This window comes from Podarcis vaucheri (assembly GCF_965113315.1).
Source record: "Podarcis vaucheri genome assembly, chromosome: 3".
NCBI classification, from domain to species: Eukaryota; Metazoa; Chordata; class Lepidosauria; order Squamata; family Lacertidae; genus Podarcis; species Podarcis vaucheri.
The window spans coordinates 35,817,143-35,889,231 of record NC_138761.1 but is presented as its reverse complement, the minus strand read 5'-3'; the positions used below and the strand labels follow the sequence as shown (position 1 = coordinate 35,889,231).

Below are 72,089 nucleotides of genomic sequence, written 5' to 3'. Positions count from 1 at the left end.
ACTGCCAGACCAAAGTTGCAGTTGTTTGAAAGCAACCTATATCTTTGGATAGGGTGACTTGGGGTTAGAGGATTCCGTTGGATAAGCCACTAGCTCCATTTTTCTTAGAGATGATAACCGTGAGGCTGTTGGGGAAGGCCTTTGGGGCAGGAGGCCCATTCAGCAGCTCAAGCAGGAAGGCTGCCAAATGCAGCAGGGGATACACATTACCATCTAAAAACCGCCCTGCCAAGCCAGAGTCTAAAATTGCCTTGTTGCGCAAATGGGTCGTAAGATAGTGCCGGTTGTCATCAGCATGACCATGCTGGATATTATTGTTATTCTGCTAGCGTACAGGTCTCTTCAAGATAAGCAGTGGATTTCTATGCATCTGCATGCACCTTAGACAGATACACGCAGCAACCATTCAACGGCTGCTGGTCTGAAAGTATCCAGCAAGAAATTGTTTTTTCAAAGTTGATGGCAAGTTCAAAGTCATGTATGTTTTCCATCTAACCTTTTGAAGTGATTCATTCTCTGGTCCATTTGATCCCAATGAGAAAATATAATCCTTAGGGTTTTTCTTTTTTCTTTTGTTACGCTGTTCAGATTTTGGGGAGCTGGACCTTGGATGATTGATTTTATTAGAACAATAAATGAAGAGAAAGCACCAAGTCATTCTCTTTCAGCAATGTTTCTTCTTGAGGTGACAGCACAGCAGATTACAGGCATATGGTAAATTCCTAAATGCAACCAGCCAGCTTGGCACACTTAGAACATAGCACTGATTCAGCGGTTGCTAATAAACTGAAGGCATACTTGTTTGGAAGAAAACTTCGTGAAAATCACCCCAAAATATCTTAAGTTCAAGGGGATAATCAATGAAGGTGTGTGTATGTGGAAAGTGGGCACAGATCCCTTAACACAAATGGAACACTATTCCAATTTCAGACAGCCTTTAACCAGAAGCATGCACACAAACAGCTGCCCTTCTTGCTCACAGCCAGTTTAGGGGGTGCCATTGGTTGCAAGTGTCCTCCTCCTTAGCCTCAGTAGAACTTCAACAGGGAGGAGGATAGAGACAAAACTAGAACTGGCTGGTTCTAGTTTGTCATTCCCACCGGCTCCGCCTACCGTTTGTCTCCTGCCTTCTGTCCAATGAGTACCAGCCACCCTTGTCCTGATACCATATTTAGTTCCTGCCCTTTAGATTAGAAGGGCTCAAGGACAAGAGTAGGCAGCTCTCCTTCCTCAGTGAAACTGAATTGCCCTATAAAAAGGGACCTTTTTATAGGCAGTAGGTAAAAGGCGGTGGAGGCAGTAGCATGGTGGTGGAGGAAAGATCTCTGTGTTTGATGATCAGCCCTTAAGAGATCCTGCTTCCCCCAGGTGTAGTGGGAAGGCTCCACAGCCAATCTGGTTAGCTACTGTACATGGAATAGAGAGGCATCAACTTGTCCTTCATCTCAGGCAGCAAAATGTATTGGGCTGGTTCTGATTAAGATCAGTCTCAAGTGCTGAGCTACAACTGTTTGGAGCAATGTTTTTCAGAGTTTTGATACCTGTGGTACAGTGTATTGCTTTTCTGAGTTCAACAGGAGCTGTACTTTGCTCTAGGGTCAAAAAGCTCTATAATTTTGTGGGAGCTGAGTGACTTTTATTTGTGAGGCAGATTGCTGGATAATTATCCTAAATTAATGGCTGGCTGTCCTTCGTTGATAGATGCTAATGCTTAGCTCCTGGTAGCAGAGATCTCCTGGTTGCGGAGAACCTTTCTGTGTTTTTAAAATGAGCTACTCATCAGAGTTCAATGAAGGTAGTAACTCTCTGCTAAAGGGATGGAAGAAGGTAGGTGTGTGTGTAAAAGAGGTTGGGGCAGAAGAAAGAGAGAGGACTTAGCACTTTTAAAGCGACACAGGCAGATGGATGTGAGAAAGTAGATCATTCCAGTTGAAACTAGCTAAAACTGGGTTACAGACTGGCCAAAGGATCCTGCTTTGTAGGAGTGGCTGTAAGCCTCTAATGATGCAAATAAAAGAAATGGTATAAATATTCCATGTTGTTCTCTCATCTGAAGGAAACCGTACCCAGATTCTGCTGCTGGAACCTCTCACTCCTTGGGAATGGGAGAATGTGCAACTTAAGGAACGAAGAAGAACTGTGTGCTGCTTCTGAAAAATGCAGAGGACTCCTGATCATATTGTAGGCTGTAAAACGTGACCTTTAAATGTGGGCCACAGGAAAGCTGCTTAATGGATTAAATATTTTTGAAGCTTCTCTAGTAAATATATAGGGCTATACATTGTAAGCGTTGTACACGTTACCCTATACTCAAAGGCCATTGCTTTATATGGCTTGCTTTACTCTCTTTGCTCTTCTGCCTCTGGCCTTGCGCCCCCCCCCAGCATGTGGTCCCCTGAAGGTTGCGGGGAAGGAGACCCAGTCCTCCAACTGAAAATTGTCCCCCCACTCCGGTTATACACCCTGTCCTGGGAGGGGAGGAGGTGCTGGAGGAGACTCTTGAGAGTCCCATGGACTGCAAGAAGATCAAACCTATCCATTCTTAAGGAAATCAGCCCTGAGTGCTCACTGGAAGGTCAGATCCTGAAGCTGAGGCTCCAATACTTTGGCCACCTCATGAGAAGAGAAGACTCCCTGGAAAAGACCCTGATGTTGGGAAAGATTGAGGGCACAAGGAGAAGGGGGCGACAGAGGACGAGATGAGGGGACGACAGAGGACGAGAACACAGAGGACAGTGTTCTCGAAGCTACCAGCATGAGCTTGACCAAACTGTGGGAGGCAGTGGAAGACAGGCGTGCCTGGCGTGCTCTGGTCCATGGGGTCACGAAGAGTCGGACATGACTAAACGACTAAACAACAACAACAAGGCCAAAAGACCACAAAATGCAAAGGGTTGTAGGGGTCTGTCAAGAAAAAGATGGCTTCTGAAGAGACTGCATTTGCAATGCAACATGGGATGGAATCTCAGCACGTACTTCACATCGGTTACAAGTACCATTTGATAATTGTGACCAGCAAATGCTCATGTAAACAGTGCATGAACAGGAGCGACTCGCATCAAGTTACAACAGTCTCTACCAAACATGGCTTGGTAAAAGGCCTCTCTCCGTTCTTCTATTTATTATTTCTTTCTGCTTCAGTGCAGGGTAGACCGTCCTTGCCTTAGCATCTTCCCCAGCTTCCTTTTGCTTGGCACTCTGCCTCAGAGCTTAATAAATGCATTTGTCTCATTCAACCGAGTTAAGAATACTTGGCATCTGTGAAAATCACCCCAGCCCGGTTGCCCAAGATAAACATTCCAGAAAAGGAGAAATGCTATACTCAAGACTGTTTCGGAAAATGTTGCTGGGAACATTTGTTGAGGACATGAGAAGCATTCATCAAGGCTGGAAAACAGGCAAGGGACACAGGATGCAACTGAACCAGATTTTGTTGTTGCTGTTGTTTGACTAATAGAGATTGCTTTGTATAATTTTGTGCTAAGGGCAAGTCCTGCATTGAGCAAGAAATACAGCTAGTTTAAATGAAATGCAAATTACATGTAGATAGATAATTGCATGTAGGTAGATAAGTTGTTTTGCATGAAAAAAGGTCTCAGGTTCAGTTGCCAGAATCTCCAAGCTGGAAAGGTGCTGTTGGTCATTGTAGGCGCTATTGAGCCAGGCAGCTCCCAATGTTCCTGAACTGCGAAGGTTTAGGCAGGGGTAGTTTTAGGGTAGCACAACTGGTGTACAGTGGTACCTCACGTTACATACGCTTCAGGTTACAGACTCCGCTAACCCAGAAATCATGCTCCAGGTTAAGAACTTTGCTTCAGGATGAGAACAAAAATCGTGCTCTGGCGGCATGGCAGCAGCAGGAGGCTCCATTAGCTAAAGTAGTGTTTCAGGTTAAGAACAGTTTCAGGTTAAGTACGGACCTCCGGAATGAATTAAGTTCTTAACCCGAGGTACCACTGTATCTCCAACAGTGTAGAAAGTCCTTTGCAATTCCACTTGTGGAAGAGCAATTAACATTAGCACTTGGAACCTCGCAGCCAGAAGCACCCTTTACACAGATGGTGTGTGTGCTCCTCTCTGCCCGCCACAAACCTTAGAGTATTCACACATGCACCCAGCCACCCTCCTGCAGTCAGAATGGGTGCAGCAAGCCAAAGTCTTAGCATATGATTTGCTTTCCGTGTTGGGTAGGCATATTCATTTAGCATCAGAAGAGTGGCATGAAGATGGATACTTCACGCAAAGTTGGGACAGCTTATTTGCACAGAACTCTGCCGTAGATAGCTCAACGCCTCACTGAAAGGTGCAAAAGAGAACTGATTGTGCATAAGGAAGGGCGAGAAATTAAATTCAGTTCACATTTAAAGGCGGCCCTACCTAATTTGCATTTTGTTAAACTATACGTGAACTGAAACACAGCCATCCTTTGACATTTGCACTGCTCTGAATTTTGCAGTGCTGTTCTCCAGCTAAGTAGTGTGTATAGAAATGCATGCACTGGAACAAAGTGTGTATAAAAATGCACATAATAGGGAAGATAACATACCAAAATTCATCATCTTAGGGGAAATTTGTTTTTCAAACATGGGCATATTATGCAAAATTGCATACAAACATGTATACTTGCAGAAAATCATACAAAAATGCTGGTGATTTTTCTTTTTTTTAAATGAAATAAAATTGCACAGTGATGTGGAACTGAACCTTAGATGGGAAGAATGAGAAATGCACAGAAACCGAAATTGACAGATTCACCCATTCCAAGTTCTGCATAATTGAGCCAACTAGTTTATTAAAAGAAATATGCCAAATGCTGCTTGGCACACTATTCTGCAGTGAAAAAGCTCAGAGGCTGTGAGATTTTTGCTTCCCTGTCTTCACCCTCCAAGACAGTAAAGAATGTGATGTGCTTTTGGAGATCACTGTTTCTTCTAGGAACAAACTATTGATTTTACTCAGTGGTATGGCTAGGTATCAGCAGCAAAGTCCTGTGTTCACAAGAAGCTAACGTTCTTCAGAGCTCGGTTTGGCCAGAGCCTCATTTTAACCCACCTTTGGGAACTGGAACAAGCAACGTTTTGTTTTTATTTTCTGTGAGCACTGAAAAGCATGCGGCGGGGGGGGGGGGTGTTTGAAAAGCTAAGCTTGCCACCCACTATAGCAGAAAGGCACATTTATTTCTGCGCAGCCAGGATCTGTACACTCACAAAAGTCGGCTCTGTTTCTCTTTTTCATCTAATCTAGGTACTGCCTGTAATATTTGAAAGAAGCTGGATACTTATTGAAGATAAAAGTCACTTCTATTACTCATTCTCCCAACACACATGTAGGGAAGTGGTCGGTAGATGCAAATCTGAGACTTGGAATGTCAACGTTCCTCTCAAAATGAGTGATGCTCCCACAGTTTTGTTTTCATTCTTGGGCAGATAAACAAACAATTAACATAGTGGTCCCATCCTCAAGTCACAACAGAATGACTTCTGAGAAACCCTGCACTGGCGCATTGTGCTGGTGGGGAAATAATTGAGGCTAGCTTAGCAATACAGGTAGGGTTACCACCCATATGGCGGGAAGCCATATTGTCCTTCAACTCAGGCTGCAAAATGTCTTGAGCTGGCTCTGGAAGGGTGGAGCTAACATACTCATCCTCACTCTCCCTCATGTGCTTCTAACAATGTGGGGCATTAGACTATTCCAAATAGGGCTTCAGACTTTCTGGATCCAGTTGCTACCATGTACCTCATGCCATTTCTTCTGATATGACCCCAACTTGAAATAATTATCTGGTGGGACAGTTGGTGGCTTTGTATTCACAGATCTTTCCTTGGTAAAAAATCTGTTTTTTCTGAGGACTGATCATCCTTCCCCGCAAATTTTCACAGCAGTGAATTGAGAAAGAGGAGCCATACTAAAATTCAGCTCAGGCAGCAGAGGTCAATGGCAACATTTGAGTTTGAACCAGCCCAACATTTTTCCTTCAATAATTGACGCAACACTGTCAAGGTTACATAATTTTGATCTTAATAGGTTACCTGACATTCCTTCCCTTTCCTGAATCTCTATCAACCTCACCCAGCTGTGTTGATTGGGTAACAATAAATCCAGTTCTTCTGGAATATGTATTTTTTAACAACTTAAATCCCGCCCTTCCTCTCAACGGAGCTTGACTACAATGTGTGGCCTACTATTTCACCAAGACAATAACACCACCTCAAAATTGTGTCATGATGCTGGCAGGTTGGGCAACCTGACCCAATAACATACGGCAAGGAGACTGCAACCTTTGATTTACCATTTCTCTATGTAACTAAATCTGACGTTGAAATGAGGGAGTTTCATTCTGGGTCAAAAGGTGATGTCCCCAGGAACGTAGTGTAGTCCAGTGGGACACCTGTTCACAGGATAGTCTCAGGTGTCATGTTTCCCTTTATCAGCAATTCCTCACCTGTAAAATGGGAATAATTTGTTTCCAATTTACAGGGGTGCTGTGAGGACAACTGTGCATATATCTGTTGTTGGAAATGGTTGGAGAATAAAATAAATATAATCAGTATATTGCGGCTTCCTTTCCCTAGTTCTCATGGAGTGTTTTCTGACTTGGTCGTGGAGATGCTGCATTGTAACAGGAACTCACTTATATGCTTCTTCCCATTATGAACTCTATTTTAACTCAGAGATACACCTTTCCAACAATTGTGCTTTCCCCAGACAATTCAAGATTAAGCAGGGCTTAGCCTGATGGAACAAAACAAATTTATTTTGCTTGAACCTAGATAAACAAATACTTTATTTTCTTATTCAGGCATGTGTTTATCTTCAGCTAAAAGTTTCATTGTTACAGGATATGAAATTAATGGTCAACAGTTATAACATTTCCCTCACTTTGAATGGATCTTTGCCTTATGTATAATGTAGCATAATCATGTACAAAAGGCTAAGTTGACCTTTCCTTTTCCTGCCTCTTGACATTCAGCAGGACATAGACTGGGGAGGCCCATGTTCAGATCTAAGTTCAGCCATGATGCTCACTGGGTAGCCTTGAGCTAGTCAGATCTTCTTAGGCTAACCACCATCACAGGACTGTTGTGAAGATAAAAGTGTGTGGGACAGGGAGAACCGTGTATCCGGCCTTGAAAAGAAAGGTGGGGTATTAATAAACTGATAAACGTAATATATAGATAGATATGAGCCATATGGAGAATTCAATGATGTTTGCGCCATTTCATAAAGAAACATTTCCTTTCATTTTAACTCTGCCTGGGTTATTGGCTGTATTTTATTCAGTGTGGTGGTTTTAATATTGGTGTTGTTTAAATTGTTGCACACCATCTCAGGGCAAAAGTAGTAGGCGGTATAGAAATAAACGAATAATAAAACATTTCAACACCTCATACAGCCTAATTTCACCTAATTTTCTCTATGCTTTCCTATTTGTTCTCTTGAGGAAGGCCTTTCAATGCCAGTATTAGTGAGATTCTCACACCACCCCCTCTGTGTGTTGGATGAATTCTTAGGGCAGGGGGGCTGGGGGAGCTACGTTTGCCCCCCCCCCAGCATATTACAGCCCCACCCCCTTGCCATCAATGTGCACTGCAGTCATGGCCTCCACTGTCTGCTGCTTTTTATATTTGCATATTTTGAATGAGTGTAGCGATCCAAAGACTATCGGATCATGCCTTTACTAAATCACCTATTCATTCTAACTTTTAATTGCATTTAATTAATTGCAGTAATTTCCACTGTTGTGCAGAATGAAAAGGAAAAAATACTGCTGTGATTAGCAACGTGTCAAAGTAAGATTGGAGAACGCTTAATGTTCTCTCCTCTTTCACCAACAACCTGGTTATTATGCTAGTTATTGTGTATTATGAGCATATTGCCAAACAACAGAAAGAATTATATACTTTTCCACAGCATTGCAATATTATCCAATTACAGGAGAGTTTGGAAAATGATGTCCTGCGTGTGTCATATTTTAACGACATATACAGCTCCTTAGTGGGAATGGGGATGATTTATTGAACACCACAGTTTCCATAAACAACATCTCCATCAGATTACAAAATCAAACATTTATATAAAAAATCACTCCATAATATAATAAGGCTTTTCCGGTGGTATGCATTCAGTTAAATAAGACATTACAATTAATTATGTTCTGATCTACCAAAGAGCAAAAAGTGTGACAGTTATAGATGTGGGAATACACTTTCATTTCCACATATAAAAACTATGAATTATTAAAAATAATGTGGTATACAATGCCTACTGTACTCAAATAAGCTGAAAAGATTCAGAGGCCATAGAATATGGGACTAAGGGTATTCATGACAAAAGTAGTAATAATGATCATTACTGTAATTATTATCTGTGTCATACACCCTTAGTTTCATATTCTAATTACTGTAATTATCACACTTCAGATGTATTGTATTGTGCAGGTTCGTCAGGCTTATAATCCGAAAAGAAAAGAAAATAGGGAGCAGTTTTTCCTGTTTTACACAATAGCAAAAATTAATGGATGCCCAATTAAAATTAAACCCAAATGAAATGTAAATCAACATATATATATATATATATATATATATATATATATATATATATATGCTTTCGTAGATTTTCACGGGTACAGGAATGCAGGTTTTGGTGTCTTCGGGTGTCTTCCCGTGTAAGAGTCGGGGTGTCTGTGCGACGTTTCGACGAGCACCAGCCTGAAGATGACGAGTGAGACCTCGTCGAAACGTCGCACAGACACCCCGACTCTTACACGGGAAGACACCCGAAGACACCAAAACCTGCAGGTTTTGGTGTCTTCGGGTGTCTTCCCGTGTAAGAGTCGGGGTGTCTGTGCGACGTTTCGACGAGACGTCGCACAGACACCCCGACTCTTACACGGGAAGACACCCGAAGACACCAAAACCTGCATTCCTGTACCCGTGAAAATCTACGAAAGCATATATATATATATATATATATATATATATGCACAGTACATCTTTGATCTTGGCAACTAACATTTCCAAATGTTAATGCTAATAATCAAAATGTGGTTTCCAGGAAGAAAAGCAAGAAAAAATAATGAAACAAGCACCATTAAATGGCTATTATCTAAGGGGTCAGTGTATGCATCCTCTTGCTGGTTGGATGGACAAATATTAGACTAGTGGAAATGATTGATGCGGGTTGATGTGCACTGTTAGTGCCCTGTGCCATTACAAACCTTTTCTGTAAGATTCAGGCTGTTCTCAGACAGCTGTTGCTCTAATCTTGTGTGGCTGCTGTTTTAGAAGCTTCTGTTGAAGTGAAATCCTGAGAAATGCATTATTATGAAAGGGATGAATTATTGAAAATTACAAAACATGTCCCTCTGTCTCTTTATGAGACGGGTAAGAGAGGGAGAGGGAAAGAAAATTATTTCTGCTATGGTGGCAGGAACTCATGGGCACAAAAAAGGAAGCAATTGTCCTGCAGTAATACCGATCAATACATGTTGCTTTGTCCCACAGTAGCCTAGCAAAATGGATCTTAAATAAGCAGTGCATGCAGAACTAACAATGTGTTGGGTTTTTATTTTTCTTAATCTGAAAAGCGGGTGACTCAAGCAGGCAGGTAGGAAGCTGTGCATGCGTGTTGTTAAAATAATTAAAATTCCAACTTTCTTTTCTGAAAAGGGTCTTTACTCCTTTCCTTCTGGTAGATATCCTGAGTAATTTAATAATTGTGTGAGGGACAGAATGTCCAAACATGCTGGAAAAGCTGTACTTGTTCAGTTTCAGCTTGCCATTAGGATGTTGAATGCCAGAAGAAAGAGGTGGCAATCTTAATGTAGAAAGCAGTTTATGTAGAAATGTAGAAATAAAGTAAATATTTTAGTCGCTTCGGGAAGAGAGACACAAAACTATACATTTCAAGTACACACAGCTCTTATGTACCGACATCCTTTTCTGACCCGGGTGGCCGTGGTTTGGTAACAGTGTTCCTAGGCACCTCACACAAATTGTAGTAATAAAATCAAAAGCCAAAAGCTAACTGCAAGAGATCAAAATACAACAAAACATTAAATAAAACATCAAAGCAGAAATATTGAACATTTGATCAGAAACTTAAGAGCTTGGCAGAACAAGGAAGTTTTCATGAGACTCAGTGCCACCACAAATAAGACCTGCTTTTGTGATATCAGGGGGTGATAATCTGCTGCTTGCTATATGGCCATGAAGGCCTCCTCTGAAGATCATTGGCACTTCACTGTTGGTAGGATCTGAGGTCTGAGTCAGTGATAGGCAGGTGGGATCCAACCTAGGAGCTCCCTCTTCAATGTCAGAGAGGGAGAGAGGGATCTGGTGTATCCTATGACACTTGGGGCAGTCTCCCAGGGCAGTGCCAGATTTACATATGCTAAACAAGCTATAGTTTAGGGCCCCACTCTCTTGGGGGGGCCCCAAAAAAATCAAAGGAAAAAACCTAGATGTACATTTCCAAAATATAGCATAAAAAACAAATAAAATAAAACCTACATACAGAAGCAGTGTTTTGTGTTGTGTAGGCTCCTATAATGTAAGTAATGGGCCCTGCCTACTAGCCTGCTCCCTAAAATATCACTGGTTTGCTCATTTCTATATAGAGAGTGCCTGCATTCTGCATGTACAAATGGCTTTAGATACCTATTAGGTCTATAAATTATCATATAGCATATATTCAGCAGCAAAAACAGTGATAGTTTGTTGTTGACAAAGGACAGCTGGACATGTAAAGGGCCCTATTACCTTCAGTAGCTTAGGGCCTCATCAAACCTAAATCCAGCCCTGTCCCAGGGCGTGGGTCGGACATAGGATTGCAGCCTATGTAATTGAAACATTATGTTATAGGAGCTTAAAGTGACCAGAGTTGGTAATTTGGCCACCAGCTAGCTGAAGTGAATAAAAATACTTAAGCGTGACTATAGTGCTATGCAATACCCCGTTCCATTCTGCCTTATGAAGAGTTCTGTGTAACACGAAGACTGGCTCTTGAGATCAGCTCAATTAAATTTTCACAATTCATTTTTCATATTGCTTATTCTGAGTAAAAATATGAAGGCATAGAATATCACTAAACTGGGAAGGAAGTTTGTTTGACTTCAGCTTCAATCACCTTTCATTTCAGCTGCTTGCCTAGTCATTGTGGCTCATTACAGTGAATGTATCTCAGAGGAAAACACAGAAGGTGCTGGGTGCAATTTGTTAGTGTAAAAAGCCTTGCATTCCTGACATCATTAAATAAAATAGTGGCATGATGAATTTGGTGAAGTGGCTTCATTATGGCCCAATGTGGGGCACGCCAGAAAATAACTGTATTTTAATTTCATTGTAGCAATGAGTATTGAGAGGGGCAGAACGACTCTGGGGCTGAAAATATTGGGCTTTATTAACATCCCCTCACCCAGGCAAAAAACTCACACCTAATTGGATTAGAAGAAGTGCTGTGCTAAAAGAAATCTCCTGCATTTTCCTACCCATTCCTTATCCATTAATAAGAAAATAAATAACATGTGAACATTATTGAAGACGAGAAAACAAATTGGTGAAATTCTCATGGATGGGGTGCGGAATTTTTGTTGTGCTTAGCTTACTTTTAAGGTGGGTAAGGGGTGTTTGTGAATGTACTTTCTTTCATTCCATAAGTTCTGACTTCCCAGCTGTGGAATGTTCTTCACAGTGAAGTTTGCCTGGCACCTTCAGTGAAATATTTTCAGCACCAGGTAAGGCCTTATCTTGCCCCCACCCCCCACCCTTGCCCTGCCAGGACTTTGCTGAATGAGCTGATTTTGGTATACTGTTAGTGTGATTGTTATGGGACTTGTTTCTCTGTCTCTCTGTATGTAATATGTATGCGCGTCTTCCAGATGCACTGGAAGAAGCAAAGATCACCAGTGTCGAAGCAATGATTCTTCAACATCAACTTCATTGGAGTTGTCATGTTGTGCGGATGCCTGATTATTGTCTTCCAAAGCAATTACTCTATTCCGAACTTTAAAATGGTGGTCAACAAAAGAGGTTTAAAGATTCTCTGAAGGCAAATCTTTAAAAATGTAGTATAAACACTGACAACTGGGAAACACTTGCCTGCAAGTGCTCCAATTGGAGAACAGCCTTTACCAAAGGTGTCATGGACTTTGAAGATACTCAAACTCAGGATGAAAGGGAGAAATGTGCTAAGAGGAAGGCATGTTTGGCAAATACACACCGTGATCAACTCCCGCCCAGAAATCTATGTCCTCACTGTGGAAGGACATGTGGATCCAGAAGTGGCCTCCACAGTCACTTATGGACTCATTGTTAAGACTGTGTTCATGGAAGACAAACTTACTCGGCTACGAGTGATCGCCAAAGAAGAAGATGATTTATGTGCACATATATGAATTGTAGGTTTTGTATGAAAACGTTTATAATTTATATGATTCTCGCCCCCCATTGTATAATGGATTTATGTACGTCACTTGAATATCTTTCAGGTAACAAATTACTAATAAATCCAAATAACAACAACGTCTCCAGTGGTCTGTACTCTTTAGCATTTTTAGGAACTGATGCTTCCTGGAAATCCAATAATGTCCTTGACTAGGGTTTCCTGTAAGTACAGAAGGCAGGAATGCTCCCTACTGCTTGCATGGCCTGGTTAAATTATTTTTAATGTATTTTTATTTTTAAAGAAATCAATACAATTTTTTTAAAGGTAAAAAGCAAGACTTCCCTCAAAAACAAAATCAGCAAGCCCACCAATATCAGGCAATTAGTAGCCACCTTCCCTGGCTTCCTACACTTACATCACGATACCTTCCCCAAGGTTTTAATTTAACTCCTGCCATGGGACTTTTTAAGATCAGGAAGTGTAAGCAGCTCAGGAGGTTGCAGAGCAGTGAAGAAATTACTTTTAAGGGGGGGAAATATGAAAATGCCCTCTTGCAGTGATAAAGAAAGCTCAATCTTGCACCCACTGAAATTCTAAAGCGTCTTGCAAGAAAACACAAGGAAACCTTTGAGAAGTTGGAGGGCGGGTTTCCACACAGCACTAGTCTGAACTGTTCTTGGTTCTGCGTGTCTATCAACTGCACTAGAGTTGCCCCTAAGAACAAAAAGCAAGCTTAAAATTATGATCAGTGGTACCAAATACATAGTGAAGCTAAAATTGGCATAGTTAAGGTACTCTAGTAATAACAGAAATGCAAGCATGTGTTAAGTGGGCTCTGAGACACAATTCGCTGAAGAATCAGCAGATGAAATCTACAAACTATAACCTCTCAGCTATCAGATAAGAATGTAAGCCTAATCAGGAAAAAAAATGTTGGTTCCACAATGGTGACTTAGTGAGAAAGCAGTGACACAATAAGTTTTTGGGCAGCGGGGGAGTGGGAGTTGAGTGGTGTTAATAGCCTGCATTTCCTTATTTGAAACGGAGGGCCCCAAGAATGATGATCCTCCCCATCTCTGTGGGATAAGAAGCATCATATAACCAACTTGCTTAAATCTAGTTAATGCATGAAGGGGTTAATGCCATAGAATAATCTGTCCCGCCAGGCTTAGCTAAGTCACTCCTTGTCAGCTTGGGAGGAAGGGTTATCAAGCCTTAGTTCTCCTATTCCACCATGTGAACTTTATCAGTAAGGAGGTGTGAGCTGGATGCTCCAAGCTTAGACCAAATAGCTTAAGCAAGCCATCTTTGTTTGTATACAAATAATTTAGAAACATTTACCACTTTGGAACCTAGGTTTTACTGCCTGTGTTTTCTTACCACTGTGTGGGGGAAAGCACATGAATTCGACCTTTGAAGAGTTTGTAAGTAAACCATTTCAACTTACCAAGCATAGTCTCTTTCTGTGCTAAGGGAGGAGGGAACTTTGGAAGCAACTAAGAAGGGGATTTTTTAAATGTCTAACAGCCTGTATTTCCATGCTTTACTTTGCTGCATATTTTGTTATTTTAAATCTGAAACTCTCTAATCAAAGAGTACTTGCCCCAAACCTGGATCTTGCCATCCAGAGAATTCTCTTTTTATCACATATCAGTGTATTTTTTTCCTTTAACCAAATATACAAAAACTAACAACCTCCACTTCTTAACATTTTATCCCCAGCATCATATTAAAATGTTTTAGGCACAAGCAGATGCAAGGAAGAAAAAGCTGATTATGTCAAGAGTATTATTATTTTTTGCATTTGTAATATGCTCTGTTTTGTGTGCAGTAGAAAAGATAGGCATTATCCCTGTAATCCCCTGCTTCTCTTTGTCTTCACTAAAATCTAGGCTTTGCATGAAGCTCTGCCCTAGGAAAGCCATGAGCAAGCATGGAACAATTTGTGTTTCTTTGTTAGCCTTTCAATAACCCATTTCCATTTAGTGCCTGCCTGCCTCTCTTGCGCTCTCTGATACAAAACCATTCTAAATAGCATAATGAAACCCATCAACCCACTGCCAAAGGCTTTCCTAGGAAGATTAACAGTAATATTATAATTGTTCTTAATTGTATTATTTATAAAACTATTACAACAGCAAGAGCATAGTGTGTATCTCCTTTTCTTAAAAAAAAATTAAGTGACAAAGCTTATTTAAATTTTACTGGATTCTTTTTACACTATTGATGACACACTGTAGGGTTTTTCTTTAATTGCAATACATAAATTAGGACTCTGGGTAGTATGACAAAGTTAAGTACTTTGAGTTCCACTGAAATCAATTAGATTCATAAACAAGATATACCTTTGGGTTCAGTAGGGCTTAATCCCAGAAAAGTGCAGCCTTAGAACAGCACCATAAATAAATCCCACCAGTTTCAATGATAAGGTTAAACTTGCATTTGAACAGCTCACACTCAAAACGCAGGGACTTAAAGGGATTTAACTTTAGCCAGGTTATATTTAAAATTATTTGGCCCAGGACAGAACAAAACAAATGGCATTCTAAACACAGGCAACTGTAGCACACCAAATCAGGCAATTGGACAATCTAGCTCTGTGTTTCCAGCACCTGCTGCTACCTGATCCTTTTAACTGGACATACCAGGGACTGGATGTGGGGGTGGAGCTAGCTTGTACAGCCCTCTCACAATTGTACCTTCTTTCGAAGTATGGGGTTGTAGATCACCTGAACCCCGCTCCCTCCAAAGTAACTACCACACAGCCACATAACATGGCCTTTGACTTAAAAAAAGGGGTAAAACGGTTTCCATGCGTCACAAGATGGTAAGCGGAGACAGCTGAAGCACATGGAACTGCCATGAGCCCTGTGAAGACCTCTTGGTAGGACTGGTCAGAGGGAGAGGGAGAATGGAAGGGTCAAGCTGGGTGCTGGGGAGGGGAAGAATAATAATACTGAGAGTGTCGGGAAGGGGCACAGTAGTCTGGCAGGACTAGTACTCTCCCTGATGGTGTCAAACATCTCAGAAGAGAAGGCAGAGGTCCCACCGCATCTCCTACTAGTGGGACCTAAGCAATTGGGGAGGCGCCAGGACCCAAATTGGATAATGAACTGGTTGGGCAGACCCTGCCCCTGTCTCCAAGTTTGCCTCCATTTGCTTGCCGAGTTCTGTCACTCACGAACCAAATCCTGCAAATGACTATGCCTGCCTTGCTCTTCAAAAGGAAGGCAAAGTGGGCATGTCAGGTGTGAAGATGTATTGGTTTGTGCCTAGTCATGTCTCCTGGAGCCCTGCTTTGAACCACTGAACCATGTAGGCAAACTAAGGCCCAGGGCCGGATCTGGCCCAATCGCCTTCTAATTCCGGCCAGCGGACGGTCCGGGAATCAGCATGTTTTTACATGAGTAGAATGTGTCCTTTTATTTAAAATGCATTTCTGGGTTATTTGTGGGGCATAGGAATTCGTTCATTCCCCCCCCCCCATATAGTCCAGCCCACCACATGGTCTGAAGGACAGTGGACTGGCCCATGGCTGAAAAAGATTGCTGACCCCTGGTGTAACCTGTAACCTGATCTATGTTTACGCTGCATAGTGATTTTTTGAATAAAGCCTTCAGTAATAATTGAACCAAGTGTCTGAGTTCTGTGCCTATAAGTTTGAGAGCCAGGAACTATGGTTATGTTTGGAGTGAAATAGTCAACCAGGAATTTCACTTGCAAAATTATTTATCTCCTGCTCCTCAATAGTGTTGTCTTTCTGTTTTATTCTCCATGATGAAAAAACAATAATAATCAAATTTAACACTATCTGTTTACTGCAGTTTCAGATGCATGATTGAAATTAGCTGCCAGCTTGTGGACCCACAGGAGTTTCGGCTAAAGACATATTTCTTAAATGTTAAATTTAGGCTAATCGGAGGTGCCATCCTTTAATTTAGCAGACTGGAGCTCCTAATACAGTTGATGAGATAAAGTGTGGCACTGGAGAAGATGAATACTAAGCCCCTAAGTGATATTATAACCTATAATTATGCAAGTTCTGCTAATGATGAATAATTCAAGTCTTAAGAGATTTTGGTAGTCTAGGGGGCTGCAGCTATTTCCAATTTACATTACCGTTGCTAGGTTTCATTGGCTCCCTAGTGTTGCAGCATAAAATAAATGCATGAAGTTAACAGACAGGATTCAAAATACAGAATTTATATTAAATGCAAGCAAACCCAGTGAGCGCACCAAAATATAGGCCCCTTGACTGATGTTGAGATGCCTGTAAGCACCTCCTCCTCATTAATAAACATGGACTTATTGCTCCGCCTTCTCAGTAATAAATATAAGCGATTGATCTTGGCTACAGGGCATTGTCTTTTTCAGTTATGTCTGTTCAAGGCAAAGGTCACCACAGAATCAGGCAACACAGCACTGCAATTGCTCTGTGTTTCGCCCTCCCATGCTACAAACTTGAGCTGAGCTGAAATTTCTCGAAGACATTTTTCTGAGAAAAAGTCTGATATTTTTACTTTTTAACCACTCCCCTCTAAGCGCCACTTTGCAGACTTTTCTCCACATTTTCTCTACACAAAGCATAATTAAACTTCAAAATTCACTGCCGCAGCATATAGTGAAAGCCATCAATCCAGATGGCTTTAACAGGTGGTTACACGTATTTGTGAAGATTCAAGCTATCAGTGGCTACTAGTCACGATGGTTATGTACAACTTCCAGTACCACTACTTTGAGAACAGGATGGGTCTGAACTAGAAGGGCCTTTAGTCTGATCCAGCTTCGCCCTTCTAATGATCTTTTGGCATAGATATACCTAAATATTTAATGGATTTGGAACAAATATGGAATTGTTCCGTATTTTCACCTACTGGCATCAATTCTGATCTGGACCAGTTAGTAGAGTATCCTGGTATTTTAGTAAAGCATCTATCATTTGCATCAACAAGGGAATAGTAATAAGAGGTTTGGAAATAAACAAAAGAATACCATTGGCAAATAAAACCAGTTTATATTTAACTGAATTATGTACTGCTCCATATGTTGTTTAATAGTGCAAGCCAAGGGTCCCATGCAAGTATTGAAAAGCAAGTGGACATCCTTGTCTGGTTTCTCCAAACAGTGAGAAAGTGGCAGAAAACGTGCCATTTACTTACTCTAGATGTGGGCGAATTGTATAATGTCTTAACCCATTTCATGAATTTCAAAGGAAATCTGAACTCATTTAGTATAGCCACCATTTAATGCATGGGTAGGCAAACTAAGGCCCGGGGGCTGGATCCAGCAAAATTGCCTTCTAAATCCGGCCCACAGACAGTCCGGGAATCAGCGTGTTTTTACATGAGTAGAATGTGTGCTTTTATTTAAAATGCATCTCTGGGTTATTTCTGGGGCATAGGAATTCGTTCATTCCCCCCCCCCCAAAAAAAAATAGCCCGGCCCCCTCAAGGTCTGAATGATAGTGTACCGGTCCCATGCTGAAAAAGTTTGCTGATGTAGGGTCCAGATCACCACGAGATATACGACATGGCAGCAAGGCTGTCAACGCAGTTGTGTTTGCCTCCATATGCTGCTGCAGCAATGAAAAGAAACCGTTTGTATAAAAGGAAAGAAGTTAAGCAACTGTCCGTGTTAATGGTGGTCCTACTTCTGAGACACTGTTAGAATCACAGAAGTATAGAGTTGGAAGGGATCATGAGAGTCATCTAGTCCAATCCTGTACAATGCAGAGGATTTCTCCTCCCAATAGCACAATTTTTCAGCCTACTAATAGGGTGGAGGATCTTGGGAGGCCCATTTTGCGCAGCTCTACTGCAAACGAACCTCCAGACCATATTCCTTTCTTATTGCCTTCATCTTATTCCATTCCTCTTGTCACTGTTTCCAGAAACACCACCGCGGGGTCCCACCATGTGGGAGCCTGTTAAAATAGCACACCTTTAAAAATCAACGTTGATACCAAGCGAGCCGACAAATTACCAAGAGAGCACACTGAGGAGTGGCACCTGCAACAAAATAGTCAGTGTAGAGTTCAGTATTTTAGCCAACCAGACATAGCCTTTTCTAGGAGTTGGGGTATTTTATTCATTATTATTATTATTATTATTATTATTATTATTATTATTATTATTATTAGTATTAAATTTAATTTGCCCTTCCTCCCATAGAAGTCCAAGGTGGCAAACATCAAAACGTTAAAACAACACAATTTAAAATACAATAAGAACATGTTGTTTAAAATCTTTAAAAACAATTAAAAACCATTTTGAACATCTAACAACATTTCAAAGCAATTGTATACCCTCACAATTACTAATTTCAAGGTTGGGATGATCAGTATCTACCAGCCATTGAATCCCTGGCTAAACAAGAATATCTTTAAATTTCTCATGAAAGTTAATAATGAGGACGACAGATATACTTCATCAGGGGAGTATTTCAGAAAAAAAGTGAACCACCACCAAGAAGGCCCTGTTATGGGGCAGTGCTGACTGGGGAATATATAGAGGTCGCACCTCCAGCACACTCTCCACAAGATGGCTGATATTGTGGGAGCCACTCCCTTAAGTACTTGGGCCCCAAAACACTTAGGGTATTGTGTGCTTGCACTAACACATTGAATTGGACTTGGTATCATCACTCTGCACCCTGCATGCACCATCCTAAGATTATTTCCAAGTGGAATACCTACTTTGAAGTAGAGACAGTCAGTAGGGATCTGATACAGTGACGCAAATCCACAATAAATCCTCAGAGGCAGAGGCTTTTTCCTGACCTCAGAAGACCCAGAAGGAGAGGGGTCAATCTTCCCCAGTGGAGCAGGTTTGTGATAATGTCCACCACATGGGCAGGACTGAGTTAATGGGATCTTTCACATCCAATCATTGCCCAGCCAGGAAACAGGGCAATGTATCCCATCTATGAGATCACTTCATTCACAGTCTCCAGCAGGATCTCAGTATGGGAGCCACGATCTCTGAAGAGTCTGTGCAAATGAAGTTATGCGTGCATGAAGTGTGCCATAATTGGGGCACTTTTGGATGGAGAGTTTCTTGAATGTCAAATGCCCTGGCTGCCACACATTCCTCAGTGTTTTATTCTGACTGTCCCTTTGTAGTAAAGAGGACAGCAATGTGAAGATTCATGGGGGAGCATTCTAAACTAGGTTGGCCTCTTAAACATTGTCAAAACAAGAAAATATTAGCAATAAAATTATATACACACAAGCAACGTATTTTTTTAAAAAAGGAATAGTTACCATAGTTAAATAAAAATACATCTCATCACAGTGGAGGAGACTGATCTGTGTCCCTGCTCTGTTTGTTGCTCAGATGCTAACTTTAATACCTCTGAATAAATACCTTTAATACCTCAGATAACTTTAATACCAGTTATCTGAAGAAGTGTGCATGCACACGAAAGCTTATACCAAGAACTAACTTAGTTGGTCTTTAAGGTGCTACAGGAAGGAATTTTTTTTATTTTGACTATGGCAGACCAACACGGCTACCCATCTGTAATTTAATACCTCTGTTCTTCCTTTTTAGGGTTCTTCATTCTGAAATAGGTTTGGACTGGGCAGCCCTTCAAACAAACAAAGAACTGTCCTCTGGCAGTCCTTCTATTCGAGGAATATCATCTGCAAAGCTAGACACATGGTCACCCCAAACAGGGCCAATAAAACACATGATAATTGCTGTTTCTAGCTGAGGGTCTTCCCCCCTCCCCCAGGGCTTCCAGTTTAGATATATAGCTCCAGAGAGAGCATTTGCTGTTCCTGAATTGGACTGAATGAATGCCCTGTGTTGTTCATTGGTTTTTAGGACTGCTAGACTTTTGTTTTATCACTGTTTTTAATTGTTGTGTTATAACGTTTTATTGTATATTGTTTTGCAGATTGCAGATTAAGTTTTACTGGGAGCCATGTCAAGAGGTTTTGGCAAAGAAACAGGATAAGAACTGAATGAGCAAATGAGATTAATAAAAAGGCTGGGATGGGAGAATCTGTTGTCTGGATACAGCTCTGATTTGGTTTGTAAGAAACAAGGAAACAGTAGTTCTCAGTCTTTGCAAAATGGCCATTCTAGTCTGTCTGTCTGTCTGTCTGTCTGTCTGTCTGTCTCTCTCTCTCTCCCCATTTATATACCACCTTGAGGAGATTTCACCCCTCCCATGTCCAAGAATCTCCTGAGGAGTCTGCTGATTCTCCAGAGAGGAGGAGGCGTGTTCTGCTCTCTACTTATTCTGCTCCAGCACCAAGTCAGTCAGTCAGTCAGTGTGTCGGAGAGACTAAGTGTTAGATAGAGATCGTGTGTAGAGATAAGGTTGCTGCTAAGAGCAGCTGCAGACACTCAGTGCAGTGCAGCATTCATTTATGCTTAGACCTATTAAGCTCTGTATATAGTTTGTATAGTTGTAGATAGAATAAAGAAGATATTCTACAGAGCTGCTCTCCGAGTTGTTTAGATACTCTGCTAGACTCTGCTATACTCTGCTGTGCGACGACTGTCTTCTTGTGGAAGTGAATCCGGTGCTCACAACTCTAAGCTGTGAGTCCACAGCACTTTGAGCTGTTCCTGTGCAGAAGGTGGTCTCTGGAAGTGCTACCCAGCTCGCCTAGCCCAGTCAGGGCTGAAGTGGATGAGTCCAGTTAGTGGCACTGGCTCAAGGGCGATGCTGACACACCTATCCTTCAAAGAACTCAAGGTGGCACACATGTTTCTCTCCCCCCCCCCATTTTATCTTCACAACAATCCTGTGAGATAGGTAACTGGCCCAAGAAAAACCCAGTGAGTTTGATGGCTGAGCAGGGATTTGTACTCTGGTCTCCCAGGTCCTTGCCTGACACTTTCACAACTAGTCACACTGGCTCCCCCTTGGGCTCGATTGCCTGATCCTTGTGTGGCAAGCAGACACCACTGAAGCTTATCTGAAGCACACGCTTTCCCTCAAATAATTCTTTCAGGGGAAGAATGTGCATGGGATGTGCTTTAAAGGTACAGTGGTACCTCGGGTTACATACGCTTCAGGTTACAGACTCCACTAACCCAGAAATAGTACCTCGGGTTAAGAACTTTGCTTCAGGATGAGAACAGAAATCGTGCTCCAGCGGCGCGGCAGCAGCTGGAGGCCCCATTAGCTAAAGTGGTGCTTCAGGTTAAGAACAGTTTCAGGTTAAGAACGGACCTCCGGAACGAATTAAGTACTTAACCCGAGGTATCACTGTATCTTGTGTACACAGCCAAAGAGATCTCTCTCCTTCATTTCTTACCTGTCACCCCAAGGCAACCAGAATAATTTGGGTTTGTATGAGAAGCAGCTTTGGCTATAAAACCATCCATATGATTCCCCAAGCACACAGTTGCAATGCCATTGCATTCGCTTTAGTAGGAGTGGGGACGAACCGATGCCTGAGAAATCTGATGGGGAACAGGATCTGCTAGTGTGAATTCTTTGGACCTTCCATCTGATGTTCAGCCTGTACCATTGGTGAACTTTGGGCTTTCAAATATCAGCGGCACCCTGTGTGATGCTAAAACTCAGCGCCGCCCCCTGCCTTCCATTGTTTGTCACTGTTGCAGCACCCCCTGAAGTCCTCCCCTAAATCCGCCTCTGCCTGTACATACAGTGGTACCTCAGGTTAAGTACTTAATTCGTTCCGGAGGTCTGTTCTTAACCTGAAACTGTTCTTAACTTGAAGTGCCACTTTAGCTAATGGGGCTTCCTGCTGCCGCCGCGCCACCAGAGCACGATTTCTGTTCTCATCCTGAAGCTAAGTTCTTAACCAGAAGCACTATTTCTGGGTTAGCGGAGTCTGTAACCTGAAGCGTATGTAACCTGAAGCGTATGTAACCTGAGGTACCACTGTACGTGGAAATGAAACCTTGAACCACAGAAGCACCACCAGTGGCTGTCATCCCAAGCAAACAGAACCCAAGATACATGCTGGGACACCTGAAGCCTCTCACCATTTGGATATTGGAGCATGCATAATGGTATATTTACCAATGCCAAATATGAATTTACTGTAGAGACAGATGTTAAGCCACACTTGGTAGAATACATATTGTTATGAAGTATAGAAGACATTTCCTAGTTTTTGTGTACGGTGGTTTCAGATACAAAGTTCCATTTGACATTGTAGGCTTATACACCAAGAAGTTGTCAGAGTCCTTAAACACTTCTGTATGTCAGTGGGCAGGCTGGTACAGATCCACAAACAATGCACTCTGGTGTTCTTGGTGGGTTTTGTTTTTTTCTTCTCCAAATAAGGAGACCTTGAACTTTGCAGTTTTGTATGCTGTAAATGCCCTCTTGAATGCAGAATTAAACAAAAGGATAGCATAACCAAATCCCCTGGGTTAAAGAACATAAAAGTGAGATAACCAGAATGTGTTAGCATTCACTTACATCTCTGCAAGAGTCGAGTTATTTGATTAATTTGTTGCTTTCATGTTGGGCTTTTAAAAATCCTTTTGATTTTATTTCAAAGTGTAACTTAAAATTTAAAGTTTATGGAGACAGAACACGTTTGTCAGAATTAAAAACCAAAACATGGCATAAAAATATTAGATATAGTGTCACCTACTTTATTCCAATGATTCATCTTCTTTATCTACATTCACCCTTTATCCTGCTTTTTGTGTGTTTTGTTTCAATTGTTGAATCTTAACGAAGCGTTTAATTTGCTCTATAAAAGCATAAAAAGTTATAAACGTTGTGATCTTCCAGTTTCAAAGCTTGTGGCAGTGTCACCTGCATACTAATTGATAGCCTCATTTGTTTTCAGACAAAATAGTTTTTCTTCGGTATTTTACGAATATACGTGCATTTTGCTTTTCCTAATTTTAAGCCTTACATACTGCTCTTTGACAAGTGACTGATTTTAGGATCAACAGCCTAAATTCCTGCTTCACAAACAGTTGATGCTCAATAATTGCATATGCTGTAGCACTGCTGGTGTTAATCACTGTGCATCCTTGGGTAATGGACAAGTCATTTCAACATCTCTTGTTCAGTGTGATATGTATGAAAAAACTTGCCTCTTTTGACTGTAAGTCGTAATTAACTAATCATGCTTGCAAATCATCTCAGAGTTTCAAATGACTTGGGCCGGTGGAGTGATTATGTTATTAAAATGCATAATAATTCCATATTCCAATATTCATAGTCCAATTTGTTCATGCTTCCTATGTATTCATAGTGGGCTTTTTTTTGTTTTTGTTTTTGTTTCTCAAGCATATCTTCAGTTTGGGTTTTTTAAAAATGCAAACCTTAGTTCCCAAAGTATTTGAGAAAATCAGGTGGGAGTGAAGAGTTTTGGCTAAGCTGGAAGGATATGACCAGCCCAAGGTCACTCAGTGACCTTCAAAGGTTAAGTTGGGATTTGAACCCGGGTTTCCCTTGCCCACTCAAACCACATCACATTGGCTCTTCAGAAGTGCACCCCTCTTCTTACTTGGGGAAAAAGTCATGGTATTGTTGGGCAAGAGATTGTATCATTCTCTATTAAAAACCCTCATCACACTTTTAAACAGCTTAGTCATGGCAAATTGAGAAGTCAATGATTTTCACAAATGTAAACAACTTACTTGAGAGCTTTTCATTGTTTATGAGGTCTCCTGGAGAGCTTTTTTTTTACATTCCTGTGAAATTAGTACTACTTGTTATGCTCAGGAAACACAGAAACTGGAGAGTAGGGTTGTGACATCAAAAGTCTGACAAACAAGTGAGGCTTTGGAAACAAGAGGTATCATCCATTATTTTGTTAGGAATAATGAGGCTCTGAGTTAGGTCTCAAATTTTATCATGCAGAGGTTCCACAAGGCAAACATAGACACACAAGTTTAAGGCTTCCCAAGTGTGTCATGGTTTTTTACCTTTTACCATGGTTATTTCGTATTTAGTCTATTCATTTCACAGGACCCTTCTTGTCCTCAGTGTAAGGGTGAGCTGGTAATTAGAAAATGAAAGAAATGGGGAGCAGAGACAAGAGGGAATTAAAAACACATTAAACCTGATAATTTACTATTTATAATTGTTTTTACCATCTAACAGCCAACCACCCATTCCCACCACCCTTCTGAGTAATACCCCTCCCCACCCTCTCACTATATATAAGGGTCTGGTGACTTCTGTTTCAGTGTATCTGAAGAAGTGTGTATGCACACGAAAGCTCATACCATTAACAAACTTAGTTGGTCTCTAAGGTGCTACTGGAAGGATTTTTTTTTTGTTACCATCTAACAGGTTGTGGTAGATGGCCCTGGGCTACTACAGCCAGTACTATTTTTCTAGAGGTGCCAGAACCTACAATGAACACCTCCCTTGTTCTCTTAGAATGCCAATGGTGCCCACATGAGAGGTGCTGTAATGGAGTTGCAGTGAGTTCCAGCTGAAAAAAAACCTGACTACAATTGCTGTGTCTTGTAGCTTCTGGCCTCTGACAACAGATGCAAGAGGCACTGGAGGAATAAAGATGCATATAAGTCAGCCCCAGTCCTCAGGTGTTGATAATCAGTGTGGAATAGCTTCAACAAGTGATTCATGGGGTCATTTCTATGCCAATCCTTGTGATGGATAAAGAAGTAGTGAACCACATCCTCCTTTGCTTTGTAACTTAACAGTTGTGTAGAAGATGGAACTTAATTAGGTGCAGCTTATCACGCAGAGGTGAGGAAAGCTGTGCCTTCTGAAATCCGTCCCTGCTACCCAATTATTTCAAGTCCAGAAACCCTGCCTTCTTGGTCATCCTATTAGCAGTATGCCAGCAATGTTATATCAAAAATGGCAATGTATAGGAAGCAGCAGGAGAACTGCAATGTCCTGGCCTAAGCAGTAACCAGGAACCTTTGCTTTCATCCATGACAAGCCAGGCTTAAGAGAAAGGGAAAGGATGATATTGGGGGGGAAGAACAAAGATGCAGAAGGAAAAGAAATAAGGAAAATCAGAGACAGCTGGGTGTGTGTGTGTTAAATTATGGTCAGATGGCCAATTGCGTCAGCAGCACTCGCAGCAAGAGAAACAGACAGCACACAGCAACAGACCAAATATATTACAGGGGCTACTGGGGCTGGTAGAGCTGAGCTGAGCAGGGTGGGGGGAGTTCAGATTTAGCTGCTTAGCATGGAGAGCAATACTTTTGTATAAGTGAAAGCCTGCAGTTCAAGGGACAAAATAAACCAACCGTCTCAGGCACACCTTTACTCAAGTATACCTTGTGATCACTGCCCCATTTCATTTTCTTCTTCAACCTGCCTCTTCCTCAGCTTAGTTTATTTGGTAGTTTTCTTAAAGAAAAGCTTATTTGGCAGGCAGATGATTGGCAAATAGCACCTCTGGAGATGGTCATTGCCCCTGCTGAGAGATAAACGATGGTGGTGCTTTGTCCCCATAGTCCCTGCCTAACTGCACTACTGCAGGAGCAGTCAGAAGACAGATTAAGAATGGGGCCACTGTACTCTTCCAGCCCATGACATGTGGTCATTGGGACAATACAAACACAGGAAGCCTCTGTCTGCACTGCAGTTTCTATTCGCCTGTTCCATGTGCCCTGGCTTTGGTTCTGCAAGGAATAATAAATCAAAATGTTTGGCTTGCAGTGGCAAGAAGTGGACTGGAGCGTTTGTATTCATAAAAAATAATGGCCATGCTTCTCATTGCCTTCCCTGGTTATAATTGGAACTTACCAATTGAGAGCCAGTGTGGTGTAGTGGTTAAGAGCGGTAGTCTCGTAATCTGGGGAACCGGGTTCGCGTCTCCGCTCCTCCACATGCAGCTGCTGGGTGACCTTGGGCCAGTCACACTTCTCTGAAGTCTCTCAGCCCCACTCACCTCACAGAGTGTTTGTTGTGGGGGAGGAAGAGAAAGGAGAATGTTAGCCACTTTGAGACTCCTTAAAGGGAGTGAAAGGCGGGATATCAAATCCAAACTCCTCTTCTTCTTACCTGAAATTGGGAGCTTATAGCCACCCAGGTTACAATCTAGTTTACATATTTGCCAGGTATTTCCTCTGTGGTAGACACTGCTGCCACTTGTGACAAAAGAGAAGGTTGTTAAGCCAATACACAGAGGTGGGCAATCTTTTTGTGCGTGTATGGAGGACTGCATTTCCTCAGGGATAAACTGTTAGGTACCGCTCTGATGAAGAGTGGGACGGGAGAAAAAGGTGGGCAAGGGATACCCACTTTTCTCTGTTATGTTTCTGCTACTCCCTCCTCTCTCTTTCTGCCACTCCTTTCTCCCCATTTATCCCCTCCTTGTTACCTGCATGAAATAAGGCAAGAAACTGCACCAAATTTAATTTTTAATTTTTATGGCACCTCTATCTACATTACAGTACTCAGGATGGTTTACAACCCACAGAAATGTCAAAAAATACAGAATAAATCACATTGTCATCCTGTAACAATCCAACCAAAATTAATTAACAAAATTCAAACATTTATTTCACACATAGCATTGCAACATAGTAAAGGTAAAAGTACCCCTGCCCGTATGGGCCAGTCATGACCGACTCTGGGGTTGCGTGCTCATCTCGCTTAAGAGGCCGGGAGCCAGCGCTGTCCAAAGACACTTCCGGGTCACGTGGCCAGCGTGACGAAGCTGCTCTGGCGAGCCAGCACCAGCGCAGCACACGGAAACGCCGTTACCTTCCCGCTATAAAGCGGTACCTATTTATCTACTTGCACTTAGGGGTGCTTTCGAACTGCTAGGTGGGCAGGAGCTGGGACCGAACGACAGGAGCTCACCCCGCCGCAGGGATTCGAACTGCCGACCATACGATCGGCAAATCCTAGGCACTGAGGCTTTACCCACAGCGCCACCCGCGTCCTCATTGCAACATAGTACCAACAAAATATCAACAAACAATAAAACAATAAATTTCTCCAAGATATCATTTCATTTGGAAGTATTTGTAACCCTGCATCTTGGTTATATGTTTTGCAGATGACACAGGCTATTCTCGTTTTTTTTTGTATCTGCTTTATGCTCTGGTATCTTATTTGTATCAGTGGCTTAATCTATGGTTCTGTTGAATTATGTCTTCAATTTTATTTTTTGTGGGGGAACAGTTGCACGAGCAGGAAGGCACTAACTTGAAGGTTGCACCCAGTGCACACTTTACTCAGAAGTAAACCCTCCTTAAGTCAATGGCCCTTGCTCTCTGGGGTAAACATGCATCATGCCCTGGAAATTGACAAGGTGGGAAAGAAACCAAGGAAAAGCAACTTGGCTGTGGCTGTGCTAAATTAAGAGCCTCACGTGAGTTTCTCAGCCACAGCAGCTGAAAGGCCACTCTTGGGGCACACAGGGAGAGCAGAGGGATGGAGGGCCAAGCAGCAGTGACCTCACAGGGAGACTGTTGCACAAAAATAACTGCCAGCCCCCCTGCCGGCGGACTTGGGAGGGGACAGGTCTCTGCAGGGCTGCTGTCATAGCCAAGGCACTGAAAGAGATGCAATTTGGGGGGGGCACTGTTGAAGGGGCCTAGTCACCACCACACTTTGGGTGGTGGTGAAAGGGTTAAAAAACCTCACTCAGGACTGTAGCATATATCTATAGGCTTTCTGATATACCAGACTTACCCAAAAGAACACTCAAAATGAACTTTAAAATATGTATATTTCTCCAAGCCAAGCAAGTGTCTCTTGCATAAAAGGCTGGCACCTTTCTTCTTTTTTCCCCTTTTCAGCAGCAAGCATGGCCAGCAACTAGGGATGATGGGAGCTGTCCTTCAGCAACACCTGGAGGGCCAAAGGTTCCCCACACCTGATTTATAGCTCAGTATTGTCTACATCTGACTAGCAGCAGCATCTCCAGGATCTCTGGCATCCTGCTTGGAAATGCCGGAGACGGAACTTGGGCCCTTCTGCATGCAAATCATAGGCTCTGAGCCACGGCCCTGTTCAAAGTACTCTGTTATTATAATTATATGAAATTATCTACAGAAGGTAGAAAACAATATGCACATTGACCGCACACCCCTTTTCACATTTGTCGATACCTTCCATTCCGACAGCAGGCTGCGCAAATACAGTGAACCCATGTGAACCCTAAGCAGAATCGCCAAATCCAGGCTGGGGAATACCTTTATTGGTACCAACAAAACTTGTCACAAAAATAGTAAGCAACTTTTGGAAATGGGAACTGGGAAACCTGGGACATGGCAACACCATACATTTAAACCACATTCAATGCACGTTCCCAAAGGATACTGGTCTCTGTAGCCTAGGGGTCGGCAAACTTTTTCAGCAGGGGGCCGCTCCACTGTCCCTCAGACCTTGTGGGGGGCCAGACTATATTGGGGGGGGGAATGAACGAATTCCTATGCCCCACAAATAACCTAGAGATGTATTTTAAATAAAAGGACACATTCTACTCATGTCAAAACATGCTGATTCCCTGGACCGTCTGCGGGCCGGATTTAGAAGACGATTGGGCTGGATCCAGCCCCCGGGCCTTAGTTTGCCTACCCATGCTGTAGCCTGTTAAAGGTGATGGGAATCACAGTTCTGTGCGGGGCGGGCTGTTGTAAACAAAAATTGCCCCTTTCCCTTATGGAGTATCCAGGAGCCCATATAGAGTCCTTACGTTAGGTTCCCTATTGGTAGGAGAAAATAACAGAGGCTAACCAGAGAATATTGAGAAGCAAAGCAGCTAGTAAGCTTGATCTTTATTGATCTGTTGCAACAGGGTGCTCCCCTCACCCACAGAAAAGGAGGAGGAACCCAGAACAATGGCGCACAAGGCCTTATAAAGACTTTTGAAATTCCCACCCTGTAGATCAAGACCACCCCCAGAAACATCATACCTACATCACAGAAAAGGCGGTCTAAAACAGAAATTTGAATGTTGTTTTTCCTGTTTGCCAGGTTATCTGATTGCCTTTCCTGATAGTCTGTCACCCATTAAAATGTTGATTACTCAATTCCTGAAACAATGGGAAGGCTCCCTGACCCTTCTCCTCCCTTGCAGGGAAAACATTTGCTCAGTTTGGGAATCAAAATGGTTCCAGGTCGGTCTTCCTGTGCTGATCTATCTACGTGCTTGGTTGGTACACTTATGAACATTACCATATATCTAAGACCTCAAAATTCCTATCAGGGGGGACTACAATTCCCAGGATTCTTTTCGGGGAAGTCGTGTTCTTTAAATGCGTGGTCCAGCCCTTGCTTATTGTTCTGTGAATTTGGGAGGGTTTTCACTCCTCCCCCTTTAGGTAGCAACAAGGCTGCCTTTCCGCGCGAACTGAAACAGTAGATGAGAAAAGAGCAGAAACGAGTCTGGCCCTGTGGGGGCTCCTCTTTCCTATTATACGCAGCGCTCGAGGAAAGCTGCACGGTGTTCAGCGCGCAGCAGGCGTAGAGGCTCCACTTTGCATTTAAGCACTAGGCCCCAGCCCGGTTACCAGGAGACACAAGCGGGATGGAAAAGGGGAGGGGGAGAGAGAGAGAGAGAGCGAAGAGAAAGAAAGGCAGGCAGGGTGAAGCGCGTGCGCGCCCACGTGAGCGCCCGGGCGTACGAGCGAGAGGCTTCGCGAGCCCGTCGCGCCTGCGCGCTTGTTGCCTCGGCTGGCGCCGCTCCGCAGCCCTCTCTCAGAACCGAACCCGATACTCCCGCGCAGTTGTTGTTGGAGTATAAGCAACAGCGGCAAGAGGCGCGGGAGGAAGGATCGTGGAAAGGAACTCGCGGCGCATGCGCGGCGGGGCCTAAGGCAGGCAGGAGGGTGGGGAGGAGGAGGAGGAGGATTGGCGGACTCGGTTTCGTGCCTCTTTCTCTCCCTCCCTCTTCAGCGGAGCCGGAAAGCGAGTGAGCGTTGAGGGAAGACCCCCCTCCCTCCCCGCAACGCTCGCTGGGCCGGGCGCTTTGAGGTCCCGCGCTCGGGCGAGTTGCCGCCGGCGGCGGGAGGAGGGTCCTTGACGAGACGCTGTTGCTTTCGTTGCCTCCACCGCCTCCTCGCCGAAGCACCGTCTCTTTCCGTCCCCGCCCGGGACTGAGTCCATTAGCTACAAAATGGCGGACGGGGAACTGAATGTGGATAGTCTTATCACCAGGCTGCTAGAAGGTGAGCGCGCAACCCTCCTCCTCCTCCTTGGAGGCAGCAGGGTGCGGAGGCCCGAGCGGGGAGGCCGGGGACAGGGGCATTTCTGAACCTGGGCGAGCGAAGTTTTTCCTCCTAAACGGGAGTCTTGCGGGCTTGGTGGGGCGGACTCCGCGGGCGCCTGAGAAAAGGGTGTATTGGGGCTCTCCTTTGGTCGTGTGAATCCCGTGTCGTGAGAACAGCCGCCTTCCTCCCTCTTCTGCCTCTCCCCCCCCCCTTCGCCGCCGCCGACTAATAACCTCATTTAATAAGCTCATTTAGGCGTTTGTTATCCTTGCCCTAATTGGGGGTGTGGAAGAAAGCCGTGATAATCGCTGGGTACTTTAATTAAAGTTGGGTGCCTTTATCTTTTCCCTCCATATCCCACCCGCACCCGTCTCCCAAGGAATAAACCCTCTCGCCGCCAGTACCTCTCGCTCCCATAACTTACTACGGCGGGAGAGGCAGAAAAGCGTAGGTAGAAGTACGAGGTTTCCCTTTGCAGTCTCATCCTTCCCTCCCCCATCGCTTCAGTCGCTGTCAGTCTCTTAGCACTCCCCTGCCCTTGTGGATATATATATGTACTATAACTTCAGATTTATAAACTACAGGTTAACCCAGAACCCGGGATTCTCATTCTAAGGCTGCTTTTTGTTTAAAAATTCCGCCTGACTTTACTGCTTGATGGACAAAGATAATCCAGTGTCCTACGACTGCTTTCTGTCATAGTGTTAGTATGGGTTTGTTTGTTTTTTGTGCTTTGTCAGTGCTTTGTGATATTAAATGAGAGCTTGAATCTGAACTTTTTTCTTTCTCCTGCAGCTGTTGAGGTATATTTATAAATCAAATCCATGTGCCTTTCCTACTCCCCCCTCACAAAACACTCAAGCATTATCTAGTTCTGTCCCCCCCTAAAATCTTGCTTATTGTTTCTGTGATCATAAAGATGTCTGTGAAACTTGGTGGTTTTCACAGTGTGTGTGAAAGCACAAGCTTGGTTTCTGTAGATGAGAAGGAATTGTGTGCAGGACAGTGAGCAGGCTAGTCGGGGAGGGACTCTGTCCCTCCTAGGTGTCTTGCATAGAAATGCATTAGACTGCTGCAGGGAAGAAGGAATTATCTGTCCTCCTTGTGCCAGGCCTCACCAGTTTAGTAACTTTTGTGGGTATGTTTTCAAGACTGTAACATTATTTAAAATAGTTTTTTAAACATATAGTGAAGAAACCTGCAGACATCCAATTCATTTTGTATTTTTATTTTGTGAACCTCCCTGTGATCTTTGGATGAAAGGCAATATACAAATTTAATACATAATAATAATCTAATAATAATCTGAATCCTGTTTGAAGTACTTATGAAGTCATTTGTACAGTAAGTCAGTATTGTAGTTTAGTTTTAGTGCAGATAAGCTGACACTATGTTGTGCTAATGTTACTGATACAGCAAAACTGAGAACTGTTGAAAATATAGTGTAACTATAGGATTGTGAAATGTAATCTCACTTTCATACAACCAACTTTGTCTCACATCCACTGATGGTTATCTCCATGTGAAAAGAGTTTTTCACACATGTATCTACTCTAATGGTAGAGTGCCTGCTGTACAGGAGCAAAATCTTTGAAATCTGCAATGAGTCTGTTTAGCAGTGGGCAGCATCACTGTATTGGCACCACCCATATTTTTTATTATTACAAGGGGCTCTGCTAAGAAGCCCATCACAACTGTTTGGTGTGCAAGCAGGGGCAAGACATGCAGGGGTAAGGCTCGCTGAGGTAAGACATTTTAATAATAATTAACTATAATGGGAAAGGGGAGTAGACAGAGGAAGCCAGAACTGGGACTAACTTAAGACATACCATCTTGACAACTCTTGCCTGAGAACTTAGTGGGGTTGCAAAGGGTTTCTGCTCTTCAGCTCTGTGACTATACTACCAGACAGGCAGTGTTCTGAACACTTGCAATTTTCTGGATTGATGCCAGTATACTTATGATTTCGTTGCCAGTTGTATGTATCAGATAAACTGGAGGGTGACTATACTGACATTTCAGGTTTTGGATTTACTTGTGAGCTATAACTGCAAACTGTAGACAGTGCAGCCTTGCTTCAACATAGATACTGCTGTTTCAAAGCTTGGTTTTGATAGAACAATTTCTGAGTTTTCAAAATACTGGATGGGCTTCCTTTGTCTAAAATTTGTTTACTTTTCACATTTAACTTCCTGTCTCACTGATACACTATACTGTGAGGAGCAGCCTGGATAAAGAGGATTTTTAGTTTTAAGGATTTGCTTTATGTAATTCAGACTGGTGATGGCATTTTAATTCATGTTATTTGACAATGCTGTTATGGTGAGTTGAGCTTCAAAGTAAGACGACTATGTTGATTATTAGCTGGAAAATGCATTTTCAGTATTTCTGTGGCATGCTTTGTGGCAACCAGAACTGTAAACTACCATATCTTAGAAAAGCTATTGTAGAGCAGGAAAAAGTGCAAGAAAAGGCCAGCCAAAACCTATAGAGAGGTTGGTTGGAGCATCATCTGTGAGGAAAAACTGAAGTGGGGCTTCTTAGTTTAGGAAAACAACTGAGCAGGATATGACTTGATTCTTGAGCAGCATCCAGACCTGAAACTGAATATTTCATTATATTGGAGGAGGGGGGGTGTGCATGTGAGAGAGAATTTGTTATTGATTCAGTTCTAGAGAGTTGGAATAGGAAAATGGTTTATTCCGGGGGGGGGGAGGGGGGAAGCTGCATAACACAGGAAGAAGAGTTCTTAACCTCACGGCCAACATTCTTCCTCCCTTCCCCCACCCAGTGATTCCCTACTATAAAACTTAGGGGAGGGGCTTTTCTTTTACATATTATTTTGAGTTTTTAAAATGACAGTTTTTAAAAAAATGTTATACAGTCATACCTCGGGATAAATGTGCTTCAAGTTAAGTATTTTTGGGTTTCACCGCGTGCGCATGCGCAGACAGTAAAAATGACATCATGCTCATGCGCGGAAGCAGCGAAACGCGTGGAGGCGGGTTGCGTTCGCTTCAGGATGCGAACGAGGCTCCGGAACGGATCCTGTTCACATCCCGAGGTACCACTGTATAGCCTTGTGTTTAAACAGTAGCCTGGTAGCCATACTGCTGCTGCTATAGTAGCAGCGGAATTCCTTATTCATTCTCTGCCTTCACCCCTAAAAGTTTGTGCAGCCTAGTAACTGTTGTAGGTTTATATACCTACAATTTATATACATAATTTATAGGTACATACCTAAATTCATAGGATTTTAATATTTCTATACAAGCTTTCTTGTCATTTCTATAAAGAAACTGCTGTAGCATTTCATCTCAAAATGAGGAGCAGAATATAAATTATTTTAATGATAATAATTAATAAAGAAGCATCAATAAAGCTGTTTCCCAATGTGGTATTGTAATTGTTACTATTAATACATTTTGTATACTGCCTTTCATCCAACGATGATAGATCAGTTTACAATATAAAAACACAGAAATACATACCATAGCCAAAAACAAAAAGAATGCACCCCCTTACTGTTTAAAGGGCCATTGATTGGCTAATTAAAGAAAGGCCTGGGAGAGGAGGACTGGCATCTCAAGATATGTAAACAAAGGCACCAGGTGAGCCTCCTTGGGGGAGAGCATTCCACAAGTGGGGAGGCACAGCTGAAAAGGCCCATTCTCGTGTTGTTGCTCTACAGACCTCTTGCAGAGCAAGCACAGGACGCAGAGAATTGCATTCTGATAAAACTCTCACTTTATGCCAGGCACATGGAACCTTTCTTCAGCCTAAGGGCTGCATTCCCATCTGAGCAACCTTCTGGGCACCACATGCCTTCTCTACCCTGGTGTTTTCCAGAACAGTGTTGTACTGCAATTCCTGTCAGCCTCAGTCGGCATGGGCAGCCACGAGGAATGCTGAGTGATGTAGTCCAAAATATCCAGAGTACACCTAGTTGGGAAAGGCGGCATTAGAAGAACCATGGCTTACATAGGAATGTAGGGATCTTAAAAATGAATGGAAAATCTTATTTAAAAATATTATTGTTGGCTTTAAGCTTTAATTGGCTCATTTAATTGTACTGGAGATTTGGAGGGAAAGCAAGTGAATATGACCCATTAGTAGTGATCCATATGTTAAGAGCTCAAATGTTGTTGGCAGAAACCTGGAGATTGGTTCAGTTTCTATCACGCTAATGAATAAACATTTATTATAAAAAAATGAGTCAGAAAGGTGAGGCAATAGACTTTTAGGAGAAAATGAACTAGGAATAGGAGACCTAGATAATTTGTAGTACATGATGTTTTGAATGTGGTTTGAAATATAAAGCTGTTTCAGCTTCAGGTGCCTAATTAACTGTCTCCCCTCCCACCCCCAACACCCAGTTTCCCTTTTCCCCGGAATTAAGTACATTGACATTCTCTGTTTTAGTGTGTTCAACACACATGGTTGTGTTAATCTAAGTTCTACTTAGAGTAAACCAAAGTTTGACATAAACATTAACTTTAGGTGGTCTACTCTGAGCATGGCTAACATTGGATACCACTTTTTCTTTTAATTTACCAATTTATGTGCATCTGCATCTCTAGAAAGCCCGCATTGATGTAGAAGCTACTATCTTATTTCTCGTGGCTCCAAAATACTTTACAGCCTGATTTTTGTTTCTAGAGGAAATGATCTTAAAGTTTTCACAAGTAAAATATCCAGAACATTTTTTTTAGTTTGAAATCACAGGTGTTTCCTTTACCATAGTGATAATTTCTCTCCCTCCCTCTCTGAGCTGAGCTAAAACTCATTTTCAGTTTTCATGTTGTTTAATTTTTACCCTCTTACAAGTATCTATTTTACTCTCTTACAAGTATCTGTATGATGCAGCACGAAGCCACTTGCCTGTACAATACTGAATATACATTGGATTTCCACATTCTGAGATGCAGTATCATACTGGATTCTTAAAACTGTAACTAACAGAGTGAATCACTTCTAGGACGTGCTTATAACTTAACTACTATCTTTTAGTAATGTCTTCCTGTTAAAACATTATCTGAAGTCGTTGAAAGCAGACATTGATGACCAACTTACAGTACAATCCTTATACAATTCAGTATACCGAAGTATACCATGCATACACACTCTCACTGGGACTTTCTTCTATGGGTTAGGATTGTGCTTTTAATCTCTTGAGTTCTGTTTCCAAGCAACTTTTCCTATCTGTCCTTCCTGCTGCTATGTCAGACTTGCTATCCTTAAGAAGTTGTAAAGCTGCCCTTACCAGTATTCACTCCATAAATTGTATCCTCTGCAACAGAACTGTGATAATCTCTGTGGTAAATAAATGAACAGGGGGAGTAACTCTTGAAGACAAAAACAAGTTCAAGGTTCTAACCTTTGAATGCTTTTCTTTAAGAGTTTAGAACATGGGTAGGCAAACTAAGACCCGGGGGCCGGATCCGGCCCAATCGCCTTCTAAATCTGGCCCATGGACGTTCCTGGAATCAGTGTGTTTTTACATGAGTAGAATGTGCCCTTTTATTTAAAATGCATCTCTGGGTTATTTGTGGGGCATAGGAATTCGTTCATATTCCCCCCCCCAAATATAGTCCGGCCCCCCCCACAAGGTCTGAGGGACAGTGGACTGGCCCCCTGCTGTGAAAAAGTTTGCTGACCCCTGGTTTAGAAGTTCTGCTGTCACTTCTGAGTATCCTTTCCTAGAGAACTTACCAGTAACTGTACAAAATAATAAGTTTCTTTCCTCAACCCAAATTGGAAGCTAGCAGGGTGCCCAAGAGCTAGTATAGACTAGCAGCCGCTGGATGCAAGAGCTGTGAACCAGGAAGTCACCTGTTCACACGTTACCTCTCCAATAACTCTTGGCAAGCCACTCCTTTACCAGTTCATGACCACTTGTTTATTTTGAAGTATCCATACCCTAGCAGTTTGAAAGTACGTCAAAGTGCAAGTAGATAAATAGGTAGCGCTCCGGCGGGAAGGTAAACGGCATTTCCGTGCGCTTCTCTGGTTCGCCAGAAGTGGCTTAGTCATGCCGGCCACATAACCCGGAAGCTGTACGCCAGCTCCCTCAGCCAGTAAAGCAAGATGAGCTCCGCAACCCCAGAGTCGTCCGCAGCTGGACCTAACAGTCAGGGGTCCCTTTACCTTGAGACCCTATCTACTAATTGAAGTATTCACAGTATATCCATATATATATTATTTGTATATGTTTGTGCTCTGTATTCAGTGTATTCTCTCTGTGTGTGTACAATAAAATAAGACAGTGATGCAAAAGCTAGTGGAATGGGACAAAGATGTGTATAATTTTCCAACAAGTGCCGTTTTGCCTTTGAATTTTCTGGCCTGAAACTGACTGTTGAAACAGCCAGATGTTAGTCGCTCGCATGCCAGGCCTTCTCAGTGGATTGCTGCTGCTGTCTCTCCCAAGCTGGAGGAGTAAAATGTTAGAAGCCAGTACAGTGGTACCTCCGGTTGCAGACAGGATCCGTTCCGGAGGTCCGGCCGGATCCTGAGGTTTTCGCAATCGGAGGACCGTTTTTGCATTTGTGTGCGCGGCAAAACCTGGTAAAATACTTCCAGGTTTGCCGCTTTCACATCCCGAAGTTTACGTAACCAGAGGTACTACTGTAATTAGATTTTCCAACTGCCCTGCTCATATCAAGTTCAGTCACCCCTTGCCATTGGGTAGGATTGAGGCTTAATTACATCCTTGAATATTGTTCCTCTTAAAATCTGCTTCAGTACCTGCCATGAGTCAGCAGCCGTTTTGGATCCATGGCCATATTGTGAATTTTCAGTAAGTGCTATCACAAATGGCTGTCATGTGGGGCATGACATTCACAAAATGACAGCTGTAATGGTTCTGCCCAGTCACAAAAACACAAATTTCCTTTTAGAAGGAATCATTCTCTCCTAGGACACAGAAAAGGAAACAAAAACAGAGACCCAGAGGAGGAAGAGAGGGAAATGCACAGCATAGACATAGCCAGGATTTATTGGGGTGGGGGGGACGATGGAACCAAGCTATCTGCGACTTGATTGGTCAGTTAGTTAAACATTTTTATTTTCTTGATTTAGGGGGCAGCTGCCCCCCTCCTGGCTATGCCCCTGATGCACAGTCAGAGAAATAAACATGCTCCTTCTTTCTCCCCCTCCCCACTTCATAATACCTCCGTTTGGTCTCATTGCTCTCCCTTGCCCTTTTCTGTCTTTTACAAGATACACTCTATCTCAGTCTTTCTTTACTTTCTGCTTGGGTACTAAAGTCAGCCTAGAAAGGTTCATGGAGCTAAAAGAGGAAATGAGCACTTCACGGCTATGCACACTTCCAGGCAGTCATCTTGGGTGCAGTTTCATCTACAAACACCACATTGTGAATACCAAGTATGTACCAATATAAAGAGAGGAAGTAGTTATGGAGCGGGAGGGAATTCTTTGCACATGTGAAAGTATTCTATACCTGGGTTAGTTATTGACCTTCTGTGGTTAGGAAAGACATGGCTCTCTTGAGCATTTGAGGGAGGTCTTATTTGATGGTTCCATAATATGATTAATATGCTATTTTTCTGCTGAGCGGTATTCTGTTTGCTTGTGTGTGTGTTTTTTAAGTGGATTGTTTGCTGTATTGGGGTTTTCTTACAGACTAAATTATGAGGTACAGCTATTTTATTAAATACCTAAAGTACTGCTGCTTTAGTTCCATCTGGCATAATTTATCTGTCTCATAATAAATTACACTGGTCAACAACAAATTTGTTGTCTGCGTTTTTTCAGCTGATTTAGGATGAATCTGATGCGCTGAATCCAAAAATCACATTGGTTTTGCTCAATCAGGTCAAGTTTTTGAGCTATAGCCACATGTCTTTTTTTACGTTTTTGTTCACATGTACGCTTGTGTGGAGCATTTTAGAAGAAGTTGGTGGGGGTAAAATGCCTTGTCAAATAATTGTTTTGATTGGAAATGATTATTTTAATGACAAGAAGTATTCAGGTCCGATAGTTCTGGGTGATTATGTCGAAAAGGGATCAGTTTGAAGTCATAAAACCTCGAAATCTTCCATAAATTGGTCCAGCAAAGCATAAAGTTGGGGGATCAAAACTAAGTTAATGAGCCAGCCGCCCCACGAAGTATCCTGATCTTCAATCAGCACGTCGTCCTGTAGCTCATTGTGATGAAATTCCAGTGCCTATCTTCGGAGAACTTCCTGACATTAGTGACAAAGATGCCTCCAGTGTTGAAGAACATGAAGAAGAAGAAGTGGTTCTTGAAGGTGATGCTCCACATCCGTTTTCCCAAAAGGAGTTGAATGATCCAGTTCACAACCTCAGCTTGTCAAAGGACTCTGCCGAACTGTTGGCATCCAGATTGAAGGAAAAAAACCTCCTCTCTGACAGTGCTCGCATCAGCTTCTTGCGCAGCAGGCATCAAGAGTACCTCCGTTTTTTCTTGGAAGAGAAGGACTTGGTGTACTGTGCAGATATTGCGCAGCTTCTGCTCAAGCTTGGGGTGCCACAGTGCGAACCCAAAGATTGGAGACTGTTCATTGACAGCAGCAAGAGATCACTGAAATATGTTCTGCTACACAACGGCAACCAGTTTGCCTCTATACCCCTGGTTCACTCAAGTACACTGAAGGAGAACTATGAAGCGGTGAAGTATGTGCCGGAGAAAATTGGTTATGATCAGCATAAGTGGTTTATTTGTGTTGACCTGAAGATGGTGAACTTTTTGTTGGGACAACAGTCTGGCTTCACCAAGTACCCATGTTTTCTGTGCATGTGGGATAGTAGGGACCGTGCTCAGCATTACACGAAGAAGGACTGGCCTGTGCGGGAGGAATTGGTGCCTTGCAAAGAAAGGAACGTCATCAACGACCCTCTGGTGGACAGAGACAGAATACTCTTGCCACCGCTGCACATCAAGCAGTTCACCAAGGCTCTGGACAAGGATGGTGACTGCTTCATTTACTTGTGCCAGGCTTTTCCAGGATTGACCATGGAGAAGTTGAAAGCTGGCATCTTTGACGGTCCTCAGAGCCGTCAGCTCATCAGAGATCCAGAGTTCGGAAACTCAATGAACAAAGTGGAACTGGAAGCGTGGAAGGCATTTGTTCTGGTAGTGAAGAACTTTCTTGGCAACAATAAGGCCAGAAACTATGCAGAACTTGTCAACAACATGCTGACTGCTTTCAGAAACCTGGGCTGCAACATGAGCGTCAAGATGCACTACCTATTTTCACATATGGACCGGTTTCCTGAGAACCTGGGTTCAATGAGTGACGAGCAGGGGGAGAGATTCCATCAGGACATGAAAGAGATGGAGACCAGGTATCAGGGTCGCTGGGATGCAGTCATGATGGCTGACTGCTGTTGGACTCTGAAGAGAGACCTCCGTGCTGCTGAGCATTCCAGGAGTTCCAAGAAACAGAAGTTCAAGCCCTGAAGTTTGAAAAATGGTGAAGCAACATGCAATTTACGTGTACTTACCTTTATCAATGCCCACCATTCAGTTTACAGAAAACCTGACCTGATGGAGAGAAACGGATGCCATTTCCTGATTCAGCAGTGCAAAAATACCCTAAATCAGTTGTAGAAATCTAGACAACATTCAAAAAGTAAAAAATTGTTGCCCAGTGTTATCGAACATCTAGCCTGTGAATCAGCAGCCATACTTGAGATGGTTCATTGAAGATGTCTGGTCACTTTTGTAAAGCTGGTTATTTGAGATTGGGATCTACAGTTTTATCTGACTTGGCTCTGACAAAATCTTCAGTTTTGAGGAAATATTTTAGAACTGTTACAAGTGAGCAATTGTTGGTTTTCATGAAGGAATCATTTTGTTTTTCAAAGAGAAACTCCATTATGAAACTGCTGAATCACAACATATCAAAAAGTTACATTTTGTTCATTTGGGGGTTCTGAATAGAGTGGTGGTTCACTGAGACCAGCGGTCATCAACATGCTGCCGTTGGGTACTGTGGTGCTCTTGGGGTCATCACCTGGTGCCCACAAATCCTTGAGCCCCGCCCCCTCTGCCCTTTCGGTCATGAGAAGATAAGGGTACAGTGGTACCTCGGGTTAAGAACTTAATTCGTTCTGGAGGTCTGTTTTTAACCTGAAACTGTTCTTAACCTGAAGCACCACTTTAGCTAATAGGGCCTGCCACGCTGCTGCTGCACGATTTCTGTTCTCATCCTGAAGCAAAGTTCTTAACCTGAGGTACTATTTCTGGGTTAGCAGAGTCTGTAACCTGAAGCATCTGTAACCCGAGGTACCCCGGTAGCTACCTTTTTCTTCCTTGAAAATACATAGAGCTGAAGGATGGAGTTGGAAGAAGCTTTCCCACTTCTTCTTTCAGCTCTATGAGCTTTTCAAAGCCAGATTACTTTCTCTGGATTTGACTTTTACCCAGATTGTGTGTGCATGAATCTCTTTGTGTCTGGAAGAAAGAAGGGAGTGGCGCCCATGACACTTGCTGGAGAATCCAAATGTGCCCACAGGCTTAAAATGTTGGTAACCTCTCCCAAGACAATTACTGGTGTTTTGAAGTATCATTTTGCATATTTTAAGTTGTCATTGTATTGTCAGTGTACTGTTGTATACAATTGCCATTTAACTTCAACCTTTACCTCGTAACAGGGAATCCCACTCCTTGTATCTGATGGAAATTTCAATTCTATAAAAGACATAGAAAGCTTATGCCATAATAAATTTTGTTACATTTGAAGATGTTACAAGATACTTTGTGTTATTTACTGTAGGAAAAAAACAACCAGATACTCATTTTGAAGTTGGTTTTTGTGCTTGTAGTTCAGAATCTGACCTTTTCCTTTGCGGTTTCATTTGTCCCACTGCAACTATTTTTGCATCTAGAAGTATGAAAATCTTATGCCAATGTGCAAGATAAAGGAATCTATGTTTAGGTTATGTATAATTTTTACTAAAAGTTTTTACGATTTATTTTTTTGCTAACATTTACATGAGCGTGGATCTCAGAGGTGAATGGATGAGCTCCTGTTAGAGAGGACAGAGAAGCTCTTCAGCATCCTCTGTTTTTGCTTCATCAGAGCCGGTCTATAGAGGGGCAAATGCAACACTGAGACTGTCTTGTCTATACTTTGGGAAGTTGGCAAAGATAGCAAAAACTCAAGCCGAGTTTCCTTCTGACCTGAGGTAGTAGAAATTAAATCCATTAATGCATGTAGAATGCATGCAGCCAGAATGCATGTAGAACTGTGTGTTTAGTCTTTAGTAGAAGAAGAAAGGCATCACAGTTTTTTGAGCTGTTGGAGGTACAGGTTGAGAAACTAAAATAGTGTTCCTCAATTTGATGACCTTTAGATGTTTTAGTCTATAACCAGTGATGTGGGGTGGAAATTTTTCTGTACAATATATTCCATTTCTTAATTCGTAGCAATGAATGAACGCCAGTTGAATAAATATCAGTCAAGCATGGCAGCTCCAAAGTTTTTTGCTTAGTTTACTAAATACAAATAAAATGCTAAACTAGAGCATCAGAAAACTTTCTGGTACAAACTGAACATTTTCTGATGTCAATTAACTCCTATGCAAATTACCCTGATTTGCATAGGGACATTTTTCAATTCTAAATGTTCTGGAAAACCCACGTCACTAGCTACAACTCCGTCAGCTTTGGCTAGCATGGCCATCTTAGTAAAAAGTAACTGGAAGGCACCAAGTTGGGATAGCCTAGTCTTTCAGATTAAATTGGGCTTCCCCACTTACTTGAGCTGCCTAAGAGGGCTGAAAGCAGATAAGTGCCTTCCTGGATGAGCTCCTGTGTGAGATTCTAGATTTACCTGGGAACAGGCTAGGCATCTTGCGCTTTAAAAGCAAGTAGCTCAGAAAATGCCCTCCAAGGGCCATAATCTAGCTTCTCCCATTTGCTTATAAAAGAGGATTTGCTAGGGCATTCATTTGCTAAGGGCACCTTGAAAAGCTATAATGACAAGTGCTGTTTCTGTTTCCTGATTTCCCTAAGGATGTTGTAGATTAGTGTTGTGGAATTTAGAGAACAAAAAGCCTTGGCCAAAGAGAAACTTGAGAATATTATTACAAGTGCCCCATGGTGTTACACATTGAAGATGGGGTTGCCAATCTGGTACTTTCTTTTAACATTTCTGGGCAAGGGCCCCAGACTCTTTGGTATCATCCATCCATCCTAGGAATTTGTGAAGCAAAATGTACCTGTAGCTTTCTAAACTATTTCTGTGAAATAAGCTAGCCTACCTGCTCCCACCTGTCAGTGTGAAGTAAAGTGAGTAAAGTCAGAGCTGTGATTGATAAGTGAGATGTTTGGACACAAAGCAATGGGAATCCCTGAGGATCCGAAAGAGCTTCTATTTTCCTTTTTTGCTTTAGTGTATTTTCCCAGCTTCTGGCTTATTTTCCAGTCCTTGGAATCTTTGTCTTTTGCCCTTCTCCCCCCAGGGTTCAAGATGCATCCTCTCTGTGGTGGGGTCCTCTGAGAACAAGTAGTCAGTAGAGGTTGGTTTTTTTTGTTTTTTGTTTTTTTGCAAATGCTGCTACATGATAAGTGTAGGTGGATGTAAACTAATCCCCCTGCTACCACAAAAGGCAAATGTGAAAACTTGGCAAAGAGGCTTAGGCATGTTTCCTGCTGTGCCGGAGCTAAAAACCAGGGACTTATTAAGAATTCACTGTATAGTTAACTTATACAATGTTACACATGTCCACTCAGAAGTAAATCTTTGTGTTTAATGGACTTTGGTTTACAGTTTGTCTTGGGGGAAAACAGAATTCTTGCACCTCTAATGATCATCTGTCAGGCAGAAATTCAACAGACTATGCTTTTTCTTGCATTGCTGCTGTGCTGGACGTTAAAAAGACTGGACAGTGTGTGTTTTGACAATAAATTTTAGACTTTTCAGTTCTATTCCCCTGTGTTGTTAAATGTTTTCCTGTGCTCTTTCTCTTAGTACCTGTGCTCCCTTCTAATCTTATTAGTGTGCTGCTATTTCATATCCTTGTCCTGGGCTAGTAGAGGAGACAGAGAGAGAATTTTGCACTGCCTTTAGGTCACTGCATAGCTTTGCTGTGGAAGCTGGGGCTTAAATGAGTATGAGAGCCTTTATGCTGTATTAAAACGGGGCAATATTAAAGCAATCTGTGTAACCGCTGTTATGTCAGTGGCAATAGAGATGAGCCACATCGTCACAAGTAGTCAGGTGAGAGATGTTTTTACAAGTTTAGAATATAGTTTAGCAATGAGAAGCTGATTCATTTGTGAGATTCCTATGATGGTTCATAGTAGAGTTAACAAACTGGCAAGTTTTGCCAAGACAGCAGTTTTCAATAAATACAGGGGGAGGTTCATACAGAATCTGGAGCAAATTATGGTAATTCACAGAAACAAAAATGTACTATGTGGAGAAGTTGGTATTAGTTTCTTTTGATCAACATATAGACTAAACAGTATTGTTTTCTACGCGTTGTTTTTATGAGACTTTTAACTGGGATCATTTTGTTAAGGAAACAGAATATAATTTGCTTAAAATTGTATTTCTGTACCCACCTTTTTCCAGGTAAGTCCCACTGAACTCACTGGAGTTTACTGTTCAGAAGGATTTCACTGTAGATACTAGATTCATAGAACTGTAGAGTTGGAAAGACCACCAAGGGTCATCTAGTCCACCTCTTCAATGCAGGAATCTCAACTAAAGCATCCATGACGGATGGCCATCCAACCTATGCTTCAAAATCTCCAAGGAAGGAGAGTCCACCACCTCATTGGAATCTGTTCCACTGTCAAGCAGATCATTTCTTGGGAATTAAATAGTGGCCCTGAATTGCATATACAGTGGTGCCCCGCAAGACGAAAAACTCGCTAGACGAAAGGGTTTTCCGTTTTTGCGTTGCTTCGCTAGACGAATTTCCCTATGGGCTTGCTTCGCAAGACAAAAACGTCTTGCGCTTTTAAAAAAAAGCCGCTTGAAGAGGCGCAGTTGCGACGGACCGTGCTTCGCAAGACGAAAAGACTCGCGGAACGAATTCTTTTCGTCTTGCGAGGCACCACTGTATTTGGTAGTTAGTTTGTATTTTTTTTTCTTTCAAATTCAGATTTTAAACTTTTGAACAAATGACATGCCCTCCAACTTTCACTGTGACTTTGTACTCAGTGTGAAATGTTTTGGTTCAGTTTATGGGCTCTTGATCTTAGAAAATTGTGATAGATCATATATTGATCTTCAATGTGCTTACCAGGTTGCCATTGGCTAGTAATGGGGGATAGAAAATTTTCTATTGGTACATTTTCCCATGGAAAACTGAAGTTTCTAAAAATGCATGTAATAAATTACTGTAGTGCTAGTCAAAATGGATAGTTACATGGTTGTAATCAAGTTTTGGAGAGTGTGCATCCATATACGTGTAATGAGTGTGCTCAAAATGTCATACTTGCATTTTCAGTGTCTTTATTCTTCCCCAAAATAAAAACAGTGTAAGGAAATGTAAGCTATTGATTTGACAAATCTTAAAATATTTGCATAAAATACTGTATTACAACAACGGTTTTCCAGTTGAGTCTTTGATTTTGAAGATAACATTTAAACCACATAATATGTTATTCCCCCTGCCGTGAAATTTTTCAGTTTAAATACCTCAGGTTATTAGAAACCTCTTGAGATATTGAGGAAGTCAAATTAATATGGAATACTTCTTAAAATTTTGTTTACAAAATAAAATGTAACCATGATCATTCAGATCCCAATCAACTTAGGAATTTAGTAAATCTAAACCAGAAATTTCTGGAAAATCCACACCATTGCTAGTAGTAACTGCATGCTGTGATCTGGCAAGAAATGAGATTTCAGCTGTTTTGCTGGGCTGGCATTTGGAAGCACTGGTTCGGGCTAGGGAAGCAATTTAGGTAGAACTGCATACAATAGTTCCCATAGGAAAATGTTCTGATGCCCTAGATTGATTTGACTTAGCATTTTCATTTTATATATTTTTAGTAAATTGAGCTAAAAACTTTGAAGTAGCTGAACTTGTTTCAAGTGGCATCCGTTTATTGTGAAATAATGGTAGACTGAACCTGGGTCCATGCGGCTCTTTTTCTTTCTCCCCAGTGCTGATCTGTGATTAATGGGAATTTATTGTTACTACCAAACTTACAAAACTGACAATTTTCTAGAGAAAATTTTCTGCCCCACGTCACTGCTTGAAAGCAGTAAGGATTTCTTAAGAGGCCCCCTAGTTGTGGTGCCTATTTAGAGGAATTGAATTTCATATCAAACTCACAGCCTGAAAGAACAGTTTATTTACTGTTTTGTAGCTACAGCCACCAGAGCTTTTGGTAACAGCCATCTCAAAGTTTTTCTGATTAATTATAAATACATAGTTGAGAAGGGGAGGAGACTGCTGAACAACACACTATGGTAATGCTCCTTAAGAAAAGTCTCATTTTTTTTCTACAAAAGCTGCAATTTCAGGGTCTGTGGATATGGCTGTGTAAACCCTTACCTTCCATTCTTTTGTGCAATTTTTCATGCCTATCACATCCATTATTCCCTAGTCAGCTGCGGCTGCTGCTTTAGGGGGTTGGGATGAGGGAATATATTGTAGTTGTCCAGGCAACCAGGCTGAAGCTCCTTGCCGCACTGGAAATTTCATTAACTGACATTGCCAGGTGGTAAGATTTTTGCCCTGTTCAGCAATGAACACATATAGTTACACGTGATTAGTTGGAACTGGGAAGGGTTGGGATGTCAGTGTTACTATGAATGAGATATACTTTCCCATCCATGTTCTGCTGTATATAGTGAGTTTTACAGAACAGCAGCCAACTTGTTCCATCAGTACAATGATTTTTCCTTGCACAATGCAACACCACCACCCCAGCAAAAAAAAAAAAAAAAGTACTCTGGTTTCCGTCACCCCTCTGAAGCATTTTTGCAGTGAGGAGAAAGGAGGAACTTCTGTTGTGCAAGTGGAAATCCTTGTGCTGATGGAATACCTAGGTTCTTTTGGGAAGGTGTGTGCATGACTTCTGCCAGGTGCGAAAAGTGCACCACATTTCTGCTTTAGTCTTTTTCTTTTTTTAAGACAAAAAAAAAATGACATAAAACCCAGCTAGTTTACTGTGTTGAGCTTTTACAAAAAAGTAAGTTTCTTGGATACAACGGAAGTATTTACTTTTTTGATAAACTCTTTTTGTCCTTGAGGCCCAATTCTTTTCTTAACTTAAAGAGTAAGCCACTCTATTTTGTTTTCCACGGATTAATATGGATATGTGACTCTTCATATTATGTAAAAGAAGAATTTGAAACTGGTAAAGTGAACTAAAGTGAATTAGTTTTAGGAGAGATCTTCCTCTTTTCTGTAAATGTTTTGTTACCTTGTTCTAATGAATGGATGTGTAGCTCCTTAAAATAATAATAAATAGCAATAGTCATAATAGGTTTTTTATTTTCTTTCTGGTTCTTAGTAGGGAGGAAAATATGATTTATCTCTCACTGCCAAGAAAAAGAATGACTACTCTATGCCTCCCACCAACATGCTTGACTTGTGTTGTCTTTGCCATTTACGCTTATATCACCTGTAGCCTAGTATTGGATTTTTATGTAAATAATATTGAGCACAGGAGGGCCTATGTTCACACAGCTTTTCAGTAAATACTAGCTTTTGCTTCATATGATAATTTAGTAGCTTTAGCTTGCTTTCCACTATTACTGTTCTTACCCTTGGTTTGCCCTTAATTTTCTCTTGGTTTGCCCTTTGGGGATTGGCTTATTCATAGGTGTGGTTTTTTTTTATATATTGGTTTCTATTCTTGTTTGGACATCCATTTCCTTATGGTGTTTTTTATTTTGAGAGACTGTGTGTGCCTGAATAAACTCTTGGTTTTTTTGTATCTTGTTGCATCTTGATATTCTCACTGTTTTGTGTGTGTGTGTTCTATAGCATCTTATATGGGATTTATATTCTTTGATTGTAATAGGCCAGTATATTGTCCTTGCATGTGTTATTTCTATATTTTTTCTCCGAATTCGTTCCCTTTTGGTGGGTAGGGGGAGGAGGTGTGATTGTAGTTTTGTTGTTATGTTTATTCACCTGTGGTTTTTTTGAGCTGATTAACCCTATCTCTTTTGTTTCGGATGTCATTTATTTCTATCAACCATATGACTTCATATGGAGTATGTTTTATTAGAACTTTTAGCATCATTTTTATAGTTTGGGTTATTCCTTGACTAGATGAGAACTCTTGGCAAATAAATGAAGTATTCAGAAGACAAAATGAGGTAGTTATTTCAGTAAAATTATAATCTCATGCAGCGCAGTCTGGTAGTGGTGCTGCTTGTCAGCATTGTCAAATATGTGAAGCAGTTATCAATAATTTATCACTTAAGTTCGCTTCATATGACTGAACTACTGCTGTATTTCAGATGATAAGGACACGAATCTTGAATTGTGCCAGCTTTGAAGTGCTTATGATGCAAACAGAAATAGAATTTTAAAACTGCCTTTGTGATAGACAGTTGGATTATTTTAACAGTTGAGATTACAGTATATCTGTTAAGTTAGCTATCCATTTAAGATGGGGACAGGCTTCACATGTATAAGTCTTTTTTGGAGGGGGGCGTCATTGATCTTCCCCATCAGTGATTTGAGATGCCATCTCACTGGGCCATGTCAAAGATAGCATGCTTAGAATATTGAAGGTTAGGTGACCTAACATTTCTGGTTTGATGGTAGTTTTTGGAATTAATGTGACAAGCTTCCTTTACTATACAGTTTCCCCCCTTATCTTGCATCTGTCTCTTCAGAATATGCTATGGGTAGTTTCCTAAGATTTTTTGCTAGCCAAATGAACAATTTGTGGCAGCCAGGACCCTATTCCTCCCCTGCAGTGCAATCCTTGGAACATTTGCTATGCTTAGATGCAGTTATAGCATAGGATTGGGTTCTTGCTCCCAACGTGTTGGATAATTCTCCCTCTCCTCTTCAGATTTAAAGCTGCAGTAGTTGATAACATCCTTACAGTTGGGCTTGGCATTTGAGAACATTGGAAGCCAGCACAGTTATGGGTTTCAAGTTCGTGCAGACCTTGTCTGAGACCCAGGATTGGGAGTCTTGTTAGAATAAAGTTATAAGCTTGAGCAGCATAAGTCTGGCAGGCTGCTCCCTGCCCAGCATGGGCCTAGTGGACATGACCCTTGCCTCCCTGCCAGCTCCAGACATGGAGCTTTTTTTGGGGGGGGGCAGGGACTTGTTTTAATTGTAGGCAATGTATCTGCTGCCCATTTCCCGAATGGCTAGCTACATCTTACTTTCCAGCTTGGTCCCGCAGAGGTAAATAGATATACTGTATACAAAGAAGAACTTACTATTTTCACTCCTCCCTCCACCCCTCCCTCAGATTTCATTCCCGACACTGGCAAGTGAAATAATGGTGCACAGAATATGTGTCCATGTGGCTCCATTTCATTTTTTTCTAGTGATGATCCCTTCTTCAGAGATATACGCAAGTAAACCAGCTGTCAGCTTTTGCTTGATGGCAGCAATTCTCTCCAATAGGTGGCCAATTCACTATCAGTTTGGAAGCGAAAAAGAGCCATCCAAAAGTACAGTGGTGCCCTGCAAGACGAATACCTCGCAAGACGGAAAACCCGCTAGACGAAAGGGTTTTCCGTTTTGGAGGTGCTTCGCAAAACGAATTTCCTATGGGCTTGCTTCGCAAGACGAAAATGTCTTGCAAGTTCCTGCGGGGTTTTTTTCCTTTCCCCCCCCTTTTTCCCAAGCCGCTAAGCCGCTTATCAGCTGATCCACTAAGCCGCTTAACAGATGATCCGCTAAGCCACTTATCAGCTGTTCCGCTAAGCCGCTTATCAGATGATCCACTAAGCCGCTAATGGGCTTGCTTTGCAAGACGAAAAAACCGCAAGACGAAGAGACTCACAGAATGGATTCTTTCCGTCTTGCGAGGCACCACTGTAGTAGTTTCTACATAGGTGTTAAATATGTAGAAGAATATACCTTTGCAGATACTTAAAGTCTTACAGGGACCTGTAAACTTCTTCCAGCATATCCAGGAAGGGGAACGAAGGTTAGTCAAGAGGACATTTAGAATAGAAAAATTGTCTCCTAACAACTCTTAGTAAGTATTCAAGGCAAGGGATTTGAACCTATGGTTGAGAGTGGATGCATGCCATGAGGTTTAAACAACAGCAACATTTCACCACCACCACTAACTACATTTCCACCCTGCATTATACAGGGATGTTTTAGTAGGAATGAAAGGGGGGGAGATAATCCCCCCTTCCTCAATCTCCAGTGCCTCCCCCCAACTCTTCTGGATTACAGCTATTAAATACTCTGATTTGCAGGTGGCAGCCCCCAAGTTAAGCTTTTAACACTATAGGATGATGACTAGTGGCTCTTAGGTCTTGTCCAGAGAGTCGTCTGCTATCAGATCACTTTTAGCACATCGGGAGAAGGACTTTCTTTCCCTCCTGAATAATATACATAGGATTTACCAGTTCTTTTTTTCAAGCTGTCTGAAGTCCTGAGCTGGAAAGCTCGTCTTTGGAACTGGCACTACACTGCCAGCAAAAGAGAAATGTTTACACTTGCAACCATTAGTCCTAAAATACACTTCATAAGTATTTTTTTCTGATTTCAATGGTATTTCAAAGTGAGTGTTCTCCAGAGCAGTGTTTCCCAACCACTGTTCCGCGGCACACTAGTGTGCCGCGAGATGTTGCCTGGTGTGCCGCGGGAAAAATTAAAAAATTCGAAATATTTTTTTTTTAAAAAAGTCAAATTTTCGATTGGGGCGCCGTCACTAGATGACCCCTGGGGTTCCCTCCCTCCCTCCCGCTCTGCGCCTCCCTCCTACTCCTCCTCCTCTGGGGAGGCCCTTCCTGGCTCTCGGCCAAGGCTTGGCGGCTGCCACTCACTCGCTCGCCCACCCGTCCCTCCATCCCTGCACCCGGCCTCTCCCCCTCCGTCCCCGGCACGGGGGCTGCCGGGATCCGTAGTCCCCTCGCCCTTGGGTTCCGCGCCCGCGCGGGGTGCGCAAACTACGTTTCCCAGCGTGGCCTGGCGGGCCAGGAGTTTTGTTTGAAGCGCTCTTCTCCCGGCCATGGAATGAGCGCAGCGGCGGCGGGCGGGCAGGGGCTCTTCCGCGCAGACCCCGCGCAGCCTGCCTGCGCCCCCGCGGAGATCGGGTGGCAGGATGGAGCCCGGGGATCCCCGCGGAGCCGGAGCGGTGGAGGCGGAGGCTGCCCCCCAGGTAGGGCTGCATCGGGGGGTTTTATTTTTGCAATGCTGCATCCGCACCGGAGGGGACGCATCGGACCGCGGGGAGACCCCTTGGCGGGCGTGCAAGGCAATGCATGCATGCAGGTGTTGCATGGAGTGCAGTGCAATGCAATGGCAACGCGGCGCCCTGCATGCATGCAACTTCCACCGGCGCTCTGGACTTGGCAGGTGAGGGGGGTCCCCAGTGGGCAGCAGAGAGAGCCGGGAGGGCGAAGGGGAGCCGGGGGGGGAGCAGCGCTGCTCCCCGAGCCGAGCCCGGGGGAAAACTTCGGCGTCGTTGCGCCAGGTGTTGGAAGCGGAGGCTGGCGGGGGCCCCTCACCTGCAAAACCTGGTCGCCTCTCATATATTTCGTGCATTGCATTCATCGCCCGCTTTCTCCTCCAAGGAGCTCCCGGGGGCGCGCGTGGTTCTCCCCGTGTTATCCTCGCAACAACAGCCCTGCGAGGTGGGTCAGGCGAGTGGCCCAAGGGAGCACCCAGGGATTGTCCTGGCCAGGTGGGGTGATTTGAACCCTGCTCTCTGCCCGGTCTTCGTCCTCATTTAGCCCCCACATGTGCATGACTGTGCATGACTGAGGTTTTCCCCCCTCGTCTTGGCTATGGTGTGAGTCTGTGCTGTTAATTAATAGGGTTCTGCCTTCGGAGAAGATGAGCCAGCCCTCAAGGAGGTGATTATGTAATTTGCTAGCAATTCATGTCCCTCCCGGCGTGACGCTGCGCGCTGACGTCACGGGGCTGTAATGGTGGTGTGCCTCGAGATTTTTTTCATGAAACAAGTGTGCCTTTGCCCAAAAAAGGTTGGGAAACACTGCTCCAGAGTGCCCGAGTAAACCTGTGAGTTTAAAGGATAGATATACAATTTCTGAAAAGTCTTGAAGCCAGAGTACAATATAATTTTTTTACTCCTGTTGCAAAAAACAGAAATATCTGCAATGCTTAAAGTTTATTTAAGAATATATTATGTAGAACTTAAATTGTTAGTATTAAAGTTAAAAGTCTAAGTATCTGTTTTAAGTATACTTAATGTTAGATTACAGATAATGCTGCAGTAGCTGTAAGGTACCTAAGAGTTTTGCCACTTGGAGAATTGGGAAAAAAATCCTTTGATCAATTAGGGATGTTTAATTAATTAACATATATCTAACCTGTCCTTCATCAAAATCAATGTTATGCAACTTAAAACCATAAATATATCAAGTTCTGTACTCAATTAAATGCTGAAAGCACTTGCTACCTGCAGTTTTATCTTAGAGGCATTTGACCTTCAGGAATGTGCCTTCCGTAATAGTAGCTACAGCAACATGTGCATACTAAAAACATAGTATGTTTTTCTCTAGAAATATTATCATATGCAAATCTATACAGATTCAAAACTTGAGATTTTCTGTTTAGTTCTTTGTTTGAACTATATGATGCTATAGGGAGCACTTAATTCATCAAAGCCGTTCATATTCATTTGTTAGTTCAGTCCTGCTTTTCCATTTTTTAAAAAAGCAACCAGTTGGAAACATAATTAAGTTTTCAGATTAAAATACAGAGTTGGCCATAGGACGCCCAAAATGGGTTACGAATAAGAAATCCAGGATTGGAAACAGTATCAACGTTATCCAGCCACCTAAGAAGAACCATACTGAATTGGATCAAAGGCCCATCTAGTCCATTGCTCTGTTCTAACAGTGGTTAGCCAGATGCCTGTGAGAAGCACATAAGCAGGATATGAACAGCCGGTGCTTAGAGGCATCCTGCCATTGATCCTAGAGGGTTGTACGTTTCCATTATGACTAGCATCCATTGATAGCCTCCTTCTATATGAATGTGTATACCTGTTGAGTCTATGTGATGTGGTAGACATTGCTACATCTGGTGGTAGCAAATTCTGTGGCTCAGCTATGTTTCATGCAAAGAAGTACTTATTTTGTCATCAGCAAAAGTGTTTACCTTACTGTTCACCCTTAAGTCCAGATCATTTATGGACAAATTTAAAATGCTGGTCACAATACAGGCCTTGAAGGGACCCTGCTTCTTGTATCCCTCCATTGTTATTGCTGCCTTCTACTGCTTGCTCCTTAACCAGTTTCTAATCCTGAAGAGAACCTTTTCTCATATCCCAAGATTTTTAAACCTACTCCTTAGAACTTCTTTGGTGAAGTTCTAAGGATACAGTGTCTACTGGATCACCCCTATCCACATACTCATTGGCATCTCGGGATTGAGGAGCCCCCACTGATGTCATCTGTTGAAGTGATGAACAGGATTCTTTCACACTCCTTCAGATGTTGGTCCTGATAATTCCCCAACAAGCAAATCCCTTCCACATTTATGAGTAGATAGGTTCTCTGGTGGGAGACTCCTTAGCCTCCTTGCTCCATGAAGAAGATGAATTTTTTGTCAAGTAAGTACCTGCAGCACTTACTTGACACAAAATTATGGACCCCTTAAAGCATTTGGGCCAACAAAGAGGGGTAGTATCAGCAGTTGGAGCTATGCAGAAAGGCCCCTTTCTCCATGTGAGATAAAGGTGGCCCAAACAGAACTTGCTCCCTGGTTCTTGGGTCATCAAGCAATCTAGTCAAGCTTGGAATGGAGAAGCATGCAAGGATGTTTCCTGTTCCATCACTCTCAATCTTTGCTTGCAGTGTTCTGATGGGGTTGCCAAAATGAAACCAGGGAAGCTCATTAGTATAACAGTTTTCAAACCAATAAGGTCATATGACAGATCTGTATTCTTAAAGCTTACTTTCTTTTATTTGGACACCCAGTAAGTTCTTGATGGCAAACATTGTACATTGAGCACATTTTTCTACCCTCTGCAGATAATAACAGAATGATGAACCATAGTGTGCATTAAAAGTTAATGCCTACTTTATTATGACTTTGTCTATCAAAGGATATGGCCCAATTCAGACAAATCATTTTACTATAAACTTAATATCTGGATAAATGTTAACCTGGGAAAGGTGCAGAGAGAAGAAATGGCATGGTGCATCTGAAACAGCACAACCGGACGCCTTCATCTGCCCCAGCTGCAGCAAGATATGTCTCTCCCATATCAGTCTTTACAGCTACAACAGGCACTGTAACCTTTGAACAGTTTGACTTCATCCCCAAAGGCACACTCCTCCATTGCCTCCCAAGACGGACGGATGCCAACCATATGCTTAAACACATTTTGGTTTAATGTGCTTTATAAATGCTGAGGAAGGCAAGGGCTTACTATTTGAAACACACTGTTTTCCTTGACAAATTTTCATAGACCTGAATTTATCATTTGTCTTTCAGTGCGAGGATGTCGTCCCGGAAAGATTGTGCAGATGACAGAGGCCGAAGTTCGGGGCTTGTGTATAAAATCACGAGAAATCTTTCTTAGCCAGCCCATACTTCTGGAGCTAGAGGCACCGCTGAAGATCTGTGGTATGTGGTGATTAATGTTGTATACCAAAGAAGCAAAGCTTTTAACCTGCAAAATAATATTTGCCGAATGTTGCTATGTATTCAAAATATGTAAACAGTAAAGAGAAGCAAAACCATTTAACATGAAAAGATAGCCTGCTTACCCTACTAAAATGTGGTAATTTGGTACACTTTTACTACATTGAGTGATTTATATCCTAAATACTCCTGCCAAGTCTTAAGCTAATTCAAAACCTGCTGTACAATGAAATACTGTATTTAATATATAGTAAATACTAATCTTGGGTTTAATTTAGTTCCTATATTATTAAAGTAATTTAGGAGACAAGACTTAAGTGCTAAAACACTTCATATTTTCACAGTTATTTTTCAGCCTACTTGTGCATTCTTTTTTGGGTAAGACCCAAAAGGGGAGTGTCTTGCCTTTTGATGTGAAGGTCAGGAATGCTTGCTAAACAACTTTAGGCTTTGGGAGGAATGGCAACATGCCACTGCAGTTGCACTCTGAATGCCTTCGTTTGCCTGAATCAGCATTCAACAGGAAGAGTTCTGCCATCACTAGCTGAGCTTCAGCTCTTTGAGAGGCTAGAAGATTTCAGAGGGACAGTACAGACTAGAAAAGCAAATGCAGTTGCATCTGGGCTTAGTTTAGTTTAAATGGTACTTTATTAGCAGGTTTAAAAGCATTTGAGTGTTTCTAAGTGCATTCAAATGATAGGTTAAAAACATCTGTTTTTAACCTATCATTTGAATGCACTTAGAAACACTCACAAACTGATTTGTAATTGAAGTATTTTTTACTATTATTTGATATTTTTATCCTACCCTTCCTCCCTAAAAGAGCTCAAAATAATAACACAATATAATTAAACATTACAATTAAACTGCTAAAACATTTTTTAAGAATATGTACAATTCCTAGCTCCTAAATGCATTTCAGGCCAGTGGTATGTTTGCTGTAGAGATAAGTCCTAGAAAAAGGCGTTGCCATTTATTTTTAAGGCACCAGCATGCTGCTCCTATTTCATTTATTTTAGTTGCTTATGATGCTGTTCTGTGAAGTATAAATCTATTTTTGTATTTCATTTTTTAATATGTAATGCTTTTTATGTTTAGGAGAACATTTTGTTCTTCTGTTAATTATTCTGTTTTTAATGTGTACTTGGTATTAGATCTTAATTTGTAATATTTTATTTTGTAATGTTTTGGTTGATGCTTTTAAGTTAGATTGTAGAGCACTTAGCGATTTAAAAAATTGGTATAAAAATGATTTTAAATAGTAATAAAGCCCTATTCTTTGCAAAATCTTGGTAATATTAAAGCCTGCAATATAGCAATAACTTTTTGTGTGCAGCATGATAAAAACTAGTAGTTAGTATGCAAAGATGTAGAAGCAATAACAGCTGTCCACATGGAGATTACAAGATAGTAGGAAGGCAGTACAATTTCCTGACTGTTAGTAGTGGCATAGGAATGTGTGAGTGGTACTATTATAAAAAGTGTCTACAACAAGCATATGAAAAATGTAGCATGCCTTGAGGCCAAGAAGGTATCTGTGATTTATTTAAATACTTCAGGTTGTATCCAACTAACTTCTACTTAGAATAGACCCATTGGAATCGATGGTCCTAAATTAGTCAAGTCCATTAATTTCAGTGGGCCTACTCTGAGTAGGCTATCCTTGGATACAACCATTAAACTTCTTAAAGAGTGCAACAGTATAAAAGCTTCCATTTTCAAGGTGAAAAGTAAACTAGGAGAATGCTTGCCACCAACCAAAAAATGTGGCAGCAAGCCTGTTAAATGGTACATCTTTAATAACTGTATTGCACTGATCCTATAGGATCTGAACTGGCTTCCTGTACACAACTGGTTGGATTTCAGAGTGTTAATAATATCTTGCACAACCCTAAAAGCTTGGTGCGAGGGTATGTGAGAGAATGTTTTCCCCATTTTGTCCTGACTGATCATTAAAATCTACCTAGAAGTGTGTTTGGTGTCCATCCTCTCTGTCTCCCCTTTGGAAGCTGGTGGGGGGATGTTGGGGAGGGCCTTTTTCACTGCAGCACCTTAGTTATTGAACAGCTTCCCCTCAGAGGCTTGGGAGATAATAGTGGCGGGGTCTTTTTGATGACCAGTTAAAACCTGACTGTTTGCATAGGTTTTTGGCTCATACTAATTTTAGCTTGCAGTGGGATCTGGTGGTTTACTTCATTGTTGATGGTGATTTTATCATATATTATATTGTATTAAAAGGTTTATGTAATGTATACTCTGCACTAATGACTTAGAATAGAGGGTGAAAGAGAAATATTTTAATAAATTTAAATTGTCTCAAATGTTAGTCACATACAGTGGTACCCCGGGTTACAGACGCTTCTGGTTACAGACGCTTCAGGTTACAGACTCCGCTAACCCAGAAATAGTACCTCAGGTTAAGAACTTTGCTTCAGGATGCAAACAGAAATTGCACAGCAGCGGCGCGGTGACAGCAGGAGGCCCCATTAGCTAAAGTGTTGCTTCAGGTTCAGAACAGTTTCAGGTTCAGAACAGACCTCCAGAATGAATTAAGTTATTAACCCGAGGTACCACTGTACAGAGTAGGCCTATTGAAATTAATGGACATAACGAAGTGGAATTGAGGAGGAAACAACCCCCTTAGTATTTTACCGCCAAAGTAGAGTATATGTTTTGGTTTTTACTACCAACTGTGGATTTTCTTCTAATAATAATTTCTTCTAATAATTGTTTCATAAATATATCTGCAATCTTAATTTTTGTAGGTGACATCCACGGTCAATATACAGATTTGCTTCGATTGTTTGAGTATGGGGGATTTCCACCTGAAGCCAACTATCTATTTCTGGGGGATTATGTGGATAGAGGCAAACAATCCTTGGAAACCATCTGCTTATTACTTGCATATAAAATCAAATATCCAGAGAATTTTTTCCTCCTGAGGGGAAACCATGAGTGTGCTAGTATTAATCGCATCTATGGATTCTATGATGAATGTAAGTAGAGTCTTATATAAATGTTTCTAGTAGTTACCCTTTTTATGACATGCTTTGAAACCTGTAGAAAAATTCACTTAACAATATTGAATTAATACTATTTTATGTTTCTCTTTAAACTTGTGAAATAACCTCTGAATTGCCTTTGCATTCAGCAGTTACTTAAATAAAGATGACACTCTTTTTGAATGGTCAGACTACCGTATGTAATGTGATTAAATAAATTGCTGCTCTTCTAATCCCACCAGGTAAACGGCGGTTTAATATCAAGCTCTGGAAGACTTTTACAGACTGTTTTAATTGCCTGCCTATTGCAGCCATTGTAGATGAGAAGATTTTCTGCTGCCATGGAGGTAAGCAGAACACATCTTTCATAACAGTTAAATTACTTGTTTCTTCAAAGTTTGGACAAAAGTCCAACCAGTGAGTTTTCTTGTCCCTTACCTCTTAACTAATATCAAATAAAGTAAATTTGAAATGCATTATAATGCCAGCATCTAGAATATCATTGGTTTCCCAGAATCTAGCCAGAGAAATCTTGATGAATGAGCATATACAGCTTGCCAGCAGGGTATAGCAGTTTGATTAATTTTTTATAGTCCTGAAGAAGGCAGAGGTTATAGATTTGAAGTGATGGGTATGTTGACCTCTGGGTCTTTTGACTGATTTTAGTGTTCAGTTTTAAATACTGGTCCTTTATAATTTGGCCTTCCCTCATTCTTCAGGCTCATTACAAAGATTGTGTTGATCTTAGATAGCATTTTCAAGGCAGCAGAGCATACATCCGTACCTCTTGGCTATCATTAAGGACATCAGCATAGGAAAATAGCCTACAGAGGAATTGATGAAGGATGTGAGAAGCCTCAAGGAAGCAAAACTTCCTGCTGAGCAGGAATTTTAAGTTACTTAATTCCATCTCAGGGATTTGCAGCACCCACATGACCACAGCACTAAGTGGTCCTGTCCTTCAAGAAGGAAGTGCATTTACTAGCCCAGCTCAACCGTATTGGAGCCTACTATGAGTAGTGCCTCTGGTCATCTTCCTGGGTCCTCAGAGGATTCTCAACCATTGGATAGAATGCAACGGCCATCTCTGAAAGTGAAACGGTATCCCTATTTCAGTCTGTTAACCGCAAAAATAGGACCATATCCTCAAGAGATCATGCTTCTATTCTGCTAGGTAGAAAGGTGCATCTCTTTGAGCTAATAATATATTGGTATGAACAATCAGGAAGCCAGCTGGCTCAAAGGGAAATGAACTTTGGAGAGTAAACCATAGCCCAAATTTCATTCAGAGTTTGAGCATTTGGTCTCTGGTCAGGCCTCCACATTTGACCCACCAGGCCATTTTCAGAAAGCCAAAGCCACATGAGCATTGGGCAAGGGTGGGATTCCAAAGGAACAAATCAGGAACTTAAAGGTCCCAGTTGTTCTTTGGATCTAGTATGGCATGCTTCCGCTCACCCATCAGCTGTGATGGGCAAATTATCGTGCACCTTCAGCCCCCTCACCCATGGTTCACTTGCTTTGAAATCCCAAGAATCGGGGCTTCAAAGAGAATCTTTAAAGGGAATAGTGACATCAGGTGATAGACAGGTGGGTGGCCTTGCCCACCTATCAACTTTGGTTCACCAGGCATGGGGAAGGTAAAGAACTGGCCCTCTGGCCAGAAAAGATTCCCAGCCCTTTCTTCCTGAAAAGAGTGCTGATCAAGATGGGATACATTGTGATATTCTTGGAATAAATTGCTGAAGTGTTGAAGAAGCCAAATTCAGAAGAAATTATCAGGATTCCCATCCTAGAAATAATCACAATGTGGATAAATCGGAACACTCAGCCATTATTGAAGCGCCTCACAAATACTTGGTTTGCTTCCTAATACATTTGCAAAATACATGTGTCACACGGTTGTTTCTGTTCTGTCTCTTTTTTAAAAAGTTGTACTAGCTTAAAGTCTTAAATTAACCTTTTTAGTTTATGTGTTACAATGATATGGATAGACTGCTTGCAGGGATGTGCCTGATTATGTGCCCTTTGGATCCTTGCCCATTACAGCTGGTGAAATTGAGCCTGGGGGGAGGGTTATTTCCTGGTTGTGGGCGAGATGCCTGCCACTTTGGTGGTGCAATCATTAGCAGGGGGAAAGCCAGACTGGTCACTAATACTCTCCATTGGAGGAAAGTGTTTGAGAGGGTCATGCTAGAACAACTACAGATACTTTTGGATAAGACTGATTTATCTGGATCGATACTAGTCTAGATTCAGAAACAAATTAGTATTAGACATCATGATGACCTTTATGGCAATAGGAGCAGTGGAAGTGCAAGCCCACTCTTGCTGCTGTATCTCTTAGTGGTCTTTGATATTATTATTATTAGTAGTAATTATGTGTCCTTCACCAGCAGGTCCCAGGGCAGGTTAAAATAGTTATATTATTAAAATAGTTATTTATTCCTGCCCTGTGGAACTCCTTGCCAATAGAAGTTCAGCAGGAGTCACCCCTGCTTGCTTTCACATATCTTTTGAATACACTGTTGTTCAGACAGGCCTTCGTAACATGACTCTTGCTATCAGCCAGTTTTCATTGATATGTTGATGTTTTTGCTGTTATTGTAATGTTATGTTTTTATGTTTGCACACTGCCTATGAAAGTGTAGTTTGTAAATATTTCACAAACTTGGCTCAGATATTTTCTCCATTATAGCTTAAGCTGGAGAACCACCCCTTAAAATAATTGGTTTAGTAAACTTTTGCAGCTTGGTATAGAATAAAAATAATTTTGTAACCTATATTGACAGAGGGAAATATCCAAGTAGAAGTCATCATTGAGGGAGGTGTCTCGGTATGCCTGCTACTTGAATTCAATTATTTTTAGTGAAATAGGTATCTTGTCCTCAGATGTAAATTATTTTGCATTTGTTTAACAATGAAATTATTCCAAGTAAGGATCACTTAATTTTAAATTAAAGTTTCTTTATTATGAATAATAAGTGTTCCTTAGGCATCTTGTACACCTTGAGCAATTTTATAAAAAGAAACAAACCCCACAGTCATAAAATGGAGAGCTCTTAATGCTTCCAATAAAGAATGGATGTTTTGTGCAGTTTATTCTTAAATGTTTAGAACACAATTGCATGCTCTCTGTTAGCAATTTTTTGTGATAAAAATTAGTTTTATATCCATTTGCAAAATCTTAGAGATGGACCTGTCTCAGTGTAATAGCTATTGAGCCATGAGGTGGGGTATGAGCATAAAAAAAATCAAATGGATATGGCTACCAATTGGATGGCATTACATTGGAAAATAAAGGAATCTATTGTCTAAATTCTTTTCATTGACATCTTCTATGAACAATGCAAATGAGTTTTCTCATTCATGTTGTCAGGACTGTCACCAGATCTGCAATCAATGGAACAGATTCGAAGAATTATGAGACCCACAGATGTTCCTGACACAGGTAAGGCCCACCTGCACAAATTGCTGCTCACTGTAAATAATTTTAAAATTGTATTGTGGCATATATCAGTAGTGTGTTCAAAGAGGTAGTGAAACTTCCCATCTGAAGGGTTTTGAGGAGCGCTATTATACTTGTGCTGCTTGGAAGCTAAAACTCCTTGTTTTCATCATTTGAGGTACAAATTGAAAAGAGCCATGTGGAAGTTACCTAGTTTTGAACATAAGGGATTAGATCCAGACTTAGTTGCACTATTATTCCCTTGATTTCACCCAAACCTATATTAAATTGATTTTTGGATGCTGAAGAAGGTAGAGGGTGTGGGTGGGTGTGGGTGTGTAATAGAGAAGCAGCATAGCTTGTTAATTAGAACTTTTAAGTTCTCTCTTTTTAAATCCATATTGCATTCTAGAGTGTGACTTGAAGCAATTTGATTGTAAGACAGTAGTTGTAGGTAGTAGCCTTGGAAACTAAACTTAGTAAAGTAAAAATAAACATGTGTATCTGTATAGTACTTTATAGAAGCAGAGATTCAAATAGAGGATTTCCTAATTTTAAGTTAAACCTGAGTCCCTATGCAAGGTGGCTGAAATTTTGGCATATAGGAAAACCTTTGTCTTCTGCTGCAGCTCTATTGCTACTCCAGCATTAAACAGGAAACAGTAATTTTTGGAGAGCGAGGTTCATACTGAATCCATCAACATGAGGCATGCCTGAGCTACGATTTCAGGATTTTTTGGATCTATGGACATTTGTTGATTTGTTTTCATTCTAAACAACTTGATTTTTCTTGCTGGAAGAAAGTTAAAGATACTGGCTCAGTTTGCACATCATATAAAGCCATAGTTTAAAACAAGCTATGGTTTAATGTGATGTGCACATCAGACCACAGACCATAGAAAAAGTTTGCATTGTTGTCTCCAGTAGGAGTACATTGCAAATCTATAACTGTTACACTTGTATAGCCTCATGTGTACAAAGTATGCATACCAAAATCTCAATCATGAGAGGTAAATATTTTGTACCAAAAAGAACACATTAGGGTCCTGTTTGAGACTTGTGCTCTTACTTTCAAGGCTTGCTCTGTGACCTGCTGTGGTCTGATCCAGACAAGGATGTGCAGGGCTGGGGTGAAAATGATCGTGGTGTCTCCTTCACTTTTGGAGCTGATGTGGTCAGCAAGTTCTTGAATCGTCATGATTTGGATTTGATTTGTCGAGCTCATCAGGTATGAATTTGCTTCTTTCTAATTTGGAATCTTTACCTTCTAGTTTCCAGGGCTCTATGTCATTTACAAATACAAATATGGTGACAAGTAGGTGAGCTTGTGCAGATCAGGCTACAAATTTAGCTATATATAGTCTTTAGAACTGCCCTGAGATCTACCGGTATAGGGCAGTATACAGATTTAATAAATAATCTTAAATAATATTGAACACAAAGCTGCCCGAGCTGTCACATCCTCTCTGCACACATATTTCTGGACTTTGAGTCCTTTGTTTCAAAAATGTTGCAGAAAAACTGGAAGTCTTTGTGTAACTAGTCTACAGCACAAAGAATAATTTGCTTAAACTTGTTTGTATTCTGTACCTTCTGATTTCTGTACTTCAAATTACCTTTTTTACCTACTTCAAATTAGTTTCCTTCCCACCATGGAGCAGGCTTTCATTGGTGCAATTTACCTTGGTGCTCCTCTTGGAGCCCTCCATATACCCCTAAAATTGCTTTTGGGGAGGCAGTGGGGAGCTGAGAAGAAAGAGAATTCCCATTGTGTTTGGAGAAGCCAACTTGCATGATAATGGATCTTGCATGGATTCTTAAGTTGTGTTGCATTCATTTTGCTATGTGTTCTCTGAAAACTTTTAGACTGCAGGTTATGGGATAAACATTTTGGCTCAGATTACAGAAATATTTTAAGTTACATCAATATTGGTTATGTGTTTTTCTCACTGACAGGTAGTTGAAGATGGCTATGAATTCTTTGCTAAACGACAGCTGGTTACCCTATTTTCTGCTCCTAATTACTGTGGAGAATTTGACAATGCTGGTGGCATGATGAGTGTGGATGAAACTTTGATGTGCTCTTTTCAGGTATGATAAACATGGATTATAACCTCTATACTGAGAGGATAGGTCAGAAAGTTACTATCATTGTACGGCTTGAATAAAACTAGAGTTAGCCGGGGCAACCCAGCCAATTAAGTGAGGTATAAATAATAAAATTATTTATTTATTTATTATCGAACTTTTAAGATGCACTGTTGCTTGTATCTCCCTTGTTGAAGGCTAGCATTCTCAGCAAATGTTACGATCTTCCTTTAGTTCAAAACTAATTTTCTAATACCTCATTGTCATAGTATTACTAAGCTAAGGTGAATATTTGCCTAAATAAAATGGGATCAAGCCACTCTGTTGATGGAGTCTCTTGAAAAATAATAAATAAAATGGATTACTCTGAGCTGGCTAGGGGTGTCTGGTTTTCTGAGACTGCCTTAGACGGAGTAAGACCATTGGTTCATCTAGCCCAATATTTTCTACTGCAGCTGGTTAAAGTCTTCCCTAGATCTTTTAACTGGAAGTTGCTGGGGATTACTGTATTTACTCAAATCTAATGTGCACCCTAATTTTTGTGAGCGTTATTTGGCCAAGGAAGGTGCGCATTACATTTGAGTAAATATGGGACCATCTGTATGCAAAGTACTATGCTCTGACAGTTTGCTATCATCCCTACCTGGTTAGATGAGTCCACAGAATGGGTAGCCCTAGTTGTTAAATAATTCTTTCTGTACTTTGCAAATGCATATTCAACAGTTGTTGTAAATAGGAAGACACCTCAAATGTAGACAGCAAGTTATACATTCATTGTAAGGCTGGTTTAATGGATATGTTGTGTTGGTTTGAAGAGAAGTTTATTCATCTTCTTAATTCATCCTCTTAAGATTCTGAAACCATCTGAGAAGAAAGCAAAGTACCAGTATGGTGGACTGAACTCTGGACGTCCCGTCACTCCACCTCGCACAGCTAATCCTCCGAAGAAGAGGTGAAGAAAGGAATATCATAGAAAACCCATCAGATCTATTAAGGACAAAACTCCATATATACAGTATATAATAAGTGTGCACTGTAAAACCATCCAGCCATTTGACACCCTTTATGATGTCACATCTTTAACTTAAAGAGACGGGTAAAGGATCTTTAATATTTTCTAGTTGACAGATGTGCAACACTGTATTGTAACAAGTATACTCCAAGCTCTAATAACCAACATAGAGTAAAATCAAGTCTAAACAAATTATTTTGGTTGCATATTCACATCACAGTTTTAAAGTTGACCAACATCCCAATTTAAGCTTGATGTAATAGTTAAATCAGATGAGAGCATGATGTTTCATTTGTGTAATGTGGTCTTACTGTTGCTTGATTGCTTTTATTTCTCTTATTTTGTAGCTAGAATGATGGCAAAGTATCTAGTCATGTTTCCTGGCTGAAAATGATTTGTGGAAGGGATTTTTGGGGCAGCTGCTGTTCTCCCTCTTCCCAGTATTCTTGCTAACTAAATGTGTGCCCCATAATAGGAGTTTAAAGACACAAACCAATCTCAAGCTCGTGACTCCAGTAATGCTCCTTATCCAGACAACCCAACAGTCAGTATTTCTCATGACAAAAAACTTATTACTTTTTATCTTAGATTGCCACAGGATGACTTTGTTCATTGCACCATTTTAAACTAACATTACACTCACAATGACACTTCATTTAACTTAAATAGGGCAAGAATGGTATTACTTATTAGTCGATAACTTAATTATGTGGTACCTTGCATTAGTTTTTATTGGCATGAAACACCTTTTGGCATGCTTAGCTTCCTGATAATGTCATATTTGCATTAAAGTGCATTCTGCATAGCTCACCAAACATGAAAATCCTTCTCTGATATGCCTGGAAAAGCTAGCTCTCTTCTTCCTCTCCTCTTCCCCGCCCAACTGTGCACTCTGCCCCACCCTCCAGGAGGGTATATTTAAATGGATGTTGATCATTGAGCAGTAGGTTAACTATGGCTAGTGGTGGTTGGACTGTCTAATATTGCCATGTGAATGTTCTACATGATTGTAAGGCTTATGTCACTAAAGATTTATATCCTCTGGATTTTCATGACCAAGGTTCATATACTATTGTAGAAACTTCTGCTTTGTAGTGTACTATAGTAGCAATAATTTCTGTACATGATCGAGAGTTGATGCAGTATTTCTTTTCCTGTTTTCCTTAAAGGGTTCATATTGGCAAATGGCAAAGTGTAAAGAAATGTGCAAAGATTGTAAACAGATAAAAATTGAAAGGCAGCGACTTGATTGGAAATTAATACAATGTTTTTTTTATTGAACACTGTCAAATGTGCAAAGATTGTAAACGGATAAAAATTGAAAGGCAAGGACTTGATTGGATATTAATACAATGTTTTTTATTGAACACAGTCAAATTTATAAGATTACTTAGTAGGGAAGCTTCCAATTTAAATTATTCTAAATGTGCAACAATGTAGAACTCTTTAATATTGTCTTTGCAAATGTTAAATCGAGAATTCTAGCAACTTGCATTTAATGAACTGACACGTATTATGCAAGGGATTTCTGGCAAAGTGAAAAGTTCTTACATGGATTTAAGTCTCTTTTCTAATTCCATTTTATTTTAAAACACATATTAAATGTAGGATTTTTCATTTAGTAAAGTTGTTTAATTGATTTGAAGTCTGACTGGTTATTCCAATCTTTGTTATGAAATAATTTGCCTTTGATGGCATACATTATGAGATGCAGACAAAAGTTTAATATTGACACTAATATAGATTTGTGTTGGTGGATATTTAAAAATACAGCAGCTCTGTATGGAAAAAAGCACCTCAAAGAAGGTAAATGGAATGTGACAAGATGGAAGCAAAGCTTTGCCATATCCAGCTCTCTTTTTTTTTGTAAAGTGGGTAACTTGTCATTTTTACACTGTAAGAGCACCTTCATTTCAGATAATATAAAGGACCCCAAAATGTGTTTAAGGGCAGTAGTTCAATATGTATAATTGGGTTTAACAAATTATTTTGGGAAATTGCTTTTACAACATTGCCCATGTATGCAGGCGTGCATGTGAAGCCATCTTGAAAGACAGAAACATTTACTTGCGCTGTAATTTGTATTCTTTTTCTGTCCTCCACCTCACTTGTCACTACTTAACGTCTGATAACATACTGCAAATTTTAAAATACCAGTGAAACCAACAAAGAATGTAATGGCTAAAACCACTAGTTATAATAATTACCTGTAAACAACTTTTCTGGAAGCGTATTCTTTGAAGCTGCTTAAGACTGCTCATGATCAGTTTTTAGATCCTGCCCATGAATACAAATGCTGGTTTCTGTAGGCTTGAGGGTGAGCTCTAGTCCTTACTAACAGATGCCACCGGGGAATCAAGTGAGATGTGTCATTTTCTTGGCTTTGCGATTTGTGTTAAATATTTTGGCCAAGGGTGTGTAGCCTTTCTGTGTAACCAGAATGGAACTAGTGATGTATTTCAGCATGGTTCTAACTATTACTTTACTGTCCTCCCCCCTTTTTCTCTTTCCTTAATAAAAGGAAACAGACACCTTTTACTGCCCCCCTTAAAGCTTCTATGTCTTTTTTTTGTAGCATTCTCCTATAATTTACTAGTAAGTAACCTTTATTTACCGTAGTAAGCTTTTGTTCCTACCATTGTTCCGTCAGAATGTGTCATGTAAGCAGCTTATTCAAAGACAACCTTGTGCAAATGAGTCTAGGCTGCTGGATTCCTAAATAAAATTAGTTCACATGATAGTTTTTGAACAAATTTTACAACTGACCTGCTTTTTTCACATGTGTGACTGCACATAAATTGTTTGAAACCCATCGTGTGGATGCAAAACATGACATCTGAGTTGGTTGTGTCTTGCTGGCTTGGAAGGAAATTTGAGTTTTAGGAATAAACTTTACTAAACCTCTTGATTCTGTATTCAAGTCTTGTTTTGCACACTGTAGCTGACTCAGTCTCAGACCACCACATTATTTTGTAGACTGTTTCCCCAGACAGTCATGTTCCCCAAACGGTTACATGTACTATTTAAATCCATTATAGATTTCATGTTTCAAAACTGAAGGTTTCAATGCTGTTGATTTCATTAGGACTTCGTTGAGACATATTAAAACCATTTGAAGTATCTGGGGATGTGGAGAAGAGTTGGATAATGAAATGAGGGCAGGGACCCCGTGTCATTTAGGAGGAGATACAAAAGTGCAACAGAACCTTAAAGAGATGTGCAAATGGTACTGTTGCTCTAGAAACTTGCAAGATGGTGTTAATGAAAAGAGATTATGTGTAGAAGTGTTTCTCCCCTGGAGATGAAAAATCCCTCTTGGAACCAAAACAACAAACATACATGAAAAAAGAGCCCCCCAGATTTAGGAAATTGTAGGACTGTTTTACAGATTGATATTGAGGTCCCCATTTGTGTATTGATAAAAATCTGTTGGAACATTTCCTTTTTTGATTTCTTTCCCAACAGTACTAATGGGTGAACTGTAACTGGTTGTCGTTTGAGGTCATAAAATTTACTTGATTATGCTGGGGAATCTTTTATGTAGCATCATCATGGTACATGGCCTTGGTTGCATTTATCTAATCTACTTTCAGTTATCTCTGTGGAGCTAGTGGAAAAATCAATATGTTGCTCAGAGGTTTAACAAATTCTGTGACCAACCAGTTGAATGCTGTAATTTGTCTAAATTATGCAAATTTGCTTGCATAATTTAAGTGCTTTCTTGTTTTGCACAGTCTTGCTTTTGCTTGTCAACACCTCTTCCTCTCCTTTTCTTTTCTCCACTGGCCTCCTGTTAGGTATCTGTTTTCAGCCTTCTGTTATTCTCTTGCTACATACTGTAGCTGGGTGACCTTATCAGATCCCATGGCTTTAATGCCATTTATATGTTGATGACAACCAGTCCTACCTCTCTATTACCAGAACATATTCCTTTCTCCAATCTCGCATGTACCTGATATTTCTGCCCTGCCCTGCCCGATCAGATCCAGCATCCTGTTTTTCACAGTGGCCAACCACATGTCTTCATGCTCTGCTTTTAGGCTTTCTAAAAGCAACAGTCTTCTGCTATATCAGGTTACAAGCCATTGCTTCCAAGTCTGCATGGCATATGAGCTTACATGATGGGAGTTGTGCTCAGCATCTGGAGGCCATAATGTTGGCTACTCCAGTTCTATAAAAGTGTCGTGATGAATAGACCGCACACCATGAATTGGTCTGACTTCCTTTTAAAGGTATCTAAGCTGGAGGCCATCATAGTATCTTGTACCTATAAAGTTTGGTTTGTTTTGCTTGAAGTACTTCTTACAAGTTGTGAAACTAATGCCAATTACTGACATTGGGTGACCCAACACTTCTACACACGATGCATAATTTGATAAACATGCTATGACTTTTGTGAACTACCCTGAAATCTGCAGATGAAGGACTGTATACAAATTTAACAATTTTTTTAAAAAAATATTCTTTATTGGAAAATAAAAAGTACAAAATTACAAGTGCACAGAATAAGATAAGACACGAAAAAGAAGAAACAAGAAATAGTACCCATGTCGAAAACAAAACACAAAAAAGACATTGTGTACATTGTAAAAGGGGGGGGGGGCTTGTAGTTAACCAGACCTTCATCTAATATGGTATTTATAAAAAATTCCAAATATCTTTAAATGTGTCTATTGCAAGTCTATGTTTGTACACAACTCATTCATGTGTAGTGAGTATGTACATATCTCCAATCATTATAGGGCGCCATTTTTTATTTTTCCAGTTCATCAATACCAGTCATCATCATCAATCATCATCATCATTGCTAAATGAAGAAAAACAAAGCAAAATGCTGTGGCCTTTCCATTGCCTTCTCTCCCTTGTTTTACTGTCAAATTCTGATACATTGCTGCCTATGATTTTCTTCTGCCACCTTCAGATGTCATCCTTTAAACAATTGAATTACTGCTGTCATTTAAAACTTAAACTCCTCCTTTAGAATGACTGCTTAGTGGTGACTGCATCTTCAAATCCCTTCTCAAACCGACTGCTTCTAAGTTTTTAAGTCAAAGGCTGTTTATAGATCTCATTCCCCTAATTCAGAGGTTTTCAACCTTTTGGGGTCCACAGCTCCCGTGACCAACTACATTCTTTCTGCGGCTCCCCAGTGGGGCTCAGGAGCCTAGTTATGTCAGCTGCAGGGCTGGTAGCCCCTCACACCTTTTTGAACACCCTCCCTTGTGTAGTGTTCCCTCAGCCTCCTCTCTCTTCTCCTTGGGAGTCCTCTGGGCAGCTGCCATCCCTGGTCTCTGAGCTGCCCCCCTTGCCCCAAAGAGAGGTGCCTCACACTGCCCCATTCCCTGGTCAGCCCCAGAGGCACAATTCCCTTGGGGAGCTTGTAGCCAGGGCTGCTGCAACAAACAGCTGTGCAAGCCGTTGGGAGGCAGAAATGTAACACGGCATCGAAGGCGGGAGGGAAGGAAAGAGGTACAGAGGCCAGTGTTCTCCGCAGCACCCCTGACCATTATTCAAAGCACCCTAGGGTGCCATGGCACACTGGTTGAAAACCACTGCCCTAATGAAACAGTTACATTTCCTGAAAGCCTTGTCCTGATTTTTCCTCGCATCAAAATTTTGATTGTTCGCTTCTCAAGACAGAGACCTATAAGGTGCAACACACCTTAATGGTGCTATTTGAATAACAAAATTAAAGCCTGCTACATGGACCACTGACACGGGTATCATTTTACTATACCTTCATTTTGAAACTTGTCTTCAAGTGGGAGAAACATGAGCCAGACCTATAAAAAATTATGTAGAGTAAACTGGGGGAGGCAGGCACCTGCTTGCTCCTTTAGGAATCATGCTATTTAAATATTAACACTTTAAAAAAGGGATTTCCTGCATTCTAATAATTAGCTACCAGGTTCCACCCATCTCACCTGGTGCTATGTATAGACCTGCTCCTTCAGTAACTCCCATCATCTCTAGCTAGCAGGACCAGTGTAGTCCTTTCTGCTTCTCAGGTGCTCCATGTATGTAAGGTTGCAGCACCTGAGATATATAAGAGGGCTCAGTCCATCCCTGTTGCAGTGCATGTTGAGAACTACGGGATTGGAAGAAATGGCCAAAGTGCACCAGAAAAGGAATGATGGTGGTGCTCTACTGGAAACCTGGGTTGACAACTAAGAATCGTGTGTTTGGGGTCAGACTGCCCTTTTTAAAAGATTCTGCCCCACAATGTTCTTCCAACACTTGACTTGCCAGTTTGCTTCTGGCATGAAAAGCTGATTAAGGGTTGTCTTGTCCTTGTGTTGGTTAGATGCACTTGAAAATTGTGATGGAATAAGCATTCTAAAGCTTCGGTGAACCATAGGGACACGTTCCTATTCTGCATCTACAACTTGGAAGAAAGGTGGGAGCCAGTCCCCATGATTGTGCTGAGCCTTGAAGGTGCTTCTCCCTGTGCTGCTTATTACCCCCAGAGCTTAGCAAGATGTCAGACAAGAGCCTTCCTTTTCCTGATCAGGGTCAGAGACAACTACATGCTTTAACAGTGCTAAGGCCAGACAAAAACTGAGGACCCCTGTTCTTTGCAGAACCAAGTGGACACCAGCAGCGGTACTTGGTAATAAATATTTCCAAGATACTGTATCTCATGGCTAAAAATATGGGCAAAGATCCAAGGAGCTCCATGCACGTACACCAAATATCTTTTGTGCAAAGGACGTTTTGCTTCTGGCTTATTTTTACAATTTATATGCCACTTAATTACGATAGATGATAGAGAGAGAGAGAGACATAGAGAGAGAGCCTGGAAGTGTCCTTGGTTTGTTTGGAATCAGGGCCTCAATACACTTAGGTTAAAGGGAAATGGAGTTAAGTTTCAATCCACCTAGTTTGAACTGTGAAAACAGCTGAACTATCAAGGCTTGCCTTCAATGTTGACTGTGGTCTAATAGTGCCCCCTGGCGTACAGCTGTCTAAAGTTCACCGCTAAGATCTTTATTTCTATTTAGTCTATTGAATTCTACAAACTAGATAGAAATACACATTCAGTAATAGGTCAGTTTGGGACAAACTACACATTACATATATGAGTGCATTAAAATGATGGCAGCTGGGGTTTTTTTCTAAATAATAGCAGCTTGGGAGGTACTTCAAACAGAGAAGTGACCATGTAGAGTGAAAAGAGTGCAGTGGAGAGGGGAATCTGCAAAATCCCAATCCCACAGGGATACCACTCCAGGCACCATAAGTTTGAACCCTTGGCCTTTTTCTATCACTGCAAAGCCTTCTCAGATCTCTCCTCCCTCCCTCCGTCTCAGTGCACCTCCAATCAATCAATCAATCAATCAATCAATCAATCTTTATTATGATCAGAGATTAGCCACAAAACACAGCTTCTCTATTTTTACATTTTAAAATATGAGAGTCTAGCTGCTGTGGAAGATATATTTTACATACTGTGCTACTTTTGTGGTCAAATTCCTACATTCCAAATTATGTCTCACACAACCAGCTTTGGAATCGCTCCCCATTCTCCATATACACAATAACCTTTATTTTGCTTTAGAGCCAGTTAGTTCCTTGCTAGACTTCATCAGTCCAGGAAAACCAAGGAACAGATACGTTCACTGCCTCTATGAGTCTATGGACCAAGTGAAGCACTGCAATAGGCAGAAGGAAGGGTTTTGTTTTGTTTTTTAGTTGATGAACAAGCTTTCTTAAATTTCCTTTGCACTCATCCTCTTCCTGTGTATGAGACTTCAGATAATATTTGGGTTGCCATACCTCCAGAATTTCATGGACATAGCCAGGATTCAGTTGTTGGAAACCGTGTCTGGGCAGAAATTGCTGAAATGTCTGGGGAAATCCGGACGTATGGCAGCCCATGTCGGAAGCATAGGCGCCGACTCCATGGGGCTTGAGGGGGCTTGAGCCCCCTCAAAAAAAATTTGGGGGGGGCTCAGCCCCCCCAATAATCTCGGGCGCCCTTCCAGCAGCGCGCCGCCGCCGTCCCCCGCCAGCCAGCCAGCCGCGCGCCCTAGCCGGAGAGCCCCGGCCGTCCCCCGCGAGATTAGGGAATCCCCGGGGGCAGGGGCTCCTGCCTCTAGCCCCAGGTTTCCCGCATATCAGCTGTTCCAGAGCTGATTAATAGGCAGCAGCACGCTCTCCCCTATTCGCTCACGAGGGGGCGGTGCCACTTTATTTGCATATTCATGAGCTTATTTGCATATTCATGAGCTTATTTACATTTCACGAGCTTTCCCGGGCCCCCCCAATATTTTTTATAAGTCCGCGTCCCTGGTCGGAAGTGT

The 72,089-nt window shown here is 41.5% G+C and overlaps 1 protein-coding gene across 1 annotated transcript; it reads left to right on the top strand.

Moving 5' to 3' along the window:
• The first annotated feature begins 29,976 nt into the window (after positions 1–29,976).
• On the top strand, positions 29,977–66,694 carry PPP1CB (protein phosphatase 1 catalytic subunit beta). Its single transcript, XM_082218463.1, has 8 exons — positions 29,977–30,458; positions 54,087–54,218; positions 57,002–57,232; positions 57,481–57,585; positions 60,618–60,689; positions 61,763–61,914; positions 62,643–62,777; positions 63,626–66,694. Exons 1-8 carry the CDS (start codon positions 30,407–30,409, stop codon positions 63,728–63,730), a joined length of 984 nt encoding a protein of 327 aa, XP_082074589.1. The 5' UTR covers positions 29,977–30,406; the 3' UTR covers positions 63,731–66,694.
• Positions 66,695–72,089: the final 5,395 nt, after the last annotated feature.

What these genes read in the sequence shown, in the direction of transcription:
- PPP1CB (XM_082218463.1), top strand. Translation starts at nt 30,407, where the DNA reads ATGGCGGACGGGGAACTGAATGTGGATAGTCTTATCACCAGGCTGCTA. An exon ending in GATTTTCTGCTGCCATGGAG is followed by an intron (nt 57,586 to 60,617) that starts GTAAGCAGAACA and finishes TCATGTTGTCAG; the next exon opens with GACTGTCACCAGATCTGCAA. An exon ending in CACAGATGTTCCTGACACAG is followed by an intron (nt 60,690 to 61,762) that starts GTAAGGCCCACC and finishes CTTACTTTCAAG; the next exon opens with GCTTGCTCTGTGACCTGCTG.